General features: G+C 33.0%; 5 protein-coding genes and 2 pseudogenes across 10 annotated transcripts; 3 read left to right on the plus strand and 4 right to left on the minus strand.

Moving 5' to 3' along the window:
* Positions 1–18,633: 18,633 nt before the first annotated feature.
* LOC107888377 (plasma membrane ATPase 4) lies at positions 18,634–25,689 on the plus strand. Its single transcript, XM_016812466.2, has 16 exons — positions 18,634–18,954; positions 21,030–21,149; positions 21,245–21,481; positions 21,576–22,337; positions 22,424–22,546; positions 22,638–22,742; positions 22,829–22,973; positions 23,061–23,225; positions 23,402–23,640; positions 23,744–23,776; positions 23,867–23,948; positions 24,061–24,221; positions 24,300–24,473; positions 24,692–24,874; positions 24,998–25,179; positions 25,267–25,689. Exons 1-16 carry the CDS (start codon positions 18,898–18,900, stop codon positions 25,361–25,363), a joined length of 2,865 nt encoding a protein of 954 aa, XP_016667955.2. The 5' UTR covers positions 18,634–18,897; the 3' UTR covers positions 25,364–25,689.
* A 48-nt stretch (positions 25,690–25,737) lies between these two features.
* On the minus strand, positions 25,738–29,211 carry LOC107888378 (uncharacterized). 6 transcript variants are annotated; one of them, XM_016812472.2, is made up of 7 exons: positions 28,983–29,206; positions 27,242–28,286; positions 27,028–27,078; positions 26,859–26,957; positions 26,614–26,763; positions 26,317–26,486; positions 25,738–26,148 (listed from the first exon to the last, which is right to left on the minus strand). In XM_016812472.2, the coding sequence occupies exons 2-6, from the start codon at positions 28,259–28,261 to the stop codon at positions 26,358–26,360; spliced, it is 1,449 nt and encodes a 482-aa protein (XP_016667961.1). In that variant the 5' UTR covers positions 28,262–28,286; positions 28,983–29,206; the 3' UTR covers positions 25,738–26,148; positions 26,317–26,357. The 6 variants fall into 6 exon arrangements, with proteins under 6 accessions (XP_016667961.1, XP_016667958.1, XP_016667957.1 ...); XM_016812469.2 differs by lacking the exon at positions 28,983–29,206 and adding an exon at positions 28,717–28,943 and having other exon boundaries at positions 25,738–26,211; XM_016812468.2 differs by having other exon boundaries at positions 25,738–26,211; positions 27,242–29,205.
* Positions 29,212–32,054: 2,843 nt separating this feature from the next.
* LOC121224996 (photosystem I P700 chlorophyll a apoprotein A2-like) lies at positions 32,055–34,323 on the minus strand (annotated as a pseudogene).
* Positions 34,324–40,865: 6,542 nt separating this feature from the next.
* Positions 40,866–46,111, plus strand: LOC107888379 (coatomer subunit beta-1-like; annotated as a pseudogene).
* A 1,578-nt stretch (positions 46,112–47,689) lies between these two features.
* Positions 47,690–50,772, minus strand: LOC107888380 (exocyst complex component EXO70A1). The gene has a single exon (XM_016812475.2). The coding sequence runs from the start codon at positions 50,154–50,156 to the stop codon at positions 48,108–48,110; it is 2,049 nt and encodes a 682-aa protein (XP_016667964.2). The 5' UTR covers positions 50,157–50,772; the 3' UTR covers positions 47,690–48,107.
* A 1,286-nt stretch (positions 50,773–52,058) lies between these two features.
* On the minus strand, positions 52,059–55,289 carry LOC107888381 (exocyst complex component EXO70A1). Its single transcript, XM_041109314.1, has 2 exons — positions 52,417–55,289; positions 52,059–52,193 (listed from the first exon to the last, which is right to left on the minus strand). Exon 1 carries the CDS (start codon positions 54,760–54,762, stop codon positions 52,714–52,716), a length of 2,049 nt encoding a protein of 682 aa, XP_040965248.1. The 5' UTR covers positions 54,763–55,289; the 3' UTR covers positions 52,059–52,193; positions 52,417–52,713.
* A 1,767-nt stretch (positions 55,290–57,056) lies between these two features.
* Positions 57,057–59,248, plus strand: LOC107888382 (serine/arginine-rich splicing factor RSZ22). Its single transcript, XM_016812477.2, has 6 exons — positions 57,057–57,167; positions 57,385–57,516; positions 57,620–57,708; positions 58,290–58,521; positions 58,615–58,728; positions 58,952–59,248. Exons 2-6 carry the CDS (start codon positions 57,428–57,430, stop codon positions 58,986–58,988), a joined length of 561 nt encoding a protein of 186 aa, XP_016667966.1. The 5' UTR covers positions 57,057–57,167; positions 57,385–57,427; the 3' UTR covers positions 58,989–59,248.
* Positions 59,249–60,948: the final 1,700 nt, after the last annotated feature.

The following is a 60,948-nucleotide window of genomic DNA, read 5'->3' on the forward strand; positions in this document are numbered from 1 at the left end:
ACACATTAAAAAAAATAAAACTATACTAAATATATAATATACTATAATGTAAACATTAAAATAATGTTAAGATAACTATATAAAAAATTTTAATAAATAAAAAAATATAGATGGAGTTAAAATTAGTTTGGGTTAGTCTTTTATAAATATAGACAGATTTGAATAAAATTTTAGGCCCACATTTCGAATTAGACAAAACTTGAATAAACAAAGTATTTTAATATTATATTTAGACCCGACTGGACCCAACGACCCCTCTACTCTCATCTACCCGTCGCTTCCAACACAAAATTTCTATCCATTGCACAAGTAAAAAATTATAAGACCGATGAATAAAAAAAATGGTATGGATGAGTAGATTGAATTAAAAATATAAAATGATTCTTGATAAAAAAGAAATTTACGACTGGAATATTGATAGGATGACAGGTTCCACTAAACATAAAAGTGACAATGATAAGGCTTACGTTTCTGTACGTTTAATCTTAGAAGCGAGATTGTGTGGAGTCTATTAAGCCAGCCATTGCTAGATTCCATGCCTCTCTTACAGTTACCCCCACTCACTCTCATGTTTCCATCGTTTTATTAGAAATTAGAATCCCATCTTTTCTCTTTTGCAACAAAAGAATCCTATCTATGAGACAACCCCCCCAAAAAAAGGGTTTTGTATTTCACAGAAAAATGACCTCCTTTTTACAAGGCAATGTAAGCCAACATGTGATGCTCTCACCTGTCATCTCTAACACCATGTTCGTGGGTGTCGCAGCCTATTATTTGGCCGTCTCGCTAACGGCTTAACTGAACGTTTTGAACAAGCTTTTGAGAATATATTACACAATGACCAATAGGAATAGGAATATAGGAGGAGATAGCACCGACCATATTTGTTTAGAGGATAAACTACGAAAATAGTCATTTTTATTTGCCTCAAGTTACATTTTAGTCACTTATGTTTGAAATATTATGTTTTAGTCACTTACGTTTCCGTTTTGTTACACAATGACAATTCTGCCGTTAAGATCTATTACCTCCCAAACGACAGTCCGACGTGACCGTTAAAAAAATCAATTAATTTACTTGGCTGGACATCCATATTTGCATTTAAAACTCATTTTAACTATCATGTCGGACTGCCATTTGGGACATAACAAATCTTAATGACAAAGTGACCATTTAGTAACAAAAAAAAATAACGTAAGTGACTAAAATGTAACATGAGATAAACAAAAGTGATTATTTTAATAATTTATCTTAAAATTTTAGGTAATCTATTAGATGAGGTTGGGCTAGTGGCCATCATCTAGGTGAGGTTAGATTTATATATATTAGGGTAAACTACAATAGTAATCACCCAACTATAATTTTTTTCTTTTTTGGTCATCCAATTATCTTGAATTTTTGGGTCTTTTTATTTTTACGTTAGCTAACTGGTAACTAAAAAAGACAAATTAAATAGTTGCGTTGACCAATTTTGAAATTTTTTATAGTTAGATAAAAAAAATACTAATAATTGAGTAACCTTTACTATAGTTTACCCTATTATTATTAATAATGTATATAATTACTTAAGTTTATATTAATCTAAAATACGAGTTTCAAATTTTATTGAAGCTTACTCATATTTGTAAGCGACTAACACGGACTTATTTACATTTATTATATTATTTTATATTTAATATTTCACAATATTAATATTTTTTTCCTTTTATAAGTTTTTAAAACATAAGCAGCTTAGCACATTTTCTGTTCTTTATTTAAAGTGAATGTTTTTTTAAATATAGTGTTTTATCCAAAACTTTTTTCAAGGGTCCATACTTAAAAATTAGCGTTGCGTCCTTATTCAAAGGAACGTTCATTGTTATCATTTTAGCATTTTAGTTCCTTTTGTTAGTGGCGTTGGGAAGGGCAAGTGATAGGAATCACCAAATATGCTGTAACCACTTCGAAAAGTGGGGGCGTCTACTCCGTATGTCAATCAACCCCCAAGTACTCACAGCCTAGCTGCTACCTATTTCCACTCTCTTCATTAACAACCCACGAACATTATGTTGTTGTTGAAAACTTTGAGACCTATGCAATCAATACTACTGCTAACTTCACTGTACTGAAAAGGATGTGTCATAATATCAAATTTAGTGGTTAATATTCATATTTTTTATCAGTTTAATTTTTATTCATTTTTTGTGTTAAATATAGTAATTAATCTTTTAAGAAAAATTAATTTTTTAACGGAAATGATAATTAAAATAATAATTTTTTAATGATATTGAATGACAATTCATGTGGTAGTTTATGTGTACTAGATCTGTTAATGGATCGGGTCACCTGGCCCGACCTGAAAAGTGGGAGGGTTTAAACAAAAATATAAGCCTGAAAAATAGGCTCGGACAAAAAATATGGCCCATTTAAAAAACAGGATGGGCCTCAGGTAAAATTCTTTAGCTCGAGCCTAGCTCTTTCCGACCCAAATTAGAGAAAAGACAAAAAAAAACAACTATTTTCTTGTTGTTTTTCTCATTGTTTTGCTACAATTTTACTATTATGTTACTACTATTTTACTGTTATTGTTTGGATATTTGTATAACTCTTGTTTTATTGTGAATTTTGTTACTACTTTAGAGGTATTTGCTTGTTAAGTTACACAAATCTTAGTGTTATTTAAGTATAAATATTTTATTAATTTATTTTCAATTTGTTGGGAAACATTTATTTTAATGTTTTCAGTATTTTTGATATATTATATTTTTAAATTTTTATATAAAAATAATAATTCGACTGGGCTGGGTTCCAGTTTTAGTATTTTTATCCGAGTCAGGCTTGGGCAAAATTTTAACCTCATTTTTTAGACTGGGTTAGGCCTGGGCCTAGCAAACGGGTCTAAAATTTTGGAAAAACCCGACTTGGCCTATGGACAGATCTAATGTGTACTTCATGCTAACATGATATTATTTATCTTATATGTCACCACATCTACAAACAATTTAGACAATATACAAATATACAAAAATTAGTAAAAAATACACATGAATTATCGTGTGAGCTGTCATATTTAAAAATTTAATGATTTAGCTAATATTTTATTTTTTAAAGATTAAAGTCAAATTTAATTAAAAAATAAGAAATAAATTGATAATATATATGTATTTACACACAAATGAGCAACTCTTCCTGATTTGAGATTAAAGGAAAAACCAAAGTCTTTTTGTCCAGATAATCTTATTGGTGGGGTATCACTGTAGAAAAAGTCCCTAAAAAAGGATTGGTGATAATACATTTGGAGGCTGTATGCTGTCACATTTTCAGATAATTATTCCTCTCCCATATGGACATATTCGCTCTGTCTTTTCTTTCATTCTTCCCTTTTGCATTACGAAATTTGATTGAATTAACAGAAAAAAAATGATATTAAAATAAAAAATATACATTTTTAAAAAATAAAATTAAAATAAATGAACTGAGGTTCTGGGGCATAGCTGGGGTGTTGATAGGGGCCTGACTCCCCATAAAATAATTTTTTTTATTTAGACATTTTAAAATTTTAAATTAATAAGATAAAATTAAACTTGATTCTTTAAAAATAATAAAAATATAATTTAATGTCGACATTCCTAAATGTTGAAGCCGATGAAACCGTACGAAGACTTCATATAGGAATTGACTTCTTTTCTATCACTAATTCCTTTTGGTTCAATGGCTGTGGTGGGAGGAAAGGTCTATTGAAAGAATCCTTAAAAGCAAGGTGGTGGAGCCATGGGAACAAAAATTGTGGACCAATTTAGGTGTTGTAAGGACAAAAAGTGTAAGAAGTGAGTGGGGAATATGTGCTAAAACGGAACAGTTATTGGATTGAACACCACGTTGCTAGATATACATGGGCTTGCCTGCCATTCTCAAATTCCTTCTCATCATTAACCCAAGTACACGCATGTCAATCCCCCTAATATTACAAAATTCATATCATATCCTTTCTGGGGACTAATATAAATTCAATTTGTTATCTTCCATCTTATATTGTACCTACCCTTGAAAAACAATAAAAAAGGTTACACCTAACCTAAAAAGTTTAAAGCATAATATCAAATTTAATCCTTAATGTTTATTTTTTCTGTCAATGTGATCCTCATTTGTTTTTTAAGATAAATTTGGTTGTCTATCTTTTTAAAAAAAATTGAATTTGGCCATCGATTTTTTAAAAATAGTTAAATTGTTATTTTTTAACAGAGATATTGATTAAAATATTAATTTTTCAAACAACTAGCTTAAATGACAATTCACATGTACTTCATGCTTCTTTCTTTTTTGTATTTTTAAAATTATTTGTTGCCATGACATATAAGATAAATAGTGCCAAATTAGCACTAAAGAATAAGGGCCAAATTGATGAAAAATATAATTATTGAAAACTAAATTTGATATTATAGTAAAAATTTTTAAAAAAATTATAGTGATGAATAAATAAAATATTACACTGTGGCGTTGATAATGTAAAAATATTGTTATTTTTTAATAACATTGAGGAACAATGTATTCTCAAAATTTTATTTAAAAAACACTTTGAATAGGTAAATTTCATAACCCCTATGAATATAGAGGATCGTCGAGAAACTATGGTACTAGTTGGACTAGCTTCAATCTTTATGTTTTTTTTTTTTGAATTTTCTCATCATATGTTCTGATTATATCTGTTCTTTTTTATACAATGTCTAGAACTAGTCATAACCCCTCCTCAACCGAGGATAATGCGCTTCAGCACACTTAAACCTTCGTCCTCCTACATTAACAATAATATCCATACCAATCGAGTTAAGGCTCAATCAGCAGCTCCAATCTTCATGCTAACAATTTACTTTTATCAAAATTTATTTAAATGAATGAATTCGAATTAGTGTTCAAATTTATTTGTTTAATTTTACATATCAGCAAAAATCAAGGACTAAACATAATTTTAGAATTACTGCATTAAATTCAAGAAAATTGTATTTATTTATTTTCATTAATCTCCCTTTTTTATTTTAAATTCCTAGTGTTTAATTTTCATTCATCTTTTTCTACCATTTGGAATCTGGAAATAGGTGGTTGAAACTTCAAACCTGCATTATACAATAACAAAACAAGATAAAAAAATGTCGATTGAGTCTTAACTCAATTGGTATGGGCGAGCTCGAGTATATTAAAGCGTATTTTTCTCCTATTTATGAATTTGAGTCAAAAAATTTATAATATAACCTCATTTTGTCGAATTAGTTAAGGAAAATATTAAAATAAACTAAGATTTGTTTTCGTTAAAACAAAAAATAGTTGAGGAATCAATTAGACAATAATGATGGAAGAGATAAAAGGTTGAACTTGGAGATGGAGGCAGCAACCATAGATTGACAAATGAAGAAGGTAAATATGGCACGACCTTTTTCAAAGTTTGATTGATAGAGATATTTTATTATGAAACACTTTCCCATTCCCATGCGTATACAGTACCATTATTATCCTCTCATTTCTACCTTCCACGGAGTTTGTAATTCACCGTTTAACCACTTAACTTGCGGGTAGAAAGTAAAATTACTTTTTCAAAAGTTATAGTTTCAATTTAATGACTAAATTATAAAAAAAACATTTTTTAAAAGAAATTCCTAACGTAGGTCAAATATTTGAAAATTTACAGGAATTGACTGATTTTGGTAAAACGTTTCCGATTGGAAACATTTTCAAGGAAAACTTAAAAAAACGCTTCCAGCTGGACGCGTTTTCAGCATATTGACAAAAAAACTCTTCAAACTGGAAATACACATTGCTTAAGAAAACAAGAGAAATGAGACTTTAGGTCTATATATACACATATATCATATCCAATTTTGCTTAAGAAAATAAAATAAATGAGACTTTGAGTATATATAAAGGTCTATTTTGTAAGTTTTATTTTTACATTAATAGGTGGCACTAAAAAAATAAATAAATTGATACTGCCACTTTTAGTGCTGATGTTGCAAAAGCGCTTCCAATTGGAATTTTTTTTGTCAATATGCTGAAAACGTGTCCAACTGGAAGCGCTTTCCCAAAATCGACCCGTTCCAATAAATTTTCAAAAAATCGGCCTATTTCCATGATTTTTTAAAACAATTGTTTTTTTTTTGGTAATTTGGTCCAATTTAATATATCCAAAAGATAACAATTTTAATAAGATCATTATAAAATAAACTCACACATGCATCAAAAGCTTTTTTTATTGGTTCAGAGCAATAACATAACATTATGGCCATGTGAAAGTAATAAAGACATTTGAAGTAGTTTTAGTCCAACGGGAGGTTTTTTTCTTCATATGGTTGACGTTTGAAGTTTGCCACACAATGTTGATCTCCTAGAGAATAAGTTTCATATCTTCTAGTGTCGATTGTAGCTTCCATCCAAAGTTGAAACGTCGTGTAATAATATTCATTCATTTATTGCTTGCATTAAGTAACATGCAATGATTGATATCAAAAGGTATTCTAAGTATAAGAGCAATTTTAAGGATTAGAATATGCACAAAGGCCTTGGCTATTGGTTCTGAAGTTGTGGACAGTTGTCATTTGAAAACTGTTAGGATCCTAGGCTATGACAACTCCTCCAATTAGATTGTTCTAATTGTTCTGAATAATGTAGAGAGAGGGCAACCATTGAGGGGTGTTAGAGATGATCGCTGAAGAGGAATGTAATGTTCTTTGGTTAGGAGCAAGTGAAGTAATGTTTGAGAATGAGCAAATGATTGATTGTATCAGCTTAGAGATATTTTTGGTAGCTGCCATAGGGGATGGGTTGCAATTTTTAAAGATAATGTTATTTATTGCTTTCTAGATAGTTCATATGGTACAAGCCATGATGGTGTATATACTTTTTAAGGATTCCGCTGAGATATCATTTTCTTGAAGCTAATGGAGAATCCATCTAAAGACGAGATGTCGTCTAAGTAGTCAATTCGGAGGGCTATGGGGGATCTAAAATAAACTGCTGTTGCAAAGGTTCAATTGAGGAAGAGATGATTCATTGTTTCTCTATCAGTTTTGTAGAGGGGAAAATGAGATCATTAGTCGAAAGTTTCCTTGTAGAAAGGTCTTTGGTTGGGAGGTTGTTTTTACAAATTTTCCACAAGAAAATGATGATTAAATGGTATCTTTAATCGCTATAGGTTTTTCTATATGGATTGTTTTGGTCTTTCAGGAGTAATATCATGATAACTCTTATAGATATGTGAATAAGCACTTTTAACCGAAAAATGGCCTTTAAAGTTGTCCTTCTAAATTATTTTATCTTATTTGCCTTGTATAGAAGTAGTTTTGGTGATTAAATTAACAATTCTATCATGGTCAATGAGCCTTAAGGCCTTGGATTGATCGACGATGAATTTGCAAGGGGTAATGAAGGTGTTGCCCGAAGGTTTGATACTTGATGCGCAACCGTGTCAATTAGAGTTTTGAATGGGTCAGCTAATATCCAACTATTTTGATTGCTCCATAGTAGGATAGTTTTACCCTTATTACAGATGTCCTTACCAGTAATTTATTGTAGTATTTCGCGATGAGAACTTTAGTCAAAAAGTAATTCTTGTCGATGTGTATACACTAGACAACTTTTGAGATGAGGGATTCATTAAAAAGGTTCATTTTATGGATGCCCATAAGAAGTGAGAGCATATAGAATGTCCCAATTGCAAGTATGAAGTTTCCCATCTCCCGATCATGACCCTATTGATTGACCTAATTCTTTTATATATTCACAAATGACAAAGGGAACTTTAAAGACAATAATGGGAAAAAAAGGGATAAATGAGAGTGGATTTAATTAGAGTCAGTCTTTCACTTAATGTAAGCCAATTAGATTTCCAAGAGGGCAAGTTTCGAGTTGAACTAATCAAGTAAGTTGCCAAATATGGCAAGATGAGCAATGGCAATGCCTTTTTAAGTTGTTTGACATCAATTTTTGAAATGATATTGTAAGCCACATTGCAAAGACTAATTGGGTGGTAATTAGAGGGGTGAGACTGGAAAATGCCTTTCGGGATGAGAATAATAAGAGTTTTATTGAGCTCTCTAGCAGATAACCTGAATTGAGGAATGAAAGGGTGGAGACCGTGGCGTTTTCACAAATTATATCCCAATATTTTTCACAAGAAAACCCTAGCTTGACATCAACACTAGGGGATTTGAGTGCTCCAATTTGGAAAACGACTATCTTAACTTCAAAAGTGTCAAAGGGTTTAAAGAGAGATTAAGTCATTCTAAGAGAGACAAGGCATGTTTAAGTTATTGAGATAAGAGAAGGCTGAGATTCTGTTAAATGGGGGTTGAGTTTTAAAGAGGTCAACAAAGAATTTTATAAAGACATGTTTGATGGCTAAGGGATTATCCACCCGAATTTTGAAAGAGGGTTAAATATTCTTTCAATTTTGTTGACAACTCTTCATTTTTTTTATGGTGATGTGGAAAACTTAGTGTTTCTACCCTCCAAGCAATGCCATTGAAGTCTAGGTTTTTTAAGCCAATGGAGGTGCTCCTACTATTTGAATTGCTCTAGATTTTTTCTAATGGATCTTTCCTTATCAAAATAGATGTTGAAGGAGAGCTCTAATTGAATTCTCATGAGCTCATTTTCAATATTCTTATTTTTTTATGACAAAATTACCAAAATCTTCTTTTTTTCTATTTTTGCAAAAACGAGCTCAGGGCTTTCATTTTATAAAGCAACTTGTAAAAAGGAGATCCCTCTATACCGATTTTTTAAGTCTCATTGATAACTTCTCTGCATTGTGGATGGAGAGCCCACATAACTTCAAAATGATAAGGCCTTCGTTGAAAAGAAGTCAACTTGTTTGTGGATAAAATCATCAGGCCATGATTAGATAAGGCAACAAGAAGATTGAGAACAGAGATGTTGGAACACGAGTTCAAGCAATTGTTATTTGCAAAAGCCCTATCAAGCATTTCCCAAATTGCTTTAACATTTTGTCTATTATTTGTCCACGTAAAGTAAGAGCCTTTAAAAAGAATTTCAGAAAGATAACAATCTCAAGGCATTGAATTAAGTTAGAAGCACATTTTAATTCATTAGAAAGTTTGAAAAATTTGTCTCTGTACTAAATAACTTGATCAAAATCTCCTAACACAATTCAACTTTCGTTATTGTTTATAGTTTTAGAAAAGTTAATTAACTTATTCCAAACTTTTGACTTATCACAGAGGTTTGGTTTACCATAAATGCAAGAAATCCATGTACCTAGGCTATTTCCCTCATGTAGTAAGAAATAATATTTTCATTAATTGATAACACTCTAGAATAACGTATTTTTATGTATTAATTATGTATTTATTCTGAGTATGATCCTGCTAATTTGAGCTATTTATGATCTTTTATCTCATAGGGACTAAATTTGAGACAAAAGCAAAATTAAGGGCTAAAAGCGTGAATTTAGAGATAAAATGGGCCAATGTGCGACACAAGGAAAAGTTTGTGTCAAAAGTGCAAGCATGTAGGACACAAGGGTTGAAATGCAAAAAGAAGAGATTTTATTCTATTAAACTCTATTTTAATTATATTAAGATAATTAATATTGAGATAATTATTAAGGATTATTTTTAGGATTTTATTTTATTTATCTTCAATTAAATGTATTTATCTTTTAGGAATTTAAGTAGGATTAGAAAATCTCCCCTAGCACTATAAATAAGGGGTTAAGTGACTCAATAAAGATTTATTAATAAACGTGATATTGCATTTGATATTCTTCTTCCATAGCAAAATGGTCCCCCATTAAGGCTATTCCGATCCATACCAACAAAAATAATCAAATTCCATTTAGAGAGTAAATTTCTATAACTGTCTGTATTGACCTTAGTTTCCATGAAAGAACAACAATCCACCTTAAATCTGGAAAAGAGCTAGAAACAATGTGAGATGTCAGGGGATTCTCGAGTTTCCTGACATTCTAACTTAAGAAAATCATGACGATGAGGAAGGTTGATCAAGGAGAACTTGCCTCAACCCATATAGACTAAAAAGAGGGACAAACACAATAGAAACTATGAAAAAGTCAACCAACACACTTTCGGTAGAATAAGATAACATGGGAGTTGGGGGAGTGGGTTACAAGATCATAGGTATAATATTGCTTTCAAACAAAGAAATCTAAGCCCTGAAAGATTGAGCATCAATTATCAGGTTTGAGTTAGGAGGGGAACATTTTGTGCGAGAGGGGGTGGTTACATAGTATCATATGAGTATTCTCCAATGGATCTTTTCCTATTGTAGACTTTCTGTAACACCCCCTAACCCTTATCTGTCGCCAGAATAGGATTACAAAGCATTGCCTAACTTTTCAGATCAAATAGACATAAATTGAAATAATAATTCGGAAACTCAGAGAATTTTTCAAAAAATAATAAAAATTTCAAAGCTGCAAGGTTCACACGGCCATGTGGTCAAGCCGTGTCTATACCTATGTAACTCTCTGACTTGGGTCACACAGTCAAGCCACACGTCTGTGTGCCAGACCGCGTGCCCTTTTGAAATGGCCTCGCATACCTGTGTGCTAGCCGTGTATCTCATACGGCCTAGTCACACACCCGTGTGTCTGGCCATGTGGACTCAAAATGTACCATAAACAACAAGTTTACCATTCCCTGCAAGCTTGGACAATAAGCAACTCAAAAATCATTCATTTAACCAATTCAAAACACAATCAAACACATCCAAAACATGTCAAAACAATCATCCTAGGTGCCTAACCAATGTACCATCATTGGTACCACAACTATATCATCAAATCCTATCATTAAAGCATCATTCAAATCCAATTTATAAACATGTCAAAATTCATCAATTTGGCCCATCTCATATATATACTTAGCCAACATTATACTTATAACCTCTTATACATTTCATCCACAAAATAACTAACATTTAGACACCCTAGGTACATGCCGACATAAAAGGAAAAACATCACTATGTTTGAGTTCGGGACCGTTGTTAGATGTTGAATCGGCGATCAAAATTAAGTACCTAACCTGCGCACGAAAATCAAAACCGTACGCTGAGTAAAACTCAGTGGTATTTCTATAATCCGAATATTAAAGATAAAAAAAATTACAAATATACAATTGAAATATAAACACATATTAATATTTAAATATAACAACAACCATAACATATTTCATTTGTTTCACAAATATCTCAATTCTCATACTTGTTATATAAATAACTTTTCACAATTTATTTTACATTTCATTTTACAATTGCATTATCCATTCCATATTCATTTCATGAGTATATAACTCATATATTCCATATATTTGCAACATATTTCACATTCTATTTTCAATTCACTATTTCAATTCTATTTCTCATACCATGTCATTTCAATATCAATTATAAAACTTTATTATTCATTTACCCCTATTAACATGACTTGGACTCGGACGGATACACGGATCTAACCAAAACACACCAGTTTGGCACCTGGTGGCTCACCGGATAATTCGAAGTAATAAATTAACACCTAATGTCTCATCGGCTAAATCGAAGTAAATTGACACTCAGTGCCTTATTGAATTAATTCAAAGTAGTAAATTGACACCCAATGTCTCATCTACTCGAAGTCGAAGAAATTCCTGAACTCTTCCAATCTTATGGCATGTCATCTATATCCGACTCAGCCCGATACAGTTAATAGGGTTCCGATTCACTTTTCAAATACAACCAATATTCATTTCAATTCAAATAATCAATATATTCAATATATATACCAATTCAATCAATATAAATTTAATAAATTCATCACATACTAAATCAATCCATTTCAATTGCAAAACACAATAATTCTCACCTCAACACTTACCATATACATTAAATTGAATTATAACAATGAACAACTAACTTCGGATTATAGAAATACAAACCAGAAATTTCGAGTTATTCCTCGTCGACTTTATTTTTTCCCTTTTTAGTCAAAGATTCTGGTACGACGTTAGTTACGGAATTAAATAATTAAAATTCATCAATATAACACAATTCAATTTCATATTGAATATTTCAATTTTTAGTCAATATTTGTCTTAATTTCAATTTAGTCCCTAAAGCAAAACTAACTTTATTTCTTCACAATTAATCTTATATTTTCATACAAATTCTACTTTAAACTAAATTTAACTCTCTAATTTCACTTAAATCCCTAAATTTTGAATTTTTCATAATTTAGTCCCTATTACTCAAAATTCACAATTTATTCTACAATTCAATCCTTTTTCATTTCTAACTTATAAATCTATCAATTTAATCCCCAATACTAAAATTATTCAACATTAACAACATCTAAAAACTCAATAATTCCTAAAATTTTGACATGGGTCGAGTAATATTTAATATTGAGATTCCAAAAACATAAAAATTACAATAAAAATGGACTAAATTAACTAACCAATTGAACTTTGAACAATTGAAGCCTTTAGGTACGTCTGTTTCTTTCTCCTTGTTCTTTCTTTTTCCTTTCTGTTTTGTTTGTTCTTTCTACTTCTTTTTCTTTCATTATTCATTTATTTATTATAATATATAATATATATATACTTAACATTTAAGTAAATCTATTATAATATATATTTTAACTTTAAATTTTTTATTAATTTTCACCTTATGCTGCCTCATCTTAAGACAATGGCATAATTGCTTTTTTAGTCCCTTTAATTTTTATTTAATCTATAACTCAACTTTTACCCTATTTACAATTTAGTCATTATACCTAATTACTCTTAATTCATGCAAAATTCATCTAACAAAAACCTAATCAACTACATAACTAGCTTCGTAAATATTTTTAATAAATATTTACGAGTTCGATTTACGAGAACAGAGTCCGAGAAATGCACTTTCTGACACCCTTGACTATCGGGTCGTTGCACTTTCAAAATAGGGTCTTTAAAGGACATAACTTCTAATCTTACTTCAACTTTAATAGGGATGTTAAAAGAGAGGCATCTTCATTCGGGGCTTCATGAATTCTTCTTCTTTTGGATCTAGATTGGCCCTACAAGGCATCTGAAGAGCAATCTTTGTCAGGGTTGTCATGGTCGAAACTATAATCAACTCCACTAGGAAATTTGAGCCATGATGACTAAAGTTTTCTGGGCTTGGGACAATACCTGGTTCCAACTCAATAACCGAAGTAACATTTTCATTGTCAAGCCTGACAATCTCAGAAGGGTTAGAAGTAATAATTAAATTAACATTGATATTTTTAGGGGTACCTTCAACATTTTTATCATCAATATCTATAACAAAATTAAAAGGGATATAAGTAGAAATTCCAAAAATTCTTGCATTGGTGGAGTTGAACATAGAAGGACAATGAACAAAGTGAGCTCTTTTAAAGCCACGTAAAGCTTTAACTCGACTTGAATCAACTTAATTGGAGAATTATTTAAAAGAAGATAGTAATTGGTAAAAGTAACCTTAGAATTTGGCAGACCAATGAAAACCTAAACTGACTTTGATTGGAGGAATCATCTAAAAGCTTCTGAGTTAAGATAAGTAATTTTGGGAAGAAGTGAGAGGATAACTCAACAATAATCTATTCAATTTGTTCAAATTGTCTATTGGCCCGTTATTTCTGAAGTTGTTCATTGGCCTTGATGAAAGGGGTAAGGAATTATGCTATGATGGAGTCATCCACTTCAACATTAGGTGTAAATAGGCCAAAAATTGGGACAAGAATAGAGAAAGGATTTGTGAAATGATTGCTTGTGTATATGATAATTGCCAATGCATGATTATTAGAGGGAAGGGAGGAAGGGGGATAAAGGGAAGGTCTCTAACAACAACAATCATTACTAAATCTCTTTCAGAGAGAGCTAAACCATTATTATTATCATCATCTTCATCCAATGAGGGGTTAGATTCCTCCTCACCATCATCATTATTAAGGATATGGTTAGCCATACTAGAAACACCATTGCCAAAGGTGGGATTCGTTTCATCATTATTTTGGTTCGCATTCTCATTATCTTGGTATGCATTTCCACTTCTTGATGGGGTAGCTCTTGAGCTAGATACAAAGCGGAATCTACTTCTTCTAGAGAATTGATAGGAGGTACTAGTGCAAAACCTAGCATGAGGGATCTAGGTTCACATAAATGGATCGATTGGTGCCTCTAGCTCTAATTGCTCTGAATCAATCTCTAAAAAAGATTTGATTTGCATATCTATAGATTTCATATCTCAGGTTCTCATGAATCTTATCCATTTGATCATTTATCATATACTCAACATCGTGGAGGTTACTAGAGTAGTTGTAACACATGTGACCTATCATACCACAATTGAGGCACACTTTGCATATGCACTTGTACCTAAAATGGACCCATTGGCTAACTCTGTCATTTTATTACATATTAAATCTAACAATCAAAGGTCTCCATAGGTTGATTTCCACTCTGACTCTAAGAAATTGAATGTTTTAAGGGTCTCGTCATGGTCATCGACTTGCACTACCCTCCTAGCTATTTTGCCTAACTTGGTTGCCATAAAAGATTGAAGATATTCTAGAGGTAAACATTGAATTTGAATCTAAACTAGCAATAAGACAAAAAAGTCCCCAGAATGGATGTCATTTGGGGCTCACCTAGCAAACATAAGAACTATCAATGGTATATGTCCTTTCTTGGAAGACTTGAAGAAGCTTTAACATGGAGTCAGACTTAAGAATAAAGAAATCTGCACTTCTAGAGTCCACATGCACCCTACCCCGAGTGTTTCAAAGTCTGTTGATAGAGCACTTGAGACTATGAGAATCGAAACATCAGTAATGATGTAATCATCCAATTAGGCAATGACTCTGTTGCGCGCAAGTAACATTAAGTTATTGCTGACGGAAAGGGATGACAGGTCTTTTTCTAAGTGTTTCATTTGCATGGGGGTGAGCTTCTACCTGAATGGTATGTTGCATGTTGGAATCACCCTCTGATGAGGTTTTAGAAGATCCACTGTTAAACCAAGTGCAATCTCTAAATAGTGGTTTTTCTGTGACATGTTTGAGGGGAGGAAGACTAGTGAAGGCAAGATTTGAAGACGAAGAGCAATGAGAGGGAGATGGAGGAGAAATTAGACCAAATAAGCCAACTTTATGGCGTTTTATGTTCCTGTAGGTCATGGTGACTTAGGAAGCCAAAACGGTGAGAGAAAATATTCGAGGAGAAATGAGAGGAAAAATGAAACAACATGGAGGGAGGGGGTGTGACAAGGGAAAGTAGCGTTATAATGAATTTAATGGGGGAAGGGATAGCTAAAAGATGAAGGGGAAGTACAATAACGAGGGGAACAATGGAAGAGAAAATTGGAAAAAAATCAAGGATTAGGTGAAAAAGATTAAATGCAGAGGGAAAAGCGGTGACAATGAGATGATTGCAAGAAATGAGCTAATGCAAGGGAAAAGAAAATACAACGAAAATAATTAGAGAAAGGGAATTGGGAATTGAGGAAGACCAAAAAATGATGAGTCACCGAAAAAGTTAAATGATGACAAATGCCTAAAAAGGAACCCTAAGGAAGAGGCTCTTCTAAAAGGATCTTTTAGACAGAAAACTTAATATATTTAATAATTATATTAAGCTCCAATTAAATCTAAAATCAAATTAAGCTGGATTCATAATTCGAACTCAAAACCTTTGTCTTAAACTCAACAAGTTTTGAAATATTATTTTAAATCTTAAATTTGGTTTAAAGTAGCTAAGACTTAGAATTTTTTTATTCAGATAAAAAGATATTACAATTATGTAACAACCCGTTTTTCAGTGGTGTCGAAAATAATGGTTTCGAGACCACAACTCTAACGTGTCAGTCCGTACATATTAACTATTTAAATGTTTACAAGGTCTTTAATATCATATTAAAGTTTGGTTAATAAATTTTAACATTTAGATAGTTAATTAAGTAAAAATGACTAAATCGTAAAAGTTGATAAAGTTGATTGCTATTAGTTAAGATTATTAAATAGCTATAGAAAGGTTAATTAAGAGGCTTGAATGGTAATTAACTCATCACCACCTATAGTGGACGGTAATGGGCTTAAAAAAATAGTGAAAGATAATTGTATATTAAAGGGTAAATTTGTAAATAGATAAAAAAGTATAATATAATAAAACATGTTAAAATTTTTATCATCTTCTTCATCCTATCTCCAATCGAAAACCATAGAAGAAACTAAAGAAAGCTTTAGTCAAACTTTGGTCCTTTGATTTGATTAAAAACGAGTGGAAAATTTAGAAAAAAAAAATTACAGAATAGTCCCTATACTTTTGATGTTGCTATAGTTTAATCTGGTAAGTTCGTTCGGTTTAATTTTAATACATTTTAATGCATATTATATGAACTTAGTTGTTGAATGATGGATAATACATTGATGCATGTAATTGAGAATTGAACAATGAATTGATATAACATTGGCTTTTGATGAAATATCCTGAGCCGGATGAATGTAGGATAGAGTATGATTGACATCCCAATAGGTTATTATGCATGCGGTATGAGATTGGTATGAGATGTGATGATGATTCCTGTATATCTCCTATTCTCTGAATATACCAAAGTCCTACATTTGTTGCGAACTATCGTGTCATATTATAGTGTTTTCTAGTGTGTTACCGGGGGTGGATGTTAGCCTATGGGCGCCAATGTGTGTTATCGGTTGGATTAGCTCATATGAGCGTTTGGTGTGTTCTTGGATGGTTAACCATGTACTCATATCTATATATCATTCATCAACAATGTTTTAGTGATAATAAAATGATATTGAAATGTCAGAAGTTTGATTTACATCCTTGTTGAGCATCGTCTCACCTGTTGTGATTGTGATTGATAGGAAGCTTTGATTTTTTTGTCTTGTACTCTTTGAATTGATATGTTTAATACAGTAAGTTTTATCGTTTTAACTTTCGAACTTACTAAGCTTTATAAAGCTTACGCGTGTTACTTGTCTTGTTTCTTGTAGATACTGTTTTGTGGGAATCGGGAGATCAAATTAACTTGGAGAATTTAAACTATTCAAGGACCTTTTGGTAGATTTTGATTACAACTTGGCTTATATGGCATGTAATAGGAGGATTAAATACTTTTGTATTAGCTTATAATATTTATGTAGTGGTACCAATGTGTAATGGATTTTGCTATGTTATATGTCCACGTAGTGTAAGCATATATATAACCAAACTAGGTCACATGGGTATGTGGTTGAATGATCACTAAATGGCATATAGATTATGAGCTATTGTATGCTAGTGAGGTGTAAATGTGGTTGCATCATGGAAGTTGGCTATGTTGGTGAAATGTCTAAGTATTTGATTTGTGGTGTCATTGATGACTTATTGGTTAGGACTTACGTTGATAGATTTAGTATGTTTTAATTGTTCTCTAATGTATTTAAGGTCTCGTGATCATGTATTGAAAGTTGGTTCAGGTACCTAAGATTTTGGATGAGAATTGTGCATGTTTTGCGTCAATTATGGGCATATACGGCCTGTCACACGACTGTGTGTCGCACACGGGCAATCTCACACGAGCATGTGCCCCTAGTGTGTTAGGTGCAGGTTGGTCCACACTAGCACAGAGAGTTACACGACTGTGTGAGCTTATATTACACGGGCACAGTTAGTTACATAGTCTGCGTACACGGGCGTGTGGAGTAGCCACATGACCATGTTTGGAGTCACATGGTCTGGGCTCTATCACATGGCTTGGACACAAGGCCGTATGACTCCTGTTTTGAAAATTTTTAGTTTTTCCCTAAACTTTATTATTTGCTTTGAATTGGTCCCTGTTTGTTTCTAAACTATTTTTAAGGCCTTATAGGCTCAATTTAAGACCCATAAGTCTATGTTTGACTTCAATATGAATTATTTATGAATGTTGTTAATTAATTGATAAGTTCGATGTTACTTGTTGCTAAATATTCTGAATGTACAATAATACTCTGTAGCCCTAATCTGACGACGAAAATGGACGATAGGTGTTACAAATTATTTTATTAAATCGCAATTTTTAAACTTATAAATACAATTTTGGTTTTATATACATGTTAAAAGGAAAAAAATTTACAAATACAACCATCATAATATCAATTAAACAAATCTATACTATTAATACTTAAAAGATTGATTGACTCATTGAGTTTATATCACAAATTAATGCAACAATCACTTATTTAAGAAAATGTGAAAAATCTAATATAATATCTTATATAATTAAGGCTATTATTATAATTTATTTTAAAAGAGACATGAAATAACTACATTTTTAAAAAAATGCAAATAATTTCTTTATTTAAAAACATTACCCACTTTGGAAAGAAAATCTTCCTTATTAAAAAATAATCAAAATCTTGTATAGTTAACCCCTTTTTATTTTATAAATATTTTTTTAAAATTTATCGATATTGTGTTAAAACCCGACTATGCATAGACCGGACCGGGCACCCAGCGGGCAGCACCCTAATGTGTGAAGTGAATTGAATGAAGCGGCGCGTGGCGGATCGAAACGAGCAAGAAATGGACAGGTTAAGCGGGTCCCATAGCGGCTACACTTTTTGCTACTACAGATGGAGGGCAACGATTAAGGCTCCTCCTCCGCCATTTCACGTATATATACCCTGAAACAGAGACTCCATTCATTTACGTCAATATAACCAAACCCAAAACAAGGTGTGAACCATACAATAAAATAAAATAACTAAAGAAGAAGGGCAACATCTCCGTTTTTTGTTATACCGTCATTATCTTCGTAGAGTTTTTCATTAGTGTTGCTTCTTAGCATTGGTATTAGCTATTATTGGCTTGTGTATGTGGCTCTAAATAGCTGCTACTACTACTAGTTCTTTAATCTAGCTAATACAGATGGCTGGCAACAAGGGCATCAGCCTCGACGAGATCAAGAATGAGTCCGTCGATCTGGTAAATTAAATTCTTTCTTCCATCCTTTAAGTCAATCAAGTTTATGCATGTTTTTTTTTGAAGTATTGAATTGTGTTTAATTTGGCTTTTAGATCACCAAAAGACGTGATTATACATGAACTATATGTTTTTTGTATTGTTCTCTGTTCTTGAATTTTATAAAAGAAGTGTACCTGAACTTTGCTTCTGGTTTTTTTTTTTTTAAAGTGAATTAAGCGACGATTTGCTGTTGCTTTTATGAAATAAAGCTTAATACATACCAATATCTTCATTTTATTTTTCTTTAATTAGTTTGATATCTGTTTCTAGTGAGGTTTACTGCCAATTTTCTTTTCATCTCCAGCATTTACGTGCTTTGATCGCATCTGTTCATCACTCTCTGTATTTTTTCATTTTTTTCCAAAGAATAAAGAGGTTTAGACTGAGGTAGCTGGCAGCTAGGAGTAAGAGCAGGAATCATTATTTTTCGCCATAAATCTTGCGTTTTTGTTTTCAACGTTGATTTTACTATTGAAAAATAAACAGAAGTTTCCTGTAGCTCCTACGATTTTTAAGAACATGTCTTGATTAGGATTTTTTTTTTCAAAAAGAAAGAGAAAAATGTTAATTTTGTTTTGTTTTTGTTATCGGGAGTTTCTTTGGGTTTTTTTATATGACTGAGAGGGATCACATGAAAAAACAAATTCGCGACTAACTACTGAACAGTGACAAAAATTTGATAAATGGGTTTTTATTTGACGGCGAAGAAAAGGGTATCATAATATGCCCCATAATCCATCGAACGAGAAAAGAAATGCCCCAAAGTCCCATATCGACAAGCTGTTAGTACATATTGGGGCTGAGCAAGATTTAAAAAAAAAAAAACCCCGGAAAAATGATTTCGATCTTCATATTTAAATCAATTTTATTTTATTTGGTTTTGGTTCTATTAGCATTTAAATGTATTCAATTTGGTTTGTTGGTTTAAACTAGTAAAAGAATTTCAGAAATTTATTTAAAAATACTTTTTGGAAAAAAAAAATTCACCCTCTGAAAAATCAAAATACTATATTATATAATAACCTTAAAATTTTCAAAACTAATATATTTAATTTAATCTAAATTATATATTTAATCATTTTATTACATTGATGTGACTCTTAATTAGGTCACCAACTCAATTATAAATTTATAGAAATACCGTTCTTTTAAATTATAATCAATATTATTATAATAATATTTTTAATTTTTTATATTTTTAAATAAAATAATTAAAAATATAAAATTATTACCACTTCACCTATCTTTATTACTGAAAAAAATTTAAAAGATAATATTTTTAATATAAAATATTCTTTTTCATTCACACCGTAAATGTGACAAAATCTATTTATATTTTTATCATTATTTTTAATACATTAATTTTATTATTCACCCTTATGACTAAAAAAATCATTATTGATTGATTAAATTTGTATTGAATAATAATTAGGAAAAAAAATTATGGATAACTTGACCTTGCCAATATCTCTTACCATAATATAAAACAAATCCAACATATCTGCATTAGACTTATGTTGTTTTGGGGTTTGGAAGTTGAATTATTTAGCTAGGTTACATCAAAGTTTTCTTTGGAATTAGGTAATAGCTTTATTATAATTATTATTAGAAAAATAGGAGTATGTAATTCTATTTGTAATACTAAAAATTATTCATAACATTTTCTTTCAAAATTTTGTTTTTGAAGTATTTTTGGATCATCAAATAAAAGGTTTCTTAAATTGAAGTATTTAATATTATTGTAAAAATGTACGGTAAAATATTTAAATATTTTATTTTAGATATAATATTTGAATATAAAAAATAATTTACATTAAATATAAATTTTAAGCAATTAATATAACTTTTTTGTTTTAGTCTAAAGGTGGATTCTTTGATTGGTTGTCACTTGGGTGGGGACATATGTTCTTTGTTATGAGACACTTGATTTTCACTTAAATGCATACACATACGAACAAAACAACAATTCTCCTCAGGTGCACTTTTATTGAAGAAGTGGTAATTAAATTGGCTAAGGAAGTGATAATTGCTTATAGGAACGGATTCCAATTGAGGAAGTGTTCGAGCAACTGAAATGTACAAGAGCAGGCTTGAGTACCCAGGAAGGCAACAATCGCCTTCAAGTTTTTGGACCAAACAAACTAGAAGAGAAAAAGGTCCATATTCATTACCATAACCTCTTTACATACCAGTTTCTAAATTTCCAGCTTGTAATCCAGTTGTATAATATGGTATGATTTGCTGCCAACAGGAGAGCAAATTTCTCAAGTTCTTGGGTTTTATGTGGAACCCTTTGTCATGGGTCATGGAAGCTGCTGCCATCATGGCTATTGCCTTGGCAAATGGTGGTGGAAGGCCTCCGGACTGGCAGGACTTCGTTGGTATCATTGTCTTGTTGGTCATCAACTCCACCATCAGTTTTATTGAAGAAAACAATGCTGGTAATGCAGCTGCTGCTCTCATGGCTAATCTTGCTCCCAAAACTAAGGTGGGAAATCAACATTCAGCTCACTCAACCGTTCGTTGAGTCATCTTTCTGTCTTTCTTTATTTTAATCATGATGTTCTTGTACCATAATGTAGGTTCTTAGAGATGGTCGATGGAGTGAGCAAGAAGCAGCAATCCTGGTTCCTGGGGACATTATCACTATTAAACTGGGAGACATAGTTCCGGCTGATGCTCGCCTTCTCGAGGGTGATCCTTTGAAGATCGATCAATCTGCTCTCACTGGAGAGTCTCTTCCTGTCACCAAGAATCCTTCGGATGAAGTGTTTTCGGGATCAACCTGTAAACAGGGTGAAATAGAAGCAGTTGTTATTGCAACTGGTGTTCACACTTTCTTTGGTAAAGCTGCTCACCTGGTCGACAGCACCAATCAAGTGGGACACTTCCAGCAAGTGCTTACTGCCATTGGTAACTTTTGCATTTGTTCAATTGCCGTTGGAATAGTCATTGAGTTAATAGTCATGTACCCGATACAGCGCCGCAAGTATAGGGATGGGATTGACAATTTACTGGTACTCTTGATCGGTGGAATCCCGATCGCTATGCCAACTGTGTTGTCTGTCACTATGGCTATTGGTTCCCATAGGCTTTCTCAGCAAGGGGCTATCACAAAGAGAATGACCGCCATTGAGGAAATGGCAGGCATGGATGTTCTCTGCAGTGATAAGACTGGGACCCTAACTCTAAACAAACTTACAGTTGATAGAAACTTAATTGAAGTGTTTGCAAAGGGAGTCGAAAAAGAGCAAGTGCTGCTTTATGCAGCAAGGGCTTCAAGGACTGAAAACCAGGATGCTATTGATGCTGCAATTGTAGGAATGCTTGCTGATCCAAAGGAGGTATTAATTTCATCCAAGTTTTTCTTCTTTTATTGTTACCATTTGGTCCTAGAATTCATTTGTTATCTTTTATACTGATTTTCCAGGCACGAGCCGGTATCCGAGAGGTCCATTTCCTACCATTCAACCCTGTTGACAAAAGAACTGCTCTAACCTACATCGATTCCGATGGAAAGTGGCATCGTGCTAGCAAAGGTGCACCAGAGCAGGTAATAATCCTGCTTGCTCATTTTGGAATATCCATTTAAAATGTCTTGGTGGATAACTTCTAACCAATATGCTTTCAATGTTTTGAAATAGATCATAACTCTTTGCAACTGCAAAGCAGATGTGAGGAACAAAGTTCATGCAGTTATTGATAAATTTGCCGAACGCGGGCTTCGGTCTTTAGCTGTTGCAAGACAGGTCTACAAAACAAACTTTTGCAAAATTCATGTTGATTAGATTAAGTAAATCGGTGTAGTCATATTATTTAGTTTCCATTTCTACAGGAAGTACCTGAGAAAACAAAAGAGAGTCCTGGAGCACCATGGCAGCTTGTTGGTTTGTTGCCACTGTTTGATCCTCCTAGGCATGATAGTGCTGAAACTATCACAAGAGCCCTAAACCTAGGAGTGAATGTTAAAATGATTACTGGTAAGACTTGTTTAAATGTTATTTTAATATTGTACATTGTACATAATCTCAAAATGTAAATTTTGTATTATTTTCCTATTATACCAGGGGATCAGCTTGCCATTGCCAAAGAAACTGGCAGGAGGCTTGGAATGGGAACCAACATGTACCCTTCATCTTCCTTGCTTGGTCAAGACAAGGATTCTTCCGTTTCTGCCCTCCCTGTTGATGAATTGATTGAGAAGGCTGATGGATTTGCTGGAGTTTTCCCTGGTATGTTGTGTACCTCAATATGTTATATTCTGGAAAATGGAAATTATTAAAATATATTCTTACATATTTTTGCTTTTTAAAAGAGAGTCCTTGGTATATCATTAAATTTATTTGCTATAAGGTCCTCTGCTTAGTTTTTTTTTCCCACTAACAATTTATTTTCACGTCAATGACAGAACACAAGTATGAAATTGTTAAAAGGCTACAAGAGAGGAAACATATTTGTGGTATGACAGGAGATGGTGTCAACGATGCTCCTGCTTTAAAGAAGGCAGACATTGGTATCGCTGTCGCTGATGCCACCGATGCCGCTCGAAGTGCTTCAGATATCGTACTTACTGAACCTGGGCTTAGTGTCATTATCAGTGCAGTGCTGACCAGTAGGGCTATTTTCCAAAGGATGAAGAACTACACGGTTAGTCATCATATCTCAGCTTACTTTGGTTTGCATTTTACAGTCCTTTACTCCACAGGGCAAGTGTTTCTAACATCGTTTCTTGTTCTTTTCGACTTTGCAGATCTATGCTGTTTCAATCACCATCCGTATTGTGGTAAGCATATACACACCTGTCGAGACTTGAACAATGATAAAGCTGAAAATTTTTACAAATGGTTTAGCTCATTCATTTTCATTTTGGCAGTTTGGGTTCTTGTTCATAGCCTTAATATGGAAGTTTGATTTCGCACCGTTCATGGTTTTAATCATTGCCATTCTAAATGATGGTAAGACGATATTTTTATCAGACTGTTGCTTCAATAAGTCTGTCGTAAAATCCACCAGAAAACCTACCATAATCTTGAATCTGATTTATTTCTTTATCACACATATCTATAGGTACAATCATGACAATTTCCAAGGACAGAGTAAAGCCATCTCCACAACCAGATAGCTGGAAACTCAAAGAGATTTTCTCTACTGGCATTGTGCTTGGAGGTTACTTAGCACTAATGACCGTGTTATTCTTCTGGGCAATGAAAGACACTGATTTCTTCTCTGTAAGTACAGCTTTTGCTATGTCCCCATTTATGTGTTATTTTTTATGAGTTTTCTTTTGATTTTTTGCTATATTTCAGGACAAGTTTCATGTTAGGTCACTGAGGGATCGTCCTGAACAAATGATGGCAGCTTTATACCTTCAAGTTAGTATAGTAAGTCAGGCCCTCATTTTTGTCACACGGTCTCGCAGCTGGTCCTTCGTCGAACGTCCTGGACTTCTATTAGTCACTGCATTTATTGCTGCTCAGCTGGTAAGAAAATTTAACTCATAGATGCTTTGTGTTGCAGTGAATACCTGTGTACCACTGAAATTGTGGTGGTTTATATTGTGTTAACAGCGTAGTGGAAGTTGATAAATGAAAATTTTCACAAATTCTGCTTCATGGGTTTCATTTTAACTTTATTTTTCAAATGTAACGGATAGCTTCTTCTTACAACATAATGAAGCTTAGCTGCTTGTATTTGGCAGGTGGCCACTTTGATAGCTGTCTACGCTAATTGGCGTTTTGCAAAGATACAAGGCATGGGTTGGGGATGGGCTGCTGTAATCTGGCTTTACAGTTTGGTCACTTATATTCCACTTGATCTTATAAAATTTGCAATCCGCTATGTCCTTAGTGGAAAGGCTTGGGACAACCTTTTGGAGAACAAGGTAGGCTTCAGCATGAATTTCAATCAATCTCTTCATTTCTGATATTTACATACACACATATATATATGTATGTATATATATTTCTGATTCAATGGTTCTTATTATGCTGTGTTCCCATTAAAGACTGCCTTCACTACAAAGAAAGATTATGGAAAAGAGGAAAGAGAAGCACAATGGGCAGCTGCTCAGAGAACTCTGCATGGCCTTCAACCACCTGAAACCTCAAACGTCTTCAATGAAAGGAGCAGTTACAGGGAACTTTCAGAGATTGCAGAGCAGGCCAAGCGCAGGGCTGAGGTTGCAAGGTTAGTTGCACTAATTCCCATTCATATATGGCCATATGCACTGTTTTTTTCCAGGCTTATAATCATAATACATAACATATGTTGTAGGCTGAGGGAGCTGAATACACTGAAGGGTCATGTTGAATCAGTTGTGAAGCTGAAGGGACTTGATATCGATACTATTCAGCAGCATTACACAGTTTAAAGCTAAAGCCACCGCAGATGATGACGATATGCATTTTAATTTGAGACAAACAAAGGATCATTCATGATCTTCCCTCCCTTGCTACAAAGAAAATGTTGATGATGAACAAGGCCTATGGAGTACGGCCTATGTTATGAGAAAAAAAATAATGAAACAGGAATTTGTATTATGGTAAGTATTCTAAGATGGTATAGGTTATGTATGTTATGTTCTCTTTTGGAACACGGGATAAGCTAGTATAGGGAAGGGAAAGAAGTGTTTTACCTTTTTTATAACTGCAAAATAACAACAGGCTTTCAATTCATAGCCTGGCCTTGTTTGCAGAACCTTGCTTCTTAATCTTCTTCATTTCCCCCAATCCTTTTTTTTCTTTCTTTCCATTTTTGATGGTTCTACATCTACAATTAGTTCTATGTATATACATATACGCATATATGTATTCAGCAAAGCCAAACCAATTTGCTACTCTCTTATTGTAGCTAATACTAGCCTATCAATGTCATTCACCATTTAAGTTAATCTCTAAACATCGAAAGCAAAGAAAAAAAAAAGGCAACTTCTTGTCTTGGGCACTAAAAGGAAAGATTACTGTCCTATATGTGAATTTGCAAACAACTATTGTTGATTGATAGATATAAAACTACTGTTGTTGATTGTTGATTGGATATATATGAAGTTGTCCCTTGTTTAGAATTCCTGTATGAAGTTGCACTTGCAGAACCATCATGCTAGGTTGGTCGCGTTGCAGAATGCTTGCAATTTTCTGCATTCTGATGCCTAAACATCTGGAATGGGAAAAGGGCAGTTGCCAAGAGACAAACCGGTCACGCTCGGTAAGTAACATTTGTCTGAATCACATTAAATTTATAGACGAATGAGTTCTTTCCGTTGCTTTATTACTTGACTGACATGAAAGGGATTTTATATTTACATATTTAAAGAAAACAATGTACCAGTTTGTACTTTGTCCCTTTGATTTCTATTCAACTTCAACTCAATTATGGGGCGAAAATTTGCAAATAGGGCACCAATTCTTCACCTGCAGCCAATTCTGTATGCATGTCACGTGATACCTATGCTCACACTGCAACATCCCTACTTCATCTCCATTTACATATTCTTCCTGCAAAACAAAAATCCATGAATTCTATTTGGTTGAACTCAAACCAGTCCTGATATGAGATGACCAGAGCAAAACTAGCATAAAGTTTGCATTGATAGATAGTGTGGAAAGTTCTATAGGGAAGCACCTGACATATACTACATTTGGTATCATCCTTTTCACCGTCACAGTCGACACTAGCACCTTCATAGATGCTTTTCATAAGGCATTTTGACAATGCTTCTTCTGATAGCACAGTGCTCACATTACCCATCCTTTCTTCTAGATCTAGTAATTCCTGTCATGATATCCAAGCAAAGCTAATCTCCATTGTTTTATCTTTAACAATAAACTTAGACTAGAATACATCTTAGTGATGAAACAAAAACAAACCTCATATGACATATTGTCTATATCCAGCCTCATGTCACTATGCTGGTCGTAAAAGTTTAGGCCATCAAGAAACAAGGTGGTCTCTAGAGCAAGTAATTGCTGCAAGACAGAAACCGAATCAACAAAAGACAACCCATCGGGTAGAAAGAGACACTTCAAAACTAGTTACCTCATGTGTCAAATCTTCATCTTGTTCGATCCTCTCTAATGCTAATAACACCTGCATAAAAAATAAAACAATAGCGATAGATGAAGCTTCAGTACTTCAAACAAACTGCTAATGCTTTATGTTAGCCTCTCTCTAGAGAGTATATTCAGTCCCTTCCTCAAGTTCCACAGAAAGAAGGAATATAGAATATAAAGATATAAATATGTTAATATACCTCCCCAATGCCATCAATATTGTAGTGCCAGAAGCTATCACGGTTAACACCGACTTCTGAAGGACTAGATGCCATGATATCGAGTAAACTCTCGCTTATATTATCTGGTTGAGTGTAAGAACTAGCACGAGTTGAGACAATTTCTGTGGAAACAGGATCATTCAAATTGATAGGTATATCAGATCGAGGCACTTGGGGCATGATCACGTGGTACTCGTTTGAACTTAACCTATTTCCATTTGCTTGGTTAGAGAAGCTCCCTCTACCATAACTACTGTTTGACCTCCTGGTCCGAACTGAAGAAGCAACACCACTATCCCTCCAGTTTCTGGTTTGCCTTGAATCAGCAGAACTAAAAACACCGTGACTAGGACCGTTGTTCTGTCCCTCCAAAGATGACCCACTCAACTTCTTTCCCCTACTGGAACCGGAGGAACTTCCCTCTCCATCAGAGTTTCTCGTTTTAACTGTGTCTTCCCTTCTTCTAGTGCTTGAATCTGATGATGAACAACCAGATGGGACAACATCGGATATGGACTTACATCTTAAATTTCTCAAACCATACCTGCTTGCGTTAGCACGAGTTGCCAAGCCCACAGAAGCCCTTGGAGATCTCTGAATCATGTTTTTCCTCGATCTTGTGCTCGATGCCACACCAGAACTTCGCACTTCCCAGGAATCCACATTTCCAGATTCAGACTGTGGAACGAGCTCCGACTCTTGCAATTCATCCCGAACACTACTAGTTTCCAGCTGAGATGATAGCTTCTTCTGAGGATTTATAGAGGATTTTCTATTGTTACTAACAGTAGGGTTTACTCTAGATGAACTTCCAATTATTCCCTTTCCATTTCTTGAGCAGCCATTAGGAGTATCATTCATGGAGTTTAGCCTGGCACCACATCCATTTCGATTGCAAAACCGAGCATTTCGTTCTCTGTTATTAACATGATCGTTCAAAACCAGACCTGATCCCTTTCCAAGCCCACCAGCACCTCTTTTACCACCATACTCATCCATCTAGGTAAACAAATACCCTTTACACCTGAAAGACATCAAAATAATGCATCATATAACATAATCCTGCAACATGACATAACTTTAGGACAGGAAAGAGGAAAAAAAAACCCATAAAAACCATAAATTCATTAAGAAGAACTAAACCAAAAGTTAAACAGTTTACAAAAATGAACCATTTATTAAAATCCCAGAAACTTTCCACCCAACAGTTAAAGCCTAAAGGGATACTCAAATTTGAAACCAGAAAGGTAAAGTTCTGTCTTTGTTCAACCTAAACATAATATGTATTGCCGTGTAACCTTGAAGTAAAATGAAAAAGAACACAAAATATTACCAAGAACAGTTTGTAAAACTTAGTCCAAAGCCCAAATTCTATTTTACAATCTACAAAATCTACATATATGCATATATATATGTGTTTGAATTATATAACAGAGTTTTTGTAAATTCCAAACCATATTTCCCAAGCTCTTCTTGTAAAGCATCATCGAAATAATCGATCTTTTATACTACTGTTTATAAAGTCGATTGAAACAAAGACAATTATTTGCCAAAGGATCTGGTTTATTATTATTATTATTATCTGTATTTACTTGAAAAAAAAATTGTGAGAGAAATAAATAGAGAAAGGATGAAGCTATCTGTGACTGATGAAAAAGAGAAATAATGGATAGAATTTACAGAGTTAAATTAAAAGGAAAGAACAGCAATCAAAATTTACTTATTCCTTTGATTCTTTGAATATTCAGAGAGAGAGAGAGAAAAGGATGTTCAAAGACAGAGCAAAGCCAACGCCAATAGTAAGAAAGTAACATGGAGAAGGGTTGAAGAAGCAGAGAAACGTGTACGAAACACTGTTCTAGTACTACTAAAAATAGTAACCTGTACAGCTAATGTTGTATTTTATTGCAAAAACAAACATTAGCGGAAGGGCGAAGTAGAAAAAAGTTTTCACATCGAAATTATTGCGAGAATTTAAGTAGTATATATTTTTATAATTTTTAAAGAATTAAATTAAAATTTTAAAATATTTAAATAAAAAAAGTTATTTTAAGGGGCCGGGGTCTTTATCAATCTCTTAGATACGCACTTGATCAATAGGTGATGATGAATAATTTAATTTAATCATTTTTAACCCCGTAACTTTTACTTTTAGTATGAAAAATGAAATCTCATTATTATATCTTAGATTGTATTTTAGTCTCTCTGATAATTAAATTAGTCGTTCTTTTAATGAAAATAAATTAAATTTTTTTTAAAACCAATTAGACTAAAGTGTCAAAAAAAATTACTAACAAATTAAAAAAAAATTCTATTAAACCCTTTTAAAATTTAAAAATTATAAACAAAATTTATAAATAACCGAGTTTCAAGCATGTACATACATTCTAAGCTCTGATATTATAAAGTAATAAAGATATTTACGAAAAGATAAAAATGACGTGCTTATCATTCCTTGAATATGCATCTATTTATACACAAAAATGATGAACAAATTTACAATAAAAATACTAGATAAATAAAGTCTAATACAAATAAATTTTAAATAAAAACATGATTTAAAAAAAAAATCAGCCAACACTCTTCAAACTTGAGTTTATGTGAAGGTTGAACTAATGGAGATGATAGGAAAAATGCAAAGTATTCAACAAATTAATGATACAATGTGTTGTTATGTGTAAAGTAGAGTATGAAAATTGAGTTTGGTACTGGCTCGACCCTTTAAAATGAAAATTTTTTTTATTTAAATTTTTTATAATTTATAAAATTTTAAATTAGTAATGGTAAAATCGTATTTTTGGTCTTTTAAAAAATAATAAAAATTTAATTTAATCCTTTAAAAATTAAAAAGATATAAACTAGTAAAATGATAAAATCACATTTTTTTATCGTAAAAATATAGAATTTAATTTTGGTTCCCGAAAAAATTTTCTAACTCTGCCGTCGTGTAAAGAATAATAGTTATCAATAAACTAATTACTGTAATCAACAAATGTTGAAGGTAATGGTAAATAAATTTATATTTTTAATAAAAAATATATATTGGAATTTTAAAAATAATATTATTAGAGAATACCACGATTCACCTGTGGGATAATGCTTGAATGGTATTGTAATGTTAAGGTAGTGGGATAGGGTTGTTGGCAGTAAAAATAGAGCGTTGACAAAGTCCATATACACACTTGGTTTTCAATGCTATCTTAGACAAAGACCTTAGTGGTATAGTGGCTTTTTCATTTTTGCCTACAGAACATGTCCCCTCTTTGTTTTAAAAGTAAAATTGATGACGAAGAAAATGAGGTGAGAATGACTTTCTTTATGTATTCTTCGCAGTATGGTTTATAATAATAAAATTAATTTTTATATTTCTTCCATCAAAATAAAAAAAATAACATTGAAAAAGTTAGTCTTCTAAAATTAAATTATTTTGATTCCTTTGTAAATCTAGGATTAGTTTAGTATTTCTTTTAAGAAGTAAGGTGAATTTAGGGGGGTCGGCAGGGGTCACACTTACCCTTAAAATGGAAAATTACTATTTAAGTTTTTTAGAAATTTTTAAAATTTTAAATTAGTGAAGGTAAAATTGTATTTTGCCCCTTTAAATTTATAAAAATTGTGATTTAATCCTTTAAAAATTATAAAGATATAGATTATTAAAAATTAAAATTTTATTTCGACCTCTCCTAAAAAAAAATTTTGGCTTCGCCCCTGCGCTTTTGGAATAAAAAGTGATTTTGAGACAAAAAAAATACTTTGCAAAAGCATTACATGCAGAAATTTTTAACTTTTAAATTGTTATATAATTCCGATTGTTAATTGGTTTAGTAGTGGAATTTGATAAAATCGCCCTGAATTGAAGAAAGTATTTGTCCTAGCTCTGACCAAATATTCTTTTGTATCAAGAATCAAGAACAAAAATGCGAATATAGTCGAATGGTAAAACTTCTCTTTGCCAAGGAGAATACGCGGGTTCAATTCCCGCTATCCGCCCAGGGGAATGTATTTAAGATAAGAGGATAAAAGATTCGTTATAGTTGACTAGAATTGGAATATAATACACCCACTAAAAGAAAAAAATGACTAGTTAATAGGGTCAGGTCTTTTTTTTTTGGTCAAAAAAATGTAATGTTGCAGGATCGGGATTTGAACCCATTACCTCAAGGTTATGAGCCTTGCGAGCTACCAAACTGCTCCATCCCGCGATTGAAAAGAAACCAAACTAATGGACAAACAAATATTGAATGCGCCCCTCTTCCATATATGTACAAATAGAATTGCCTATTTATATAGAATGGTAAAGGGGCCCCTCTATGATCATCGATCATAGAAATAAATAGAAAAAGGAAGGGATATTTTAATCCTTACCAACTTGATCTTGTTGCCCTCGGCAGCAAACATGCGTGAACCATTTCACGAAGTATGTGTTTGGATAGTCCAAAGTCTTGATAGTTAGCTCTCGGTCTTCCAGTTGAAAAGCAACGTCGATGAAGACGTGTGGGTGCGCTATTTCGTGGTGAGGATTGTAACTTTCCATGATTTTTCCATTTCTCACTCAACGACGGAACTTTGCTTATTTCTTTTTTTTGAGGACCGACGAATCAAATGATATTTTTGTTCCAATTTTTGCCTTTTCTTCTCCCTATGAATCAAATTTTTCTTTACCATAATGGTTCAGTTCCTATTATTATCAATGATACAAGTTGGATCCTAGATGTAGAAATAGAATGGGGTATACCCCCTTCTTCATCGAAAGAGATGGTATTATCGCAGATACAATGCATAACATAAGGAATTAACCAAATTTGCTCAATGTAGAGGCAAGCAAGAAAGCCACATAAGTAAATATATAACCTAGAGAAAAGTGGGCTAATCCAACCAATCTTGCCTGCACAATAGAAAGAGCCACTGGTTTATCTCTCCATCGAAACAAATTAGCTAAAAGTGTGCGTTCATTAGCCCATGCTAAAGTTTCAATCAATTCTTGCCAATATCCGCGCCAATAAATTGAGAACATAAATCCGGTAGCCTAAACAAGATGTCCAAATAAGAACATCCACGCCCAGATTGATAAACTATTCATACCAAATGGGTTATACCCATTGATAAGTTGTGAAGAGTTTAACCATAGATAATCTCTTAACCATCCCATCAAATAAGTGGAAGATTCATTAAACTTTGAGACGTTACCCTGCCATAATGTGATGTGTTTCCAATACCAATAAAAGTAACCCATCCAATGGTATTTAACATCCAGAAAACCGCCAAATAAAATGTGCCCCACGCCGAAATATCACAAGTACCCCCTTCACCTCGGACTATCGCAAGGAAAACTATAATCGAAATCCTTTTATCCGGCATTAACTTGGAACCCCGCGCATCTAAAGCGCCCTTTACTAAGATCAATGTAGTTGTATGTAAACCTAGATTAATAGCATAATGAACCAAGAAGTCTCTAGGACCTATTGTTAAGAATAGCGAATTACTATTTTCATTAACAGCATTTAACCAGCCAGGCAACCATATGCTTCGACTCGCATTGAATGTTGGGCCATTCGTTGAAGATAAAAGCACATCAAACCCATATGAAGTTTTACCATGAGCAAATTGGATTCATTGGGCAAATATGGGTTCGATCAAGATTTGTTTCTCCGGAGTCCCAAAAGCAAGCATGACATCATTATGGACATAAAGTCCCAAAGTATGGAATCTCAAAAAGAGGCTCGCCCAACTTAAATGGGATATGATAGCTTCTTTATGGTCTAACAATCTTGCCAATACATTATCCTCATTATGTTCCGGATTGTAATCTCTAATAAAAAATATAGCTCCATGGGCAAAAGCTCCTGTCATGATGAATCCTACGATGTATTGGTGATGGGTATATAACGCAGCTTGAGTAGTAAAGTCTTGTGCTATGAACGCATAAACAGGTAAAGAGTACATGTGTTGAGCTACCAAGGACGTAATAACCCCTAAAGAAGCTAGAGCAAGGCCTAATTGAAAATGAATCGAATTATTGATTGTGTCATAAAGACCCTTATGCCCTCGCCCCAATCGTCCTCTTGGAGGAATATGTGCTTCTAAAATATCTTTTATATTGTGACCAATTTCGAAGTTAGTTCTATACATGTGATCCGCTATTAGGAAAATAATTGCAATAGCTAAATGATGGTGTGCAATATCAATCAGCCATAAACTTTGCGTTTGTGGATGGAATCCCCCGAGAAATGTTAGAATGGCAGTTCCTGATTCTTGGGAGGTATTAAATAAATGACTACTTGAATCGGGGTTTTGAGCATAAAGATTCCACTAACCTGAAAAAATGGGCCTAACCCTTGGGGATGCGGTAATACATCTAAGAAATTATTCCATCAAACATATTCCTCCCGAGATCCAGGAATAGCGACATGGACTAAGTGCCCTGTCCAAGCCAAGGAACTTACTCCGAATAGTCCTGAAAAATGATGATTGAAACGTGATTCGGCGTTTTTGAACCACGAAACGCTCGGTTTTCATTTCGGTTGTAGGTGTAACCAACCCGCTTTTAAGGATAGAGCAGAATGAAATAATGGAAAAAGGGCTCCAGTATAAAGATCTACATTAGTACGTAACCCGATTGTATACCACCACTGATAAACACCAGAGTAAGCGATATTCATTGGACCAGGAGCGTCCCCTCTAGTAAAAGCTTCCACCGTCGGTTGACCAAAATGAAGATCCCAAATTGCATGAGCAATCGGCCTTACATGTAAAGGATCATGTACCTATGCTTCAAAATTTCCTTGCTCAAAAATATTTTTTTTTAGGAAAAGACTTTTTTTTTTTGTCTTGAAAGTATTTTAAAAAACCTAAAAGATAGCTTATTTAATAATATTTTTATTTCAAACATATTTTTTATTCCAAAAATATTTGTAAGAAACAATGCTGGAATTAACCTCAAGAATCGAGATTCTTGTGATCGACAGTTAAAAACATAAAATAATTATGAATAAAAGCGAAAGTTGAGGAAAGAAGCTGGATGCCTGCCAATTGTAACCCAAGGTGAGGTCCAAAGTCCCCATTGATGTAGCAATACTTTAATTATTTTATGTTGTAAGTTAAGCGCTTGTCGTTTGTTATAGCATTAACATCAATATCACATTTTGGTTTACTAATAAGCTCTTTTTTCTTTCCAATGACTTCGAAACTAAAAAATATATATTTTATTTTTACCCGAGAACAAGGAGGGAGGATAGACTTCATCATGAATCAGGTCAATGTAAAATTTTAGGCTCATTTTTTATACCCGGGCTCAATCCGACTTAAAAAATGAGTTTAAAGTTTAACCCAAGCTCGATCTAAATTAAAACTACTAAACTCGAGCATAACTCGGCCCATCTGTATTTAATTTTTTAGATTATTATTTATATAAAAGAATTTTAAAAATACATTACATCAAATGCACTAAAAACGCTAAAATAAGTGTTTCCCAATAAATTAAAAATATATTAAAAAAGTCTTTATATTTCAATAATATTAAGATAATTACTACTTAACAAGCAAATGTCTCTAAAATAATAATAAAATTAACAATAATATAAGAGTTATACAATATTTAAACAATAACAATATAATAGTGAAATGGTAGCAAATTAACAGTAAAACAATAACAAAAAAGAAGGCTTAGGCAATTTTTGGTTGAGTCGTGTCCGAGTCAAAAAAATCTTATTCAAGGCTTGACTCATTTCCTAAATGAGTAATATTTTTTATCTAAATTTATTTTTTGATTTTATATTTTTATATTAATCCAACCCATAATCAATTTTAGGTAATGGCAGCAACTTGATAATACGTGGGACACTAATTAAAAAACAATTAATCAGTAATCGGGGGAGATAATAATGGAAAGGTTGGCTTAATCCACTAAAGTAGAAATTTCGGAATAGCGTGTCGTGTGGGCAACTAGAAATTGCCAAGCATCATATTTCATGAGACAACAAAAGTAGTTTTTTTAAAAGATTTTGATTCGGATTTTAGAGTTAATATTATTAGAAAAATTAATAATAACTTTTAATATGGATTGTAAAATGAATATAAAGAATTTTAAAAATTAATTTTTATTTATCTCTCAAAGTATTTATTTGATATCAAGTTTAGTTATTAATCTTTCGTATTCTATAGATTTATTAAAGGGATAGATGTTGACCACGAATTTTAAAACTGTCCATACCCAAAGTGAGGATCGAACTTATAATTATTGATTAAAGTAAGAGAGATCTTTATTATCTCATTTAACTTCCGTAGTTAAAAATAATTAAAAAAACCCAAATATAACAAATGGGCTAAAAGTATCAAAGACAAAAGCAAGGAAAGCCCACCAACACCAAGCTCCGAAAAACTCAAGTAGTCAAATTTTGTTGCCACCTTGTTGGAGAGTAGGATGAGGGATCACTAGGTAGAATTTGAGCGCAAGGTAATCGTAAATGGCCAATGATAAGCAGGCCTGTGACGGAGGCTATGCGATAGTGAAGCCTAAAAAATGACAAAGCTGCCACAGAACCAAATAAAGCAACAACAGAGTAGTAGCCAAAGCTGAAACATCCACAACAGTAGCCACCAAAAGTTAGATCCTGATACTGACATCGTTAGTAACTTTGGTATTTTTTTAGCTCTCCGGGTGTTGAAATATGCTGACGTGAGATTAACAATCAATAGTATAGTGACACATGCATATGTGAGGTTACCATGTGTCATTATATTATTGATTGTTAATGCCATGTCAACATATTTCAACGGTGTTAGTCATGTATATAAATAAATATTAGTTTACGGTTTTTAAATTTAAGTATTGATTAGATCCAAAAACAAAAATTTAAATATCAAGTAAGTATAAGTTACTTACTTCAAGTGACTACGTATATATTAACTAATTTTAATATATCAAATGATTTTTCCTTAAATTTAAAACAACAAATGCCAAATTATTTAGCAATATATCACTTTGTATTTTGGATGGAGTTTTGTTGTTGGCAACATTTTATAACAAAAATACATCTTATGAAGTCTGCAATTGAGGAGAGAGATAAAGGCTGAATTTAGAATTGGATATTGAGAATCGAAATCATGGTCGTCGGTTTTGCATCAGTTCTGATCGTATCAATTGATGTGCATCGTTACACTGCTAAAGTGGAACAAGCAATACCTTTTTTGTGTTGATAAAAATTTCGATATGTATCGATCGCACTGACTCATTTTGGTTAATTTCGATCACACCGGCCGAAATATGTTGCATCGGACGGTACATGAATAATATTAAAAAATATAAAAATTGTAACTATTTCCTATTATGCTAAAGACTTAATTAGAATGTATTGATGAATTAAAAAATACTTTTAACTTTTAAAGTTTTTTTTTCTTCTACATAATTTCACATTTAAAATATAAAAACTAAGATATAATTAAAAAATTCACTCACCCGAATATCAAAGAAAAAATCTCCGCTCACTCTTCGATTTCTTTTTTCTTGTTAATTTGTTTTAAAAGGTTCTTCCTGTCAATTTTAGATTTACTTAATGATGTATTTTTATTTTTGGAGTTTATAGAAGAGTATTTTATATAATTGATGAATATTTTATATTTGAAATTTATTTAGAATAATTTACTTTATATTTTTAAATATTTATATATATATTAAATATATATTTTTTAAATATCAATAAATTCAAAACTGTACACCGAAACAAATCGGTCCCGATACTAGAACATACCAATTTCAATAGAAAAATGGTGTAGGATTAGCTACCTTAATTGAAATAGAATTGTAAATTTTATATATTTTAATAATTATAGATAAAAATTTAGACTGCGTTTGGACGAAGAATTTTAAATTTTTTTAAATTTTTATAATGCTAGATTTTTTGAATTCATCAATTTAAAATGCTAGTATTTGTAATTTCATTTTTGGATAAATAATTTATTTAGGGAAAATTAGGTTATTGAAAATTTAAAAATTTAAAAATAATAATTATATTTTAAAAAATAATATAAAAATATTCAATATAGATATAATCGTATTCGTATTCGTAAAAAATTGTAAATATTTTTAATAAAATAAGTCTAAAAAATAAATATTATAATTAAATAAAAATATTTTTGAAGTTGGAAAAAAATTAAACAATTAAAATCCCTCTTAAAATTATTCACGATTTTGAAATCTATTTAACATTTTTATCCAAACAAGTGAATTCAATTTTAGAATTTTGAAAATATAGAAACAAATGAAATCCCTCCTACAAATCCCTCAACAAATACACCCCTAGTGATTTAAAAAATATATATATTATATTTAAATCTAATCTCGAACAACTTACTTATAATACTTTTTTAAAAGTGATACCAATGTATGCATTTGGAAATTACACATTTAGAATTTATATGTGTTTAAAAATAATATATAATAAACAATATGTGTATGATTTGAAACTAATTAATCACAATAACACATGAAATATATATAATATTAAAATAAAAAAAATAGAATAATTTGTGAGAAAAAATAAAATGTAAACACACGAATATGTCATATTAACAACACTAAATGCATTACAATTATTTATCATGATGTTGTCATCAATTGTGAGTTAGTGTTGAGTTGACATATGGCACTAACTCAATTAACAATATTATTAATATATAAATTCTATCACACATGTATGCGTGCGAAAACTACGAATTTATAACACATATATGTGTTTAAAAATAACGTATAATAAACAATAAAACGTATGTTTTGAAACTAATTAATCATAATAACAAATTAAATATGTACAGTATTAAAATAAAAAATAGAATAAATTATAAGTAAAACAAAAATTAAACACATAAATACATCATATAAACGATACTAAATGCACTACAATTATTTATCATGATTTTGTCATTAGTTGTAAATTAGTGTTAAGTTGACTTATGACATCAACTCAATTAACAACATTGTTAATATATACAATTGATGAAGATAATAATTTGTACATATTAAAATAAAATTATATAAAATTTATTAGAATGAATATTTGGTTGAGTGGTAAATTTAAGATTTTATCGGTTCAAATGGCGTAGATTTAAATCCCACCATATGCATTTTTTTGTTAAAATAAAAATACTAAAATACTCTCGAATAATATAATTTATTTTAATTATAGAAGGGCATTTTTTGTAAATTTTTTATCTGAACTGGTAAATTGATTAAGGGTGACACCAACTCAATAAAACACTTAATAAATAGTAAATTACATTTTAAATAAAATTGAGTTGATTCAAAATCAATGTATTATTTTAATAAAAAAGTAATTATTATAAATATAATGTACATAATATATTATTTTAATTTAAACTACTTACAATATATAAATATTAATATAAAAAATATCAACTTTCTTTAATCAAAATAATGAAATGTTGAAATAATTTATGGAATGATCTTATATATGAGATCAACTTTTTTTTTTTAATTTTAAATTTGTTTAGTGATAGAATTGTATTTATGAAGTTTTTGATAAACATTTTATATTAAATTTTTTAATCTCATTACTTTTACATTTATCAAAATATTTTATGTATTAAATATTTTTAAATATTAGTAAATTTGAAACTACAAACTAAATATGGATTGATAACTAATGAGATTTTAGTATTGTTGGCAAAAACTAAGACTTTGAATTTGAGTCACACGATATACAACAATTATCTATATTATTATTTAAATCATTGACTTAGTTCGTGTCATGAGTTAACGGGCACCAACTCAGTTAGTGAAATTATTAAAATGTATTTTTGAATTTAAATAAGTTATATTATTAGAGGGTTTTTCTTTTTAATTTAAAAAAATTAAAAAATATAAATATGGTCAGGTTTGAATCCGGCATTAAGAAAAATTTAAATTTACCACTCAACCAATGCTTTATTTTTTTTTTTACACATTGTAATTATATTAATTAATTTTAAACCATACGTTTCATTCTTTATTGTAGGGACAAATCTCAAAATTATATATGAACTTTGATTTAATGTGCAGTTTCATATATGAACTTTAATTCAGTGCAATTATACACATGAAACTTTGATTGTGGTTAAAATTTATACAAAAAAAACTTTAATTTTGATTCAATTATACACATTTAAATGAATAAATGCATCAAATTATTTTATATTTAATAAATATAATTATTTATATATGTAATATGTGAATATAAAATGATACTATATTGATAACTGTGTTAATAATTTGTGAGAATTGTATCAAATATAAAAAATTATGAATAAAATTGTACAAAATCAAAGTTCATATATAAAATTGCATATTAGGCCAATATTCTTGTATAGTTTTAAGAGATTTCCCTTTATTGTATGTTGTTTTTAAATACACCTCTATGTCCTAAATATGTGGTCTATCACATGCATTCGGTTATATGTTAGTTTTTTTTTTTGTGTGTGTGTGGGTGCTGTATATTGATTTGATTATATTTTATAATTGATAGAACATATATTTGTAATTTAACTTATAAACTCTTGAATAAATCATGTATTGATCAGTAAAATAATAAATTGTTATAGACTTTACTTTATCAATAGAGTGGACTATGGGTTAAGGGTGTACATATTTCGATTAAAATTTTTATAAATATTTAATTATCGATTAATTTGTTTCGAAAATAAATAACCGATCGAATCAAGCAATTAATAGATTAATAAAAATTAATAATATATATTATATATTTATAAGCCTGATATATATATCCATAATAGTATATACAGTCAAAGTGGACTTATAGCTATTGATATAATGGGTCAAAGACAAAATATTATGAAAATAATATTAATGTAATGTGTTTTTAGTAATATTAATGTAATGTTTTTAATTTAATGTTTTTATTGTATTATTTGTTATTTTCATCTTCTTTTAAACTTCTTTTAATTAAAAAAAACATTGTCACTATATTTGTAACCATGTTTTAAACTTGTTTGAACTGAAAGAAAAAAAAAAGTCACAAATTTAAGTTAATTTGATTAACTAATTGAATTAATTTTGATTAATTCGATTCGAACATAGGTTAATTCAGTTAATAATAGTTGGTTTAATCAACCATTTGAACACCTCCACTGCTGTTTCAATTTTCATTGGTTACCAAATTACTAGTATTTATCTTTTGGTTAAATATATGGTCAGGTTATGTACTTTTATAGAATTTGAGATTTAGTCTATATATTTAAAAAGTTAATTTTTAAATTTAAATATCCTAGTCCAATCATTATCATTGTTAGTAGTTTTTGTCAAAATTTATCAACTTAATATGTTTATTTTTGTTCAATCATATGTCATGTATTATGAAAATAGCCTAATCAACATGTCAAATTAACAAATTTTGATGGAAAATACTAACAATGTTAATGAATGGACTGAAAATTTTAAATTAGAAAAGTAGAAGGACTTAGTTTTTAAGTCCTTTAAGTACAATGACTAAATATAAAATTTTGTCAAGGTCTAGGGACTAAATGCATATTTTAACCTTTATCTTTTTATTCAATTTCCGTTGGTTAAGAACAACAAAAGCCCTCGTCTCACAGTAGTTAAGGCCCGTAAAAAAGGAGAACTAAAAATTGAAATTACAGTATTCAAAGTAGATCTTAGATCTGAGCGCATCCGTCTTCCTCATTTCCCCTCAATAAATAAAAATGATGTTATTTTGAAGAACGTTCCCATTTCCACCCTGAAAAAGAAGAAAAAAAAAAGAAAGAAAAGAAAAAAAAGCTGCTTCACCTTCACAAAGCGGCCTCTCTTCTCGACGGATCTGATCGTTCGAGGTTCGTTTCTCTCTCTCAATCTTTCCAGTTTTCCCGATCTGTTGATTTACTTTCTACTTTCCTCGGTTTTGTATTGCGTTTTACTATATTAGTTTCTTTTTATTGGAAAATCGAACGGAGGCATTATTATCTTTTGTCGAAGCTGCAATGGTTGGATTTACGTTTTGGATGTGGTGTTCCTTATTGATTTGATAAATTGGTTGAATGCTTCACACACTGTAATAAATATAGCGAAGAGAAGTCTGCTTTGTGGATTTGAATGAGTTGCCTTCTTTTTCTTTTGGCCGCGCTTTCGCAGTGTGAATGTATTTTGTTATTAAATTCGTTATGTTTTGATTTTAATTGGCAATATCAGCACTAATGCTGGAATTAGAAAGATGAAAACAGATGGATGTTATCGTTTTCTTACTCGGTAGGCTGATCGGCAGTGATTTTCTATTAATAATTAAGCCAAAATCAGCATGATTCTTTATTTTGATTTATGTCAAATGTGGCATTAGGGCATATTTGTCTCGGTTGTAAATATAGTGCATTTTCCTTTGAATTAGGAATGGCGTAGATTGATAGCTCCTCCCGTTTAGTATGAGCATGCAATTCAAAAATATATGTAGTAGAGCTTTCATGTGAGATCTCAAGCAGAGTTTATTCTAAACCGTGCATCAATAAGCGCTCGTTATTGTTTAAAAGAGTTGAAAAGCAATGTTCTATGCAAGATATGTCTGCAAATCCTGTAGTAATAATGTTCTATGCATGTGGAGGTAATTGAGAGATGGTATTGTTTAAGACCTTGAATGATTTGTATAAACTATGTTTTTATAATTTTCATGTTATAGATGCACGTGTTATGCTGGGATGGCTTTATTTTAATCTGGCTTTGATAATCGTCAATAGCATTATACATTTTATAATTTGTTTTTTGTTGATGATGTGATTTTTCATTGATGTTCTTTCTATTTCTAGAAAACTAGCAAGAAATGGAGAAGTCATGCACTCTTCTTATTCACTTTGACAAAGGAACACCTGCAATTGCTAATGAGATTAAGGAAGCGCTTGAAGGAAATGATGTTTCTGCAAAGGTTGATGCCATGAAGAAAGCAATTATGCTTTTGTTGAATGGCGAGACCCTCCCCCAGCTTTTTATCACCATTGTCAGATATGTTTTGCCTTCAGAGGATCACACTGTCCAAAAACTTTTGCTTCTATACTTGGAGATAATTGAGAAAACTGATGCAAAGGGGAGGGTATTACCTGAAATGATATTGATCTGCCAAAATTTGAGGAACAATCTTCAACATCCAAATGAATATATTCGTGGTGTGACCTTGAGGTTTCTCTGCCGCTTGAATGAGACAGAGATTATTGAGCCACTAATCCCATCAGTTCTACAAAATCTTGAGCACCGGCATCCATTTATTCGGAGGAATGCTATATTAGCTGTCATGTCCATATATAAGCTCCCACAAGGTGATCAGCTCTTGGTTGATGCACCTGATATGATTGAGAAGGTCCTTTCGACGGAGCAGGATCCATCTGCCAAGCGAAATGCATTTCTTATGCTATTTACTTGTGCACAGGAACGAGCCACTAATTACCTCTTGACCCATGTTGATAGGGTTTCTGAATGGGGTGAATTGCTTCAGATGGTTGTATTGGAGTTGATTCGTAAGGTTTGCAGAACAAACCGTGGGGAGAAAGCAAAGTATATTAAGATTATTATAGCTTTATTAAATTCCCCATCAACTGCAGTTATTTATGAGTGTGCTGGCACCCTTGTTTCTCTCTCATCTGCTCCCTCTGCTATTAAGGCTGCTGCCAACACTTATTGTCAGCTTCTTCTATCTCAAAGTGACAACAATGTCAAGCTTATTGTGTTAGATCGGCTGAATGAGCTCAAATCTTCTCATAGAGATGTTATGGTTGATTTAATCATGGATGTGCTTAGGGCACTTTTGAGTCCAAATCTTGACATCCAGAGGAAGACGCTCGATATTGTTCTTGAATTAATAACTCCACGAAATATCAATGAGGTTGTTCTTTTGTTGAAGAAGGAAGTTGTGAAGACTCAAACTGGAGAACTTGAGAAGAATGGAGAATATAGACAAATGCTCATTCAAGCTATTCATTCATGTGCAATCAAGTTCCCAGAAGTTGCAAGCACTGTTGTGCATCTGCTGATGGATTTCTTGGGAGACAGTAATGTTGCTTCTGCTATTGATGTTGTAGTTTTTGTTCGAGAAATAATTGAAACCAACCCTAAACTTAGGGTGTCCATTATAACTAGGCTGTTGGACACATTCTATCAGATCCGAGCTGCACGTGTTTGCTCCTGTGCCCTTTGGATTATTGGAGAGTATTGCCTTTCACTGTCTGAAGTTGAGAGTGCCATAGCAACCATCAAGCAGTGTCTTGGAGACCTACCTTTCTACTCTGCTTCTGAGGAAGGAGAAGCTACTGATGCCTCAAAGAAAACTCCACAAGCAAGCTCCATTACCATCTCCTCCAGGAGACCAGCTGTTCTGGCTGATGGTACTTATGCAACCCAGAGTGCTGCCTCTGAGACAGCTTTCTCCCCTCCCACTATTGTTCCGGGATCATTGACTTCTGGGAATCTCAGGTCTCTTCTCCTTACTGGAGATTTTTTCCTCGGAGCAGTTGTTGCTTGCACACTGACTAAACTTGTTTTGAGATTAGAAGAGGTGCAGCCGTCCAAAGTTGAAGTTAATAAAGCAACCACACAGACATTACTGATCTTGGTGTCTATGCTGCAATTAGGACAGTCTCATGTTCTTCCACACCCAATTGATAATGATTCGTATGATAGGATTGTTCTCTGCATGAGACTATTGTGCAATACCGGTGATGAGATCAGGAAAATATGGTTGCAGTCTTGCCGTCAGAGTTTTGTTAAAATGCTTTCAGAGAAACAGTTGAGAGAAACTGAGGAATTAAAGGCGAAGGCTCAGGTTTCTCATGCACAACCAGATGACCTCATTGACTTCTACCATTTAAAAAGTCGCAAGGTGAGAAAACAATTTATAGTCATCATTTTATGTGTGTAAGTTAAACATCTTTGGTTTGTGCCAAGTTGGTCGTGCTCATATCTGGTCATATTAGTATTCTATTTTAGCATGCATTTTTTGGTTCCTTTTGATAGAATGTTCTGCTTTATCTCCTTTTCCCCTATTGGTTATGCCTGATCTTTTGGCTTTGACACATAAATTGATTCTTCCTGGGATTTGTCATGAATTTATGTGCTGGTATCTGAAAGTTTCAGTTGCTAACTTCCAGGGAATGAGTCAGCTTGAATTGGAGGATGAGGTCCAAGATGATTTGAAACGTGCAACTGGAGAGTTTGTCAAGGATGCAGATGATGCAAATAAGCTTAATCGCATTCTTCAACTGACTGGATTGAGTGACCCAGTATATGCTGAAGCATATGTGACTGTCCATCACTATGATATTGTTCTTGATGTCACTGTTATCAATCGAACCAAGGAAACTCTTCAGAATTTGTGCTTGGAGTTGGCAACCATGGGTGATCTGAAACTTGTTGAGCGTCCACAAAACTATACCCTCGCTCCTGAATCTAGCAAGCAAATAAAGGCTAACATCAAGGTGTCTTCAACTGAGACTGGTGTCATATTTGGCAATATCGTTTACGAGACTTCAAATGTGCTCGAAAGAACTGTTGTTGTTCTTAATGACATTCATATTGATATAATGGACTACATCTCTCCTGCCGTTTGTAGTGATACTGCATTCAGAACTATGTGGGCAGAATTTGAGTGGGAAAACAAGGTATCTTTATAATTAGCAACTAGCGATATCAGCTTCCTTTAGGCTCAACATTGATGCCCTTAGTATGCGTTAAATTTGACGTGTTCAATTTGCTAAAATTTATTAGCTCAGTTTTATAAGTTGCTCACATTCATTTGCATGGTGTTTGATTACCCATTGATGTTTATATTTAAATTTTCATTATTGTTGTTGTGATTCAGGTTGCTGTTAACACTGTAATTCAAGATGAGAAGGAATTCCTTAACCATATTATCAAGTCCATCAACATGAAGTGTCTCACTGCACCGTAAGTTTAACTTATTTAGAAACGAATATAGATTTAAAAATAAACCGATCAGGTTTTGGTTTCTGCATACCATGCTGTACAATGCACAAGATTAACATTACAGCATGCTATATGATTTATAGGCCAGTATGTTGCGAATCAACTTAATGAATCTAGTATGGTCAGTTTGTAGTATGTTGGTTTCCCGAGTACATTTCTTTATGGTTTAGTGGCGCCAACAAACCTTTTCTCAGGAGTTGCTGTTGATTTTAGCTCCCTTATAAATCTTCTGCATTGTTATTAATGTGTTCTTTCTTGTCCCTTTTTCTGGCTGGTTTGTGTTTCAGATCTGCGCTAGATGGTGAGTGCGGATTCCTGGCTGCTAACCTGTACGCAAAAAGCGTATTTGGGAGGATGCATTGGTAAATTTGAGTATCGAGAAACAAGCAGACGGGAAGCTTAGTGGGTATATCAGGATAAGGAGCAAGACCCAAGGAATTGCTCTTAGTCTTGGGGATAAAATCACTTTAAAACAAAAGGGAGGCAGTTGATTTGCTTGCAGTATTTCAACATTATCAATTTGTTTTCTCCCAAAACTGGTAGTCACTCTTGTTTTGAATCTGTCACTTGTTGCCTCCATCCCCCATTGAAACCCCAATTTTAATAGTATATATTTTTTTTCATGTTTTAAAGTTGCAGGTATATTAGTTCTCGCATTTGGAAAGATGGCCACCGCTTCATTTTTGTTGTGCTTTTGTATCTAGAGGTAGTAGCACAGTCGATGACCTTGTTGTATTTGGAGTTGCATATTTGAAGACAAAAAGGCCCCCATTGAGCAATGGTTAAAATGCTGCCTTTTATCATTTTTCTGCTGATTTTTTTATAGTATTGAATTCATTCAGACCTTTCCAGGACCATTGGCTCAATAAATAAGTCTCTCCATTTAACCTTTTTCTTTTTGGATGTATACCCATTTTCTCTGAGCTCTACTCCCGATAACGGGCATGCTTTTTTATTTATCTTCTTGCTTGTTTATTATTTGTGTTAGGATTTTTTATACAAATAATACAAAAAAAAAAACGAAAATGGTATGAAATTAGAATTAATTATGCAAATGGGCTATTTAAACAGTGAACATTGGTGTCGCCTGATTGGTTGGAGGCATCACCCTACTTTTTCCTTAATCATTGTCCAATCTTATACAACTGCGTATACTTCTCATACAATCAGGTTCTTTCAATCTGGACAAGTGACTTACAATGGGTAAAGGACTTAAACGAAAAAGCAGAGTGTTCAAAATAAGCATCTAGTTGGTCCTCAAAACCAATGATAGGATGATGATTGTGGAAAAAGTAGGGTTGTACGGCCAACCAATTAAGCGGCACAGATTTTCACTGTTCAAAACAATCAATTTCCGTAATTAATTATTATCTCATATCATTTTCGTATTTTATTATTATTATTTGCATAAAAAACCCTTTGTGTTAACTTCCCAGCACTCTTTGCTGCCTCAAGTGTGTGATTTCCATCTTTTACCGATAGCCTTAAATCATCCATAATGGTTCTCGAGAATTTATCAACACGGCTCAAGTTTTCTACATATGATCGCATTGTTATGTATTATGGTTAGCATTCGTTAGTTGAATTAAATTAATTCTTATAATTACTTATTAATTGCCTTAAGTTTATTTTCTATGGTAAAAAGTAAATAGACTAAATTCCAAAAGTTTTAAGAGAAAATAATCAAATCAATTAAAACCGTTAAGATGTACTTGGTTGGAATGCAAAAATGGAAAAAAAATAATTTAGAGTGTGCTTAGTAAAGAAGAAAAGTGAAAAAAAAAAAGATCGAAGAGATGATCACTCTCAATTATAAAGCACAAAAATCAATCTTTCAAAATCGAAACGATGAAATGAGAGAAAATGAAGGAAAAGTATTTATTAATTCAAAATTATATATCTTTAAGTATTTTATTTTATTTACTTGTATTTTTCAACCCTACTAAGTTACCGATAGAAAGAAAATGACTTACTCTTTCAAAAATTTTCTACCAAACAATACCTATGGAAAGAACAAAAGATACATTTCTCAGATTTCTATTTTTCTACCCTATAACTTTTTTTTACCTTTCCAATATTCTTACCACTCTACTGAGTACACCCCTTAAGCATATATTTATAATTAGTGTATTAAAGTGTACCTGTGGATGTGTTAATGTCATAATCAAATACGAATTTAGTTGAGAAAATGACTAAAACCCTAAATTTTTTTATAAAATAACAAATACTATTATGATGATCTTTTTTATATATTTTATATAAAATCTATAAAAATCAATTTAAACTCAAAATAAAATTTTTAAAAAGTTACACATAAATTGAATTGCATATACATATTTATGCCAGCATTGCCAAGAAGAAAACGAAATGGCAGGTCCTAAATTTGAAAACCCCATTATGCTTGAAGAAGAAAGAGAAGGGGAGGAATAATGAACAACTATATTTATTCTTTGAATAAATAAGAATTCCAGAAACAGCCCACACTTTATTCCCAATACAGAGGAACTCAACTTCTCAAGAACATGTGCACCCATCCTAATAAAATTAAACAGTAAGGCATCAAATCATCAAAGTCGATTCTTTTAGGGAATATTGATCACTAAATAAATAAATCAATCAAAGCTAACCCTTCAGTTTCCACTTTTATGCCACAATATTTATACATGAAATTCACTAAATTACATAGCTTTTATGCCAAACAAGCTAGCAACTAAATTAAATAAACTTAATATGAAATTATAACTTGAAATGGTATACCTGAATGTATCTTTATCTACCAACCCAACAAAGTTTTAACTTTGATGGGCAAAGGATGAATATATGATGAAGAATAGTTCTAAAACACGTACAGTTTAACCACCGCGGCAGAAATAGATCGGACAATCATGCAACAGCAGATGCAGTCCGGCGAAGATCTACCCCATTATCAATTTTGCTGCCTGTTGGCCTGCCTTTGAAACTGCCGTACCTTTCCCGCCTCGGTAGAAAAAGAGAAAGGAGCATTTGTTCCAATCCCTGCACTGTGTACTTTGCATACTTACTGGAACTTGCATCTTTCTCTACCAATGGCCCATAAGTTTGCATATAGCTTCGATATACAGGTAGAACCGTTTGCACTATTAGTTGGCATGTCTTCTCCCTCAAATCTCTTTCTGGGATAACCCAAACAGACTGCTTTCTAAACATCTCATCGAAAGCTTCATTAAAAGTCTTGAGCCTTTTCTTTACAAGATCACGAGCTGTGGCACGGCCACCTGAGAACAGGATTAACCCTTCACGGCTTAAATGACCAGGGAGCTTACCCCAGCTCTCTCTTAAGAAGATAGCAGAATAATACTCCTTGTACTGTTCATGTTCTTTCAACCAAGAATCTCCCATGAGCTCTCCAAGTTTTGTTCCCTTTAAATGTTTGTATAGATGCCAGTGGCAGTTCATGGCAAAAACACATGACAAGGTAGCATCGCCATATGCCTTCACCCACGTTTCCAAATTCAAATCAACGGCCTTTATTATTTTCAGAACCTCATTTACAAGGATCATCTCCTGGAACTTTTTCTGCTTCCAACTTTGATGAATGACAAGAACCTGACTCAGGATCGGCCTATAATTATCACCGAGAAGTTCATTGCAGTAATCAGTTATAGAACTCACCAATCTTGGAATGCTCCCATCCTGAGGAGGAGGGCTCTGCCTCTGTAATTCCACCTGAACAAAGATCTCCCAGAAAATTTCGGCCGCACCGTCAATAACCCTCTTGATGAGATCTCTTGTCAAGTTTTGGATCTCAACACATGCTGCTCCCCCAAAGAGCCTGTTGAAATCCAATCTCAATTTGTTCAAAGATGAAAATATATCCAATAACTTCAGAAGCTTTATAGGTTCTTTCTTACTCTCCGTAATAGTCCTTCCGAACTGAAGAAATGCAAGAATACCAGCTTGTGCAGCTATTTTTGCAAAACAACCCATCCAAACATCCAAGCCAATCCTCTCGAAAACATCATTGCAAAGATTGAACTCCGCCTCAAACAAATGCTTTACTGCAAACTCCAAATGTTTTCCCCACTGTTCTATATGCCCCTCTATGCTCTGCACATTATTGAACTGCGAAATTGAGATCTCAAGATAATCCAGATCAAGTGCCTTCAAGCTAGCTCTGACATTTGAACTACGAACTTCAACATAGATTGTAATGCACTTCTCAAGTCTATTATTAGCAATCAGCCTACCAAGGATTGCTTGCAACTTCTGAATAACAGTCACAGGTAAGGGCGATGGTGCAATGCATGCCTGTTCGCCTAGTGACGGTGCTGACATTGGAAGTGGCACACTATGCTCCGTCAATAGTCTTCTAAACTCATTTTCCAGTTTATCCAATGCAGCATCCAAAAGGCCTCCATCAAGATGTACTCTTTCCCCGTCATTTTGCAACTCCCTTAAGCCCTTGAGCGATGTCTTCAAATTTGACAGGTACATTCCGTCAGCAACTCTGTTATCCTCCAAATACTCAATTATATCTTCCAACCATTGAATTGCCAGTCCGCAATTATCACCCAGAAACCTTAATGCCTCTTCGAGGCGTTTCAACACTGATAAATACCCAGGAAGATCATTGCTGGGATCTGATAGCAGGGACTTTTCAAGTCCATGAACAGCATCGAAAACCTTAAGCACTGCCGCAGCAGGGCCCACAGCTCGGTTAATATGGCCCCCGACAGCAACAAGTGCATCCTTGTCAGCACGAATCGGGCGGACAGCAGCTTCTAAGGAAGGCAATCTTTGGTTGATCTCCTCTAACCTAGGTCCAGCCTTTTCAAGAGCCAATCCTAGAGTTCTCGATTTCTCTAAGCTAAGCTTCAGTGACTTTCTAGCAGCTATCAATTTATCAATACAAAAATTGTTCTTGCAGTCGTTACCAGATGCAGATTGGTCCATCTTAGCCCCCAAAGAAAAATCCTAATCAAAACCCTAAACCGGAAAAACCCAAGCTTGCAACTATAACTATAAGTGAAGTGAGACTACAAATTTGAAAATCTACAAGCAATGCCGCAATGGGGTTTTTTTCCCTAGCTTACTTTTTCTGGGCGATTTTATCAATTTTATACGAATTTAATTAAGAAAAAACTCTCATTTTTTTTTCTTTTATTCTTTACCGAACTCTCACCAAATTAAACCCAAAAAGAAAGTGAATGGCGGAGAAAGCGAGTAAGAAAAACTCACTCCGGAAATAGTTGATTGAGAGAGGCGAGGTGAACCGGAGAACTGAGCTGGAGTGGAATCTGAATCGGTGAGTTTTAGATTCCAAATTTCCAAGAGAGAAACCCTAAAGTGAAAAGAAGGGAGTATAAATAATCTAATAAATTTGTCCCCTTTTTTTTAAAAAGGAATAACATATATTTGCATTGTAGAAATCGCCGCCAATGGTTTGCCTATGGAATCGTGTTTGGTTCATTTATAGCTTCAGGACACAGTATATTTGTCTTCATGTCATACTAAAGATTGACTCCATTTTACTGCAATCTCATCAGCTCTCTCTCACTATATATATAAATTGATTCATTTATCACTCTCTTGGTTTATCAATATTTAAATGCAAGTTGGAAAACAATCAGAGCTAATGATGGAAATTGTGTGGTGAAATAAATAAAACCATTGCCCACATATTCCAAAATTATTACTACCCTTTGTAAATCATTACATTGAACTTTTAACCAAATCAAAGGCAAAATATGGAAATTATATTATAATTTTTACGATAGAAAAAAATATAATTTTATAGTTTTTAAAAGATTAAATTAAATTTTTATATTTTTAAGGAGTTAAAATGTAATTTTATTTTTATCGATTTAAAATTTTAAAAAATTTAAAGCAACTTCATTTTAGGGGGCTGAGACCCTTGCTAACCCCTAATTTCACCACTGAATCAAATTGTCAATCTTTTGTACTTTACTCATTATTGATATTAGATTAAGATCATGGTAGTTGATGACAGTTCATTTAAATGATCGAGAATTATAAGATGTATTTTAAACATTTAAGAGGAAGAAAGATTGTTGATAGGGAGAAAGAGAGAGAGAAACCTCGTAAGCTTTTGAAGATTTTATAAAGAGTATTTATGTCTTTTTTTCTGATTATAAATTATTATGTAAGGAGAACGTGTAAATGAGACGCACAGATGATAGAGAGAATAATTGTTTGATGAACGAGGGAGGTAGTCTTGTGAGGGCATATAGCATATGAAACTTGCATTTTACATTGGCCACCCAACTCTAAAGTTGTCTCATTTCATCAGCATTGATACACTAGTTTTAAGTTATGTAATAGGCATGGAATAGATGGACCCAATGTTGTTTGGGACTAGATTTGATATATGATGAATTAGAGCCTCTTGAATTTGAAATAGTATAAAAGAGTTAATACCCCTAAATAATTATTCAGATTTTAAATTAAATCTTAAAATTTAAAATGTTTTGATTGAATCTTCGAAATTATGTTAATTAGTATCAATTTAGGTATTAAACACATAGATTAGACTACAAACACGTGAATAAACAACTGCATGGACAATTTATATTTGACATGAAGAACAAATAGAGGATTATATAATAATACAATACAATACAATATAATTTTGAAACAGATGTGATATATTATTTATCTTAAAAAGACAAAACACCTAATAATAATAATATAGTTTCGTTGTAAATAATATAATGTAGGTATGTATGTATACATCAGCAGGATATAGGAAGTTAATATTGCCAGGATATGAGGAAAACAAAAGCACAGCTCCAGAATATGGTAGAAGAAGAAAGAGAAAGAAAAGGATAAAGAAGATGCTGAAATAAATTTGGAGGAACATCTATATTTATTCTCTAATGAGTAAAAATAATCCAAGAAACAGCCCAACACTTTATTCCCAATGCAGAGGAACTAAGGAAGGTAAGTTCTCAACGACACGTACACCCCATCCTAATAGCACAAAATAATAAGGCATCTCATCAAAGTTGATTCTTTAGGGAATGTTGATCTCTTAATAAATTAATTAATCACAGCTAGCCCCTTCAGTTTCCACTTTTTATGTCACAATATTTGTACATGAAATCCGCTAAATTACAATGCTTTTATCCCAAACAAGCTATCAACTATATAATTAAATAAACATAAATATGAAATTAAACTTGAAATGCTATACCTGGATGTTATTCTCTTATCTACCAACCCAACACTGTTCTTGCTTGTTATGTCCCCCAATCCCACCCTACATTTGCTTTACAGTTGACAAAGCAAAATCTGCTTCACACATCAAATTCTGGCGACTCCTTGAGTAATGAAATGTCAAATGTCCAAAGCATGTGCTGTCCAAGGGCAAAGGATGAATGATAGAGAATAGTTCTACCTCCGCCCTAAGAACACTGATATGTACAAGATATAAGATTAAACCTCTAAAACATGAACATTTTAACCACCGCGACATAAATAGATTGGACAATCACGCAACAGCTGATGCAGTCCGGCGAAGATCTACCCCATTATCAATTTTGCTGCCTGTTGGCCTACCTTTGAAACTGCCGTACCTTTCCCGCCTCAGTAGAAAAAGAGAAAGGAGCATTTGTTCCAACCCCTGCACTGTGTACTTTGCATACTTACTGGAACTTGCATCTTGCTCTACTAATGGCCCATAAGTTTGCATATAGCTTCGATAAACAGGTAGAACCGTCTGCACTATTAGTTCGCATGTCTTCTCCCTCAAATCTCTTTCTGGGATAACCCAACCAGACTGCTTTCTATACATTTCATCAAAAGCTTCATTAAAAGTCTTGAGCCTTTTCTTTACAAGATCACGAGCACTGGCACGGCCGCCTGAGAACATAATTAACCCTTCACGGCTTAAATGAACAGGGAGCTTAGCCCAGCTCTCTCTAAAGAAGACAGCAGAATAATACTCCTTGTACTGTTCATGTTCTTTCAACCAAGAATCTCCCATGAGCTCTCCAACTTTTGTTCCCTTTAAGTCTTTGTATAGATGCCAGTGGCAGTTCATGGCAAAAAGACAAGAAAGGGTAGTATCACCATATGCCTTCATCCATGTATCCAAATTCAAATCGACGGCCTTTATTATTTTCGAAACCTCATTTACAAGGATCATCTCCTGGAATTTTTTATGCTTCCAACTTTGGTGAATGACAAGAACCTGGGTCAGGATCGGCCTATAATCATCACCAAGAAGTTTATTGCAGTAATCAGTTATAGAACTCACCAATTTTGGAATGCTCCCATCCTGAGGAGGAGGGCTCTGCCTCTGTAATTCCACCTGAACAAAGATCTCCCAGAAAATTTCAGCTGCACCGTCAATAACCCTCTTGATGAGATCTCTTGTCAGGTTTTGGATCTCAATACATGCTGCTCCCCCAAAGAGCCTATTGAAATCCAATCTCAATTTGTTCAAAGATGCAAATATGTCCAGTAGCTTGAGAAGCTTTATAGGTTCTTTCTTACTCTCCGTAATAGTCTTTCCGAACTGAAGAAATGCAAGAATACCAGCTTGTGCAGCTATTTTTGCAAAACAACCCATCCAAACATCCAAGCCAATCCTCTCGAAAACATCATTGCAAAGCTTGAACTCTGCCTCAAACAAATGCTTTACTGCAAACTCCAAATGTTTTCTCCACTGTCCTATATACCCCTCTATGCTCTGCATATCATTGAACTCTGAGACTGAGATCTCAAGATAATCCAAATCAAGTGCCTTCAAGCTAGCTCTGACGTTTGAACTACGAACTTCAACGTAGATTGCAATGCACTTCTCAAGTCTATTATTAGCAATCAGCCTACCAAGAATCGCTTGCAACTTCTGAATAACAGTAACAGGTAAGGGCGATGGTGCAATGCATGCCTGTTCACCTAGTGGCGGCGATGACATTGGAAGTGGCACACTATGCTCCATCAATAGTCTTCTAAACTCATTTTCCAGTTTATCCAATGCAGCATCCAAAAGCCCACCATCAAGATGTACTCTTTCCCCGTCATTTTGCAACTCCCTTAAGCCCTTGAGAGAGGTCTTCATATTCAACAGGTACCGTCCATCAGCAACTCTGTTATCCTCCAAATACTCAATTATATCTTCCAACCATTGAATTGCCAATCCGCAATTATCACCCAGAAACTTTAATGCCTCTTCAAGGCGTTTCAACACCGATAAATACCCAGGAAGATCGTTCCTGGGATCTGATAGTAGGGACTTTTCAAGTCCATGAACAGCATCGAAAACCTTAAGCACTGCCGCAGCAGGGCCCACGGCTCGGTTAATATGGCCCCCGACAGCAACAAGTGCATCCTTATCAGCACGAATCGGGCGAACAGCAGCTTCTAAGGAAGGCAATCGTTGGTTGATCTCCTCTAACCTAGGTCCAGCCTTTTCAAGAGCCAATCCTAGGGTTTTTGATTTCTCTAAGCTAAGCTTCAGTGACTTTCTTGCAGCTATCAAATTATCAATACAAAATTCGTTCTTGCAATCATTACCAATACCAGATGGGTCCATCTTAATCCCCAAAGAAAAACCCTAACCCGAAAAAATCCAATCTTGTAAATACGAATACGAATGAAATGATACTACAAATTTGAAGATCTACAAGCAGTACAATAATGGGTTTTCCCCCCTTGTTTACTTTTTATGCGTGATCTTATCAATTTCCCAGGAATTCATGCAAGAAAAATCACTCATTTTTTCTTTCATTCTTTACTAAAATCTCACCAAATTAACACCCCCCTCAGAAAAAAAAAAGGAAAAAGTACACACACGAAAAGTAGGTGGGGAGAAAGCGAGTAAGAACAGCTCACTTCGGAAATGGACAAGAACAGTAGTGGGTTGAGAGAGTCGAGTTGAACCGGCAAGCTGAGCTGGATCGGTGAGTTCTGGATTCCAAATTTCAAAGAAAGATCGGAAAAAGAGAACCCTAAAGTAAAATAAAGGGAATATGATCTATAAAAATGTATAAAAAGTAAAAGACGTAGAAGCACTGTAGACGTGTGCTAGCTTAAGAAAATGACGAACGACTTTTTCTTTCCCCGCTGTGGCTCATGGGAAGAAGTGAAAAATACAACGGAAATAAAGAGACAACGGTTAATTCCTATAAATGCCCCTAAACTATCACTCAAATTTTAAATTGACCCTTAAAATTTTGAAATTATTTAATTGAGTTCTTAATGGATTTTTTTTATTAAAATATTTAAGGTGATTGTTTCCATGTTGACACGCGTTAATTTTTTATTCGTATATGATTTTAATAGTTATTGTAATTTTAATTTTTATTAATGAATAAAATAAATATATTAATATTATTATAACTTACAAATAAAAATTTTAAATAAATGATTATTGATTTGTAAATTTTTTTCGAAGTGTCCAATACAATTGCACCATGTTCGGTTGGAGAATAGAATAGCAATATCCCCTTATTCGTTGAATAGTAAATCATTCATTTATTTAGTTAAACTAATACTCATGAAATGATCATTATTTCCATGTTCTTGGTCCTCCGGTAATAGTTATTATTTGGTATCGTCAAAGAATAGTTATTCCATGCAACATTGAATAATTAACGAAATTAATTTTCAGATTGGTCCTTTAAATTTTGGACTCAGAAAAAATATAAAAATAAAATGCTTGAAATATTTTAATGTAACTTAATCATCTAACTAAAAATATTTTGCTAAGAGTACTCCGGTCATTTCAACTTTTTTTTCTTTATGCTATTATAATATATATCTATTCCATTCAACCAAACACCATAATACTATTACGGTTCTATTCCATTCAACCAAACAATTGAATTACTGATTACAACTTTATTTCATTCCAACTCTATTTCATTACAGTAAACCAAACGAGCCATTAAAGTATAACTATAAGTTCAAGTAACCACATGTACCAAACTGTTACAAACGGATTATCTTAGTAGTCACAATGCAAAATTAAATCATTACATCAAAAACAAATTAAGAACTAATATAATTCACATTAAAACCAACAAACTGATTGAACTAACTGGATTAAAATCTATTTATAGCAATTGTATATAATAAGATTTAGAGACCTACACATATAATTGTGCACGATTCTCGAATACTGAAAACCAAGGACCTCCCTTGATTGGTAATTTTTAATTTTATATTAGTAAGTATTTATTTTACATTTCAGATTTTTTTTTTTTAAATTTGCAATGGGTGCAATCTTTTTATGGGCTGAATACTAGTTTTGAGCCATATAACAGGCAAGTATAGAATGGACCCAATGCTGTTTTGGACTGGATCTCATATGATGAAATAGACCCTCCTAAATCTGGGATAATATAAAGGTTAATTCCATCATATGACCTCAGGCTATTGCTTATATTCTAAATTAATCCTTAAATTTTAAAATGTTTCAATATTGTAGCTTAGCTATCAATTTAGGAATTGAATGTCAATTGGAGTCTGATGTGAGGATATTTAAAGATAATTTGGATCTAATTTGTTAAAAAAAATAGATAGAGTCAATAAAATTTAAGAGGACTATTATATATAAATATGTTAAATTCAAATTGTTATTGAAATTTAAGAGGAATACACATTTACAATTTGATCTTCTATTTTAAATTTCCTTTAAAGTAGATTTGAGCTGACATATAATGGTAAATGTAATAATTAGACTGACAGAATGACTTGATTAATAGGATACTTATACATTGAGGATTCAATTAAAATATTTTAAAAATTAAAGACTAATTTAAAATTTGAGTCATAATTTGAGGAAGTTTAATGGAATTAACCCTAATATAAAAACACCCTTATGAAAGCAAGCCATAGAACAGAATACTAAAAAAAATCCCTAAAAATCAAAAAGCCGAAGCAGCTGATTTCGCTACCGCTACTGCTATTGCTTCTGCTTTGGCGCAGTTCACCAGGGTGAGCTTCAGATCTCTCTATCTTTTCGCTCTTCCTTCTCTAAATATCGTCAGGAATTGCAAATTAATTTGTTTTTCAAGTTTCTTTTATATTTTCTCAATCTTGATTTGGTTTATTTGATATATATACATATATATAAAATCTGGGAACACCCTTTTTCTGGTTGATTTGTTGGGTGTTGAATTGAAACGTGAATGACGTGAGAATTATTTCGTAGGTTTCCTTTGACCCCCCCCCCGAAAAAAAGAAAAACACACACGATGTCTCGCGTGTACGTGGGTAACCTAGACCCACGAGTTTCGGAGCGGGATCTTGAAGATGAGTTTCGTGTCTTTGGAGTTATTCGGAGGTATAATCTTGTTTGCTTTCTTGCTTTTGACATGATTCGGGTTTTCATAATTCTCCAAGTGCTGACCCTTTCATTTGCTGTTTCTTTCTTCCCCCCCCCCCAGTGTATGGGTTGCTCGGAGGCCTCCAGGTTATGCTTTCATTGACTTTGATGATCACAGAGATGCTGAGGATGCCATTCGTGAATTAGATGGTATTCCAACAGTTTCTTCTTTTTTATGAAGATGACATTTATTGCATCCTAAATGTTTTGTCTAGTTACCTGTGAATACTAGCCTTTCATATAATAAAAGATAACACATTGGTTATGGGGTTGCTCTTTCCTAATTGATAAGAAAGATTTATAATGAAAATTATAATTTTGGTACGCCCCTTGAAGTTTATGTTTATTCAGAATCAGATGAGCTTTACAAAGAACATATTTTTCCATGTCCGCATCTTCATGTCTATTTTGTGGAGGAAGTTTGTTTATGCTGTTAGATCACAAACTATGTTGCAAATGTTGTCCATATTTGCTCAAGACCATTGGTCTTTACCCTGACCAAATGAAATATGTAATTGGCCTTTTTTTTCCTATACAATTTGTTTTTCTATTGGTCTTGACTGTTTAGTTTTATATTAATGCGGAAGTCTGTAAAATTTGTTGGCAGGATCATAGTGTTTATCTCTTTCATCCATCTAAAAGCAAGCCCCTGTTTTCTTTTTCATAATGGCATCTTTAATGAGCATGAGTTTAGTTTGAGACTCGCAATCTATTCCCTGTATTTGGAACAGGCAAGAATGGCTGGAGAGTTGAGCTTTCTCATAACTCTAGAGGCAGAGGTGGACGTGGAGGCGGAGGTGGTGGTGGTGGTGGTGGTCGTGGACGGTCTGGTGGTTCTGATTTGAAGTGCTATGAATGTGGTGAGCCTGGTCATTTTGCTCGGGAATGCCGCACACGTGGTGGTTCTGGAAGACGTCGCAGCCGCAGCCCTAGATATCGTAGGAGCCCAAGCTATGGTCGCAGGTAAGGCCTCCTATGCTAACATTGATTATCTTTATGATTGATTGAAGTCTGTTATCTGTATGTGATTGGATGACACTTAGCAATTTGATGCAGAAGCTACAGTCCTCGTGGACGGTCCCCAAGGCGCCGCAGTCTCTCTCCACGTGGGCGTAACTACAGCAAGTCTCCCCAATACCGTGGTCGTGAGGAAGTGCCATATGCTAATGGGTGAAGATCCTTAAACTTTATACAAGTAGCTGAAAGGGCCTTGTAGTAATCTTTTTCATCAATAAACTTTATACTAGGAACCGGTTGAGATTTTGTCATCCGTCCTTTGCCCTATACATTTGATCATGCTCACTGCCATGCTTGTCTTAATTTACTTTTGCATTGTGTGGGCTTTTGCTGTATGATATATGAGCATGAAATATTTATACTGAATTTGGTGCAGAAATGGTGTAAGGGACCGCCATCGCAGCAGGAGCTAAGTACCACAAGGATGTAGCTTTTATGTGAGGAGACTGAGATCAAGAATGTTTAGTTTGTTTGGACTTCAGTGCTACTGTTTTTAATTGGGCAACGCCCTCAGCCTCTTGGATTTGGATAAGTTCGTTTCCGTTTTTCTACATTCTACGTTGGTTTTCTTTGCTTTATCTATGCTATATAGTCCTTTCTGTTAGGAAAGAAGAAGCTTAAGATAATGTCTATAAATTTTGTTGAGAAATCATTCCAAGAACTCTGCTAAAAATTCATGCTTTTTTTTTTCTTTTTCTTTTTGTGTTGAGGTGTTTTCTGGGTCTGCCTCAGTGTTTTTCTGCTTCTACACTCCCCCGGGATTTACTTCTTTGCTGGCTGGCTATGGGATCTTCAATACTAGATGATTGTGGGTCCCATTTGGCATCATCTCTATTTGGCTATTTGCTACTGTTTGAAACTTTGAATGAATCTATCTCTCCAGCTCTGATGCAACTTCACTCAAACTCTAGTGGCATTTCTTAACTTTTTATCTTTAAAGGATTGAGGAGCTGCTTCAAATGCTTCTGGCAGGTACTTATATCTGTTCCACAGAAGTTGATATGTTTTAATGTCCTTAAAACATCTAATAATTTCTTTGCAAACTTTTAAAAGAGACAACAAAAAGAATTAGAATGTTACAAGGATGGATACTTTCTGCTTTTTTTAACATAAAGAATAAGTTGGAGTTCTCTACTTGAGTTTGAAAGTTGGGATGCTGAACTCGCCTTTCTTCATAGTGTCTGCATCTACATCCAGATGATATAGAAAAGAGTTTGTTTTTGAGGAATTCTTTCTTTGTTTGTGTTGGCTCTGGGTACCTAAAATGAGGGGTTTTCTGGGTTTTTCTTTTGGGGTTGTCTTTGTGGTATGCCTAAAATGGGGAGTTTTCTGGGATGGTTAGCTTTAGCTGCAGAGCTTGATCATCATAGACAGTTATCTTCTCAAGTTAATCAATGGTTCTTCTACCTGGTTATAGCATTGGCTGCAAAATAAGTATAGCTGATAGAGCTGAAGTGAATTGCCACTTCCCTTCGGTCTCAAATGGAACTTGCCTCGTCTAGTCGTCTGTGGTCATTTGCATAGGTAGATTGATCTTTCATTGGTGTCCCTGAATCTATGTGCTATATGTGAGATGGTTATGTTGCTGGAGCATTCCATCATTGAATGTAAAACACTGAAGCAAGTGTAGGAAACGTTTATTTTTGGTGTTAGATTGGCTGTTCTTTTATTTTATTAAATCTTGACGGAGGACGTGATTTGAAGTACAAGTGAATATCTTTCACTTTGTATTAGCATTAGTTTTCTTTTAACGAACTAATGATTGATGAATTTATGATAATAAAAACATGTATATTTGAAGTAATATTCTCGCGGCTGCAACACAATGATCCAAGGCAGGAGCCAAAAATGCCCAGATGCTTGCCACTATATGTGTGTATATACTATTTAACATTGGTGCGAGACTGAGATGTAATGTTTTTGTAATCGGATTGGTGGTCTAGGTCTAATCAATTTGTTTGGTTTTATCAAATTTATAAAAATAAAAAATAAAAAATTTAAAGAAATATAAATATTCGGCTTAATGTGTTTGACTGTTAATTTGTATTTTTTTTTGGACTGTTTACTAATTAGTCCAGTTTAATCATATAGACTCCCAATCATATTATATTAAGGTAATGGCAACAACTCAATCTTGAATATTACGATTCCTTTTTATTTCATAACTCTATCTAAATCCAATTATTAATATTTAAGAAAGGTTAAAACTATAATAATAATAAAGTTTGAACCATTTAATTTAGGGATAAAAGCCTAAAAATAATAATAATGAAGTTTACAAATGAAAAAAAAGTTAGATAATGATATCTAGCACTCATAATAGTTATATTGTTTAAAACAATGTGGATGTTCATTTATATGGTATGCAATGCA

Source organism: Gossypium hirsutum, chromosome D13 (genome assembly GCF_007990345.1).
Source record: "Gossypium hirsutum isolate 1008001.06 chromosome D13, Gossypium_hirsutum_v2.1, whole genome shotgun sequence".
Classification (NCBI taxonomy): domain Eukaryota; kingdom Viridiplantae; phylum Streptophyta; class Magnoliopsida; order Malvales; family Malvaceae; genus Gossypium; species Gossypium hirsutum.

What these genes read in the sequence shown, in the direction of transcription:
- LOC107888382 (XM_016812477.2), top strand. Translation starts at nt 57,428, where the DNA reads ATGTCTCGCGTGTACGTGGGTAACCTAGACCCACGAGTTTCGGAGCGG. An exon ending in TGCCATTCGTGAATTAGATG is followed by an intron (nt 57,709 to 58,289) that starts GTATTCCAACAG and finishes TATTTGGAACAG; the next exon opens with GCAAGAATGGCTGGAGAGTT. An exon ending in GAAGTGCCATATGCTAATGG is followed by an intron (nt 58,729 to 58,951) that starts GTGAAGATCCTT and finishes AATTTGGTGCAG; the next exon opens with AAATGGTGTAAGGGACCGCC.
- LOC107888378 (XM_016812472.2), bottom strand. Translation starts at nt 28,261, where the DNA reads ATGGATGAGTATGGTGGTAAAAGAGGTGCTGGTGGGCTTGGAAAGGGA. An exon ending in ATATTGATGGCATTGGGGAG is followed by an intron (nt 27,079 to 27,241) that starts GTATATTAACAT and finishes TTTTTTATGCAG; the next exon opens with GTGTTATTAGCATTAGAGAG. An exon ending in ATGAAGATTTGACACATGAG is followed by an intron (nt 26,958 to 27,027) that starts GTAACTAGTTTT and finishes TCTGTCTTGCAG; the next exon opens with CAATTACTTGCTCTAGAGAC.
- LOC107888377 (XM_016812466.2), top strand. Translation starts at nt 18,898, where the DNA reads ATGGCTGGCAACAAGGGCATCAGCCTCGACGAGATCAAGAATGAGTCC. An exon ending in CAATCACCATCCGTATTGTG is followed by an intron (nt 23,777 to 23,866) that starts GTAAGCATATAC and finishes TCATTTTGGCAG; the next exon opens with TTTGGGTTCTTGTTCATAGC. An exon ending in CGCAGGGCTGAGGTTGCAAG is followed by an intron (nt 25,180 to 25,266) that starts GTTAGTTGCACT and finishes CATATGTTGTAG; the next exon opens with GCTGAGGGAGCTGAATACAC.
- LOC107888381 (XM_041109314.1), bottom strand. Translation starts at nt 54,762, where the DNA reads ATGGACCCATCTGGTATTGGTAATGATTGCAAGAACGAATTTTGTATT.
- LOC107888380 (XM_016812475.2), bottom strand. Translation starts at nt 50,156, where the DNA reads ATGGACCAATCTGCATCTGGTAACGACTGCAAGAACAATTTTTGTATT.